The 72,089-nt window shown below is 36.4% G+C and overlaps 3 protein-coding genes across 3 annotated transcripts; all 3 read right to left on the bottom strand.

Annotated features, from left to right (window-relative positions):
- Positions 1 to 13,429: 13,429 nt before the first annotated feature.
- On the bottom strand, positions 13,430 to 22,512 carry LOC127106455 ((-)-germacrene D synthase). The gene is made up of 8 exons (XM_051043749.1): positions 22,347 to 22,512; positions 21,994 to 22,270; positions 21,667 to 21,910; positions 17,029 to 17,160; positions 14,570 to 14,788; positions 14,338 to 14,476; positions 14,005 to 14,253; positions 13,430 to 13,909 (listed from the first exon to the last, which is right to left on the bottom strand). Exons 1-8 carry the CDS (start codon positions 22,473 to 22,475, stop codon positions 13,616 to 13,618), a joined length of 1,683 nt encoding a protein of 560 aa, XP_050899706.1. The 5' UTR covers positions 22,476 to 22,512; the 3' UTR covers positions 13,430 to 13,615.
- A 9,288-nt stretch (positions 22,513 to 31,800) lies between these two features.
- Positions 31,801 to 32,676, bottom strand: LOC127103189 (ATP-dependent DNA helicase RRM3-like). The gene is made up of 3 exons (XM_051040464.1): positions 32,370 to 32,676; positions 31,986 to 32,291; positions 31,801 to 31,880 (listed from the first exon to the last, which is right to left on the bottom strand). Exons 1-3 carry the CDS (start codon positions 32,674 to 32,676, stop codon positions 31,801 to 31,803), a joined length of 693 nt encoding a protein of 230 aa, XP_050896421.1.
- Positions 32,677 to 41,560: 8,884 nt separating this feature from the next.
- Positions 41,561 to 42,957, bottom strand: LOC127103188 (uncharacterized). The gene is made up of 5 exons (XM_051040463.1): positions 42,763 to 42,957; positions 42,610 to 42,666; positions 42,483 to 42,513; positions 42,271 to 42,372; positions 41,561 to 41,865 (listed from the first exon to the last, which is right to left on the bottom strand). Exons 1-5 carry the CDS (start codon positions 42,955 to 42,957, stop codon positions 41,561 to 41,563), a joined length of 690 nt encoding a protein of 229 aa, XP_050896420.1.
- Between the last annotated feature and the right edge of the window lie 29,132 nt (positions 42,958 to 72,089).

Below are 72,089 nucleotides of genomic sequence, written 5' to 3'. Positions count from 1 at the left end.
GGTACTATGGAGAGAGATGGAGGATCTGTTCACAGGCCACCTATTTTGGATGGATCTAACTATGACTATTGGAAACCTCGAATGGTAGCCTTCCTAAAATCTCTGGATAATAAGGCTTGGGAGGTTGTGTTAATAGGCTGGGAACATCCAGTAGTTACTAAGGAAGGAGAAGCTACAACTGATAAGAAGCCTGAAGAACAATGGTCCAAGGAGGAGGATGATTTAGCCCTTGGAAATTCTAAAGCATTGAATGTTATATTCAATGGAGTAGACAAGAATATCTTCAGATTGGTAAACAACTGTGAGGTGGCTAAAGATGATTGGGAAATTCTCAAGACCACTCATGAAGGCACCTCTAGAGTGAAGATGTCTAGATTGCAACTGCTCACTACCAAGTTTGAAAATTTAAGGATGAAAGAAGATGAAAAAATTCATGAATTTCATATGAATATCCTTGAAATTGCTAATTTCTCAGGAGCCCTGGGAGAGAAGATGTCAGATGAAAAATTAGTAAGGAAAATACTCAGGTCACTCCCTAAGAGATTTGCTATGAAGGTGACAGCCATAGAAGAGTCTCAAGACATCTCCAATATGAGAGTTGATGAGATAATTGGATCCCTCCAAACATTTGAGATGGGAATGTGTGATGGATCTGAAAAGAAAGCCAAAAGCATAACCTTCATGTCAAACACTGAGGAGGAAGAGAAGGAAGGTGGTCAAGATATTGATGAAGATCTGGAAAATGATGTAGCAATGTTGGGAAGATAGTTCAACAGGCTTATGAAAAAGATGGATGTAAGATCTAAGGCTAATGTCAAGAACATCGCATCTGACATCAGTAAATCCAACAATATTGGAAGAAGAACAAGGTCATATGAAAAGCCCAAAGAAGGAAAAGGAGTTCAGTGCCATGAATGTGATGGGTATGGACACATTAGAACTGAATATGGGACCTACCTCAAGAAATAGAAGAGGAGTCTTGCTGCCACTTGGTCTGATGAAAGTGAAATAGGAGAGTCTGCAAATCTTGTGACTGCCTTGACTGGAAGATGGGGTTCTGATGAAGGTTCAAGTGATGATGAAGTAACCTTTGAAGAGTTGGCCACTACCTACAGAGAGTTGTGTCACAGAAGTGCAGAAGTGTGTAGACAAGTTGAAAGTTAGAAGAAAGTGATAGCACAGTTGGAGAATGAGAAGGCAGGACATGTGTAAACCATCTCCAAGTTAAAAACTAAAGTTGTATTCTTCATATCTAAACTGGATGAGATGACCAAGTATGTAAGAATGCTAAACAATGGATCTGACACCTTAGACAAAATTCTCCAGACTGGACAAATAACAGGAGACAAGTTTGGCATTGGGTTCAGTGAATCTAAGCCTGAGTGCAGTTACACTGGTGGCAAACCTAAATCCAAACCTAAGTGCAGCCATACTGATAGCAAACCTGCGATGTCACATCATATGTCACAACATCATAAAGGAATACAGCAGAAAGGAAAACACTACAGATGGAGATGTCATTATTGTGGAAAATTTAGCCACATAAAGCCTTTCTATTATAAGTTGTATGGTTATCCTAGTCCTGCTCATCATCAACCTAGACCCAAACATCACAGACCTATCAACAAAAAGCAATGGGTTCCTAGGACTAATGTTACAAGTCTGATAGCTCACACTTCCTTCAGAGTTTCAGCCAAAGAAGATTGGTATTTTGATAGTGGGTGCTCCAGACACATGACTGGAAACAAAAACCTACTAACTGGTCTACATCCTCATGCCACAAGCTATGTAACCTTTGGTGATGGAGCAAAGGGTGAAATCAAGGGGATTGGTAAGCTTTACTGCCCTGGAGTTCCTGACCTTGACAATGTCCTACTTGTTAAGGGATTGACTGCAAATTTAATAAGCATCAGTCAACTGTGTGACCAAGGTCTAAATGTTAACTTCACTAAAACTGAATGTCTGATTACTAACAAAGAAAGTGAAGTGATCATGAAAGGAGTCAGGTCTAAAGACAACTGTTACATGTGGAGTCCTCAAGAAACTGGTTATTCTTCAATGTGTACTTTAGCCAAAGAAGAAGAAGTGAAGATATGGCATCAAAGATTAGGCCATCTGCATCTTAAAGGTATGAAGAGGATTATATCTGTTGAAGCTGTTAGAGGAATTCCCAACTTGAAGATTGATGAAGGAAAAGTCCATGGAGAATGTCAGATTGGAAAACAGACAAGGATGTCACACCAGAAGCTCAGACATGACACCACTTCCAAAGTTTTGGAACTCCTCCATATGGATTTGATGGGACCCATGCAGGTGGAAAGCCTCGGTGGGAAGAAGTATGCTTATGTAGTGGTGGATGACTTCTCCAGATACACCTGGATCAATTTTATAAGGGAAAAATCTGATGTGTTTGAAGTCTTCAAAGAGCTTTGTCTAAAACTTCAAAGAGAAAAGGAAAGTCCTGTCATCAAAATTAGAAGTGATCATGGGAAGGAATTTGAGAACAGCAAGTTTGCTGAATTCTGTTCTTCAGAAGGAATTCATCATGAGTTCTCATCTCCCATTACTCTCCAGCAAAATGGTGTGGTGGAAAGGAAAAATAGAATCCTTCAAGAATCAGCCAGAGCTATGATTCATGCTAAGAAATTGCCCTACCATTTTTGGGTTGAAGCCATGAACACAACCTGCTATGTTCACTACAGAGTGACCTTGAAGAAAGGGACTCCTACAACTTTATATGAAGTCTGGAAAGGGAGAAGACCTACAATCAAATACTTCCATGTGTTTGGTAGTAAATGTTATATCTTGACTGATCGTGAACAAAGAAGGAAGATGGATCCCAAAAGTGATGAAGGAATATTTCTGGGCTACTCAACAAACAGCAAAGCATATAGAGTCTTTAATTCCAGAACTAAAGTAATGATGGAATCTATTAATGTTGTGGTTGGTGACCAACAGACTGATGTCACAGACGATGTTGAGACATCTCTGAATGATCCCCCAGCTGATTTCTCAGACAAAAATAAGGAGAATGAACCTCCTCAAGTTGAACCTGAAGATGACAAAATCAACAAGCGACCCTCCATCAGAGTTCAGAAGGATCATCCCAAAGATCTCATTATAGGAGATCCAAATAAAGGGGTCACAACTAGATCAAGGGAAGTGATCTGACATGGCTGCTTTGTGTCCAAGATTGAGCCTAGCAATGTCAAGGAAGCCTTGACTGATGAGTTCTGGATCAACGCCATGCAGGAGGAGTTAGGTCAATTCAAGAGGAATGAAGTATGGGAACTGGTTCCTAGACCAGAAGGAGTAAATGTCATAGGTACAAAGTGGGTGTATAAGAATAAATCTGATGAACAAGGGGTGGTTACTAAAAACAAAGCAAGATTAGTAGCACAAGGATATACTCAAGTTGAAGGAGTTGATTTTGATGAAACATTTGCTCTTGTAGCTCGCCTTGAGTCCATTAGACTATTGCTTGGAGTGGCATGTATTCTGAAATTCAAACTGTTCCAAATGGATGTAAAAAGTTCCTTCTTGAATGGCTACTTAAATGAGGAAGTATATGTTGAACAACCTAAAGGATTCACAGATCCAAATCTTCCAAAGCATGTGTACAGATTGAAGAAAGCCCTTTATGGTTTGAAGCAAGCTCCTAGGGCTTGGTATGAGAGACTCACAGTGTTCCTCACTAACAATGGATACAGGAAAAAAGGTATTGACAAGACCCTATTTGTGAAGAATGAAGGAGGAAAACTCATGGTGGCACAGATATATGTGGATGATATTGTGTTTGGTGGGATGTCGGATCAAATGGTTGAACATTTTGTTAGACAACTGCAGTCTGAGTTTGAGATGAGCCTTTTTGGAGAGCTGGCCTACTTTCTTGGGCTACAAGTCAAGCAGATGGAAGATTCTATCTTTCTATCTCATAGCAAATATGCCAAGAACATTGTTAAGAAATTTAGCATGGAGAATGCAAGTCATAAAAGGACACCTGCTCCTACACATGTGAAAGTCTCCAAAGATGAAAATGGTGTTAGTGTAGATCAAAGTCTATACAGAAGCATGATAGGAAGTCTTCTATATCTCACAGCAAGCAGACCTGACATTGCCTTTGCTGTAGGTGTTTGTGCTAGATATCAAGCTGAACCAAAAGTCAGTCACATAAACCAAGTGAAGAGAATACTGAAATATGTCAATGGCACCAGTGACTATGGGATGTTATATACTCATGGATCTGGATCTATGCTGACTGGTTACTGTGATGCTGACTGGGATGGAAGTGCTGATGATAGGAAAGGCACATCAGGAGGATGTTTCTTCTTGGGGAACAATTTGATATCATGGTTTAGCAAGAAACAAAATTGTGTGTCCCTATCCACTGCTGAAGCTGAATACATAGCAGTTGGGAGTAGTTGTTCTCAACTGGTATGGGTGAAACAAATGTTGACTGAATACAATGTCACACAAGATGTCATGACATTTTACTGTGACAACCTGAGTGCTATAAATATTTCCAAAAATCCTATTCAGCACAGCAGGACAAAGCACATTGATATTCATCATCACTTCATTAGAGAACTTGTGGAAGAGAAAATTATAGCACTGGAGCATGTTACTACTGAAATGCAATTAGCTGACATATTTACAAAGGCTTTGGATGCTAATCAGTTTGAATGTTTAAGAGGGAAATTGGGGATTTGTATTCATGAGAATTTATAGCAATTAAAGTGGAGTGGAAAAGGTAATAAAAATATTGTCTGCCCACTTAAAAGAAAGTGCCTCATTTATGGTAAATCATTACCTAGTATTGGAACTAGTATCTATACCATTTTCACACGCTAGCTCAACACAACCACTTCCATCTTCATCAAACATCTCAGACAATCTCTACTAGGGCAACAAAAAATTTCTCAAAAGTTCAACAAAATGTCACAACATTCTCATCTTCTGGTTCAAAACCCACTCACAAAGCAAGGACTCCCTCCATGGAGTTTCTGGATGAAGACGTTTTGGAAGTTATTCCTCTTTCAGTAATCCCAAGCGACGTCCCTGACCCTTCTTCCACTGCTGGAAACACTCAAGGTAACTTTTCTGATAACCCTCCTCCTAAGGATGACATGCATTATATAGATCGTGTCATTAGGAACCTAGTAACAAGGATCCTAAATGAAGGACACTCAGTCAAGGGAGTTTCGAATCCTCTGTCTAGAAGGGAACCCTCACCTGAGGTGGAACCTTAAACTGAGAAAGATGATGATTCATCAAGGTCAGAGAAGGATATTGCTGCTGAGGGACTGTGTTCTCTAGGAAAAACCTTGCCTAGTAAGAAACCAGTAGATGCTTCTCATGAAATTGCTGAGAAGGTGATTGATTTGGAGGAAGAGAGCTCAGACGAGGAAGATGACACCTTGGTTCATCATTTGAAACCAAGTGTTGCAAAGAAAATGAAGACCAGGAAAGGCAAGTCTGTGGCTGATTTGATGACAGCCAGAACAGGTAAGAAGGTTGCTGCTGTAGGTCCTTCTAAATCATGGAGTAAAGTGGAAGTCAAAAAAAGAAAGGTCAGAGAAAGTTCTGACTCTGAAGATGATGTCGAAGACGATGTCCCATACATCTCTCCTGCTAAAAGGCAAACTATTAGAAAGTCTCCAACTAAGGTTGCAGCTGTGCATTTGGACAACATATCCTTCCATCTGGAAGATGGTGCAGCCAAGTGGAAATTTGTTATACAGAGGAGAGTTGTTGTGGAGAGGGAACTAGGGAAAGAGGCTGTGGAAGTGAAGGAGGTTATGGAATTGATCAAGTCTGCTAGTTTGATGAAAACAGTTAGTGCATTGCCCCAATGTTTTGAAAGTGTAGTGAAGGAATTTGATGTGAACATCCCAGAGGATATTTCTGACAAGAATAGCAAAGAATTTTGTAAAGTGTTTGTGAGAGGAAGGTGTGTAAGGTTCTCCCCAACTATAATCAATAAGTTCCTAGGAAGAGGAACTGAAGGAGCTGTTGAGTTAGAGGCTACAGACAATGAAGTCTATAGGACAATCACTGCTGGCCAAGTCAAGGAATGACCAAGCCAAAAGCATTTATTTGCTGGCAAATTAACTGTAAAATATGCCATCTTGCATAAGATAGGTTCAGCCAACTGGGTGCCAACAAACAATATCTCAACTATCTTTAATGTTCTTTGAAGGATAATCTATGCTATTGGAATTAGGCTTAACTTTGATTATGGAAGGTTCATGTTTGAACAAATTGTTAGACATGCCTCCACTAATGCAGTAAAGCTGCCAATTGTGTTTCCCTCGATCATTTGTGGAATTATTTTAGGCCAGCAACCTGGTATTCTAAACACAAGTGATATCCCTAGTAGAAGGAAGCCTTCATTGTCCATTCATTACAAGTTATTTGAAGGCAGTCATGTCAATGACATTGTCATGACATCTGCAAGGAAGGAGCCAGCCTCACAAGGTGGCCTGATTGCTCAATTAAAAGAAACCTGTAAGGAGTTGGAAACTGGGATTAGGGTGGCCAAGGCTAGGAAAGAGGCCTTAGAGGTTCTCATTAGTAGCTTGGAGCAAGAAGAGATGGATAAGGTTGGTGAAGCCAAGGAGTCAGATGCCCATACCTCAAGTGAGAGGTCTAATTCTCAAGATCAATCAAGTGGCAGTTCTGGATCTGAAGGTGAAGAAGATGCTACCTCCTCAGACTAAGTTGTGGTGATGGTCCCCCTGTTAGTGATGTGTGTTTTGTATGTTGTTTTGGATGCTTGGATGATTTGATGTTTGTAAAAAATTTTGGCAGTCCTTCTTGATGCCATAATGTAATATTTGGGCTCTTTATGAGTTCCCTGGATTTCTGATTATCTCAGCTATTGCAGCTGTGTATAATTATGGTTATGTACCACCTGACATTATGTTTTAACATTTTATATGTTATAACATCCTTTGTGACATTCTCTACTGGACTGATTGACATTTATTTTGTCTAATTGGTCACTTTGGTCTATTTTGACTAGAAAGGGGGAGAAGTTATTATGTGGAGAGTTGCAGTTAATGTGTGGAGATGTGGAGAGCTGCAGTTATTATGTGCTGATGTAGCTATCTAGGCTATACAGGTGACAGCTGATGTTGAAACAAAGAATGTTCTATGGTGTACAGGTGGTTGTACAGGTGATGTTAAAGGAGATGTCAGAATGTGATTCTGAATGTTACAGATGTTGAAGGAGATGTCAGAAGGAAATTCTGATTGTTACAGGTGCTGTTGTTGTTGAAGGAGATGTCTGTAGGTGAACAGACTTAGGGGGAGAAGAAGTACCCATGTGTTTATTGTGTGCATTACTAGTTGCTATAATAGCTAGTAATTGTGTTTGCTTCTGCTGCTGCTTAACTACTGATATGCATTTACTCTTGTGAACAAATGGACTAATATATGTTTTAGCCAAAATTTGCCAAAGGGGGAGTTTGTTGGTTCTAAGTGTTGGCAGCAATTTTGGTAAAACCAAGAGTGTTCACAAGTTGTCACATGTGATGTCTTAACATAAGATATCTTGTACCTACTGGATGTTTAAAATATAATTATGCAGGATTGTTCCAGGATGTCAGACCCGATGTCATGACATCTGTATATAGAACATTCAGTCTGAATGTTATGTATTATGTGATTATGTTTTTAATGGAAACCTGTGTATGATTGATGAGTTAATTGAACATGCTATCAATTAGTAATTACAACGTGATTAACTTATTTTCCAAAGAGATCTTGTAGCGGTGTATTCGTCACTATATGATTTATTGATTAAACCATAAGCAAAGCATACAAAGAAATCGAGTCGCCACCACACTTTTATTTATCCAAAGGATTGGCTAAAAAACGAACAAAAGCCTAAGAAGTTTTACACATAGAAAACTAATGAAAAGATCAGAGAATCTGGGTAAGGGGTAAATTACGCAATGGGAAGGTGTTAGGCACCCAAAACGTCCTAGGTACTCCTAGGGAGCCCTTTTCACACTTGTTGTATAAAAATGTTTATTTGTTTATGACATATTGTGCAAACATGAATGGGATGATGAGAAAAGAATATACAATTTTTATTGTTTTTGTGTTTGAACGGGTGAACCCGTTGCCTACGTACCTTCCATCAAAGGTAAGGATCAAAACGCCGTAGTTCGGCTAAAAGATTTCCAAAAATTAGTGAGTTCATTTTAAAACACAAGCTCTAAGGCTTTTCATTACCAATGGGAGAAAACTCAACCTGAATCAACAATCCACCATGCGAGGACGGCTTCGACGTACTAGAGGGGTTAACCCTATAATAAGTATGGAAGACTTACAATCAACTCACTAAGGATAAGGTAAGATTTACATCAACCACTATGGTAATTGAAACCTATGGCTAATGTATGAAAACATATTAACAATGGACAAAGCCACAAAACAATTGAATGGGTGAAGTTAATTGATTATGATTATTCACAAAATATGGTCAATGTATGATTAGGATTGATTCAAAGAAGTGTTATGAAATGGAGTTTGAAAAGTCAAGGACTTAGGGTCCAGGTTTCTAATTTGAAAAGACATGAAGACGTTTGCACAATATGTTTTTACAAGTTTTAAAAGTCAACAAGTGAAAAGGGGTTTTGAAACATAAAGGATGTGGGTGAAGGAGTGTAAAACTTCCTAGAAGTTCACCTCTTGAGATCATATAGAAGATGATTCAAGTGTGTCCTTTGGAATAGGCAACTATGCAAGTAAGCAAATAAAAGCAAGGTGATACCGGATGTCATCAATGGACTTATACCAATCTCACAAACAAAAGCGGATATCGGATACCAATAAATGGATTTTACACCAATCTCCTAAAACAAAGCAATGATACCGGAAGCCAATAAATGGACTTACTCCAATCTCACAAACAAAAGCGGATATCGGATACCAATAAATGGATTTACACCAATCTCCAAAGAATCAAAACATGGATGTTAGATGCCAATCTATCTGGACTTATACCAACCTCCAAAGGATGATCATGGGAATACAAATGCCAACAACATGGACTTATAATTGTATCCTCACATACGACAAACAAACAAGCACTAAGCAATGGACATGAGTGGCCAATGAAATGGTCTTACACTCGATCCCTTCCAAATCATAGGAACAATGGCCAATGAATGGACTTATAGTTGATTCCTCAATGGGCAAACTCAAACAAGTCACAAGGATATGAAATGATGATCATGCAATAATGAACAATTAATGATGATAAATGCACAAAGGTACGCAAGCGAACATGTACATATGAATCAAGCAATCAATCAAACAAAGTCATTTAGCATACACTATAACCAAGCAATTAGGCTCAAGCAAGGGTTAGACTTTAAAAGTCAACTGGAATGGGATAAGTGGTGCTCTTAACCTTAACATTGAGAGTTAAGGTGAAGCAGATGAAAGGATATGAGGGGTGTGCCTCATGCTCTTATCCCTGGTCAGGGAGAGCATTGAATATCAGAAGGTGTGGGAGTTCAGAAAGTTGGAACTCTCTCCACAAGTTAATGACTCGATAGATCTTGGGTTAAGATCCAGAATGCTACAAACATGTAATGTGAGCAAAGGGAATACACACAGAATAGTAGGAGATAGGCTACATATCTCTTCTATCTACCAATTGCCTTATCAAAAGGTCTTTTCCTGCTTGGGGACAAAGATAAACAATCACAAACATTGCCTCTTAAGGAGGACTTCAGACAAGTACCTGGCCAAGTAACAGGCCAGGTCTTCCAGACTACATGGAGACAAGAGATTCTACCTCAATGCTAATGCTATCAAGCAAAGAAAAAGCAAGTTCACAAAGGAACTATAGCAACTAATGTACCTGAAATCAATCAAATATAATCAGTACACCAATCACAAAGTCAAAACAGACAAGATATGAACCAACAGTCAACACAATCAATCAATGCAAAGCACAAACTCAAATCAAATGAGCTAGCATCCTACAAAACAAATCAAGTTAGTCCATAACAATCAAATAAACCAAACTCAATCCACTTGAATTGAACTCCTTAAAGCAATTGCTTTTTCAACCTGAAAATCAAACTCAAACATGAGAAGTAAGCCCTTAGGCCAAAGCCTAGGGTCAAAGGAGGAGAAATAGACCAAAACAGAACATGAAAATTTATCAAAATCAAGATTAATCAAATAAGAACAAAGTCCAATTGGTCTCATACCAAAACTATTCATCAAATCCATTTCACAAACCATTCATGTCAAACTAGGCAAGTTGGAATCACATTGATGTAAACAGAATGAACACAAACATATCAATACCAAAATGGCTCAATAAATTCCAAGAAAAATCATGCCTAACCAAAACACATCAAAGGATCATCATACCAAAAATCATGGCATTTGGATAAGAGGAAGCATGGAAATTAAAATCCCTAAGTCAAAGCATGTTCAAACAAGCTCATACAAGGCACCAAATCATGCATCAACTTCATGCAAGCATAAAACAGAAATGACATGAGATAAATGATTGAAACTAAAGCCATGGCAAACTTCAAGATGTCCATAATACACATGCCAAATTTCAAGTCCATCCAATAAACACCAAGGATTTCACAAATCATATAAGATCATGACTCATAAAAGGTTAACAATTGGTCAAACAGAGGGAAAATTCTCAAACAAATAGAAAATGCATTCAAAAATTCCAGGAAAAATCACAAGCAAACTTAACATCCATAAGTATCAACATGCAAAAATCCAGATCAATTCAAGTTCAATAGGCATGGCAAAGAAATTCCACAAAATGAACAAGAAATGGTGTGACATACATTGTCACACCTCCAAAGATCACATCATATCTCACAATCCAGAAAGGCAAAAATCATAAACCATATACCAAAATGACCAGGAATGAGTCTAGATCATGCATGTAAATTTTCAAGAATTTTGGATCAAGCATCATGATTTCACAATCAAAATGGTAAAGCATAGGCAAATAGCATACATGATCAAAACCATTAGACCAAAACAAAAACAGGCCGTGCACAACTTTTGCTATCATGCTAGTAAAAAACTAGAGGAAAAATGGCGATCAATGCAAAAATTCCCACTCAATTTGGATTAAAGATGAATGACTTATGATTTTTTGAAGATGCATGATGAAATGAAATAAAAATTGAGTTGGAAAATGATTTAAATGCAGCGCATGGCATTTTTGTAAATATGCTGAACTTTTGAAATCAGCGCGCCACATGAAACGCTGCGTTTCATTAAAGGAAACGCAGCTCCAATCTTAACACGACAAGTGGACCACTCCATGTGAGAAAAACAGAAAAAAAACCATGCAAGCACGGGCCAGGCAGATCAACGAGCTTCTGGAAACGAAAATATAAAGAACTCATCGTGTTCTTCAGCATTCATCATCATCAAGAACAAAAAATCACAGAAACTTGCAAACCATATATCAATCGAACCAGCATTCATCCTAGATCACTAATCTAACATTGATTTCACTTAATTCTAACCACATGCAAAGAATCGATCGAAATAAGTTTTGGCATCAAAAATTCAAATCCACATAACTTGCTCAAATCTTAATGGAATTGCACGATTCAAAGTTCAACATGCTCAGCAACAAAAGATCTATCAGATGCACATCTTAATTGCAAGAATTAGAGTGATTGAATTTTTACCTTCAAAGAATTGCAGAAGTGAATTTGTGCGAATCAAGGCTTGGATTGTGAAAACAGATCTTCAATGATGCTTGGATGGATGTATGGAAGCAAGGCTTTAGCTCAAAACAGCTCGATTCTCTTTAAAACTCCAACTTCCATGTGAAGGTTCAAGGTTCGACAACTGCAATTCTTCAAGAATTATCCACGATCTTGCTTCAACAGAGCTTCATCATGCCTGCAAATGATGATTAGAACAAAGACAAGCAAGAGGAATCAAGAATTTCAATGGAAAAAGTTGGAAAAAGTTTGAGAGAGTTTGAGAGAATTTGAGAGATTTTCAATTTGGATCTGAGATTGTGAAATGTTGATGCAGAAACCTGTTATGATTAACACTTTATACCACCTGTTAATCACACTTGTTAAACATGATTAGCAACAATGCATTGGATTAGTGAAATGCTCATGTTATGTAATTTGGCCAAAATGCCCTTTTTCAAATGTAACCAATGGAACAGTAAAATTCCACTTGCAGCAAATCCAAATTTCTGTTTTAAGGCCATTGCAATTGGTTTGGCATGAAAATTGTGCATACTTTTCAAAATGACCTTTTTTCCCACCAAAATTTAAATGAAGTCACTTGAAAAATGCACTTTTTATGTGATGATTTTTGATGAAATGTAATGATGGATTATGATAGCTCATGTCAAATTGAGTTTGCTCAAAAAAGAATCACATGAATTGGCCTTTTGGTTCCAAAGTTATGCCCCCTTGAAGTTCAAAAATGTTGGACAATCTCTACATGCTTTCCTCCTCTTATCATGCTAACTCTTCTAGTGACTATGCGAAACACGCATCTTCTCTTGGATCACTTTGATCTTCTCTGTGATCTGTTGGACAATCTCTGGTCCAATCAAAACACACTCTCCCGACTCATACCAACATAAATGTGAACTGCACCTTTTACCGTATAACACCTCAAACGGGGCCATCCTAATACTCGAATGAAAATTATTATTATAAGTGAACTCAATAAGAAAAAAATAGCTATCCCAATTCTTTGTTTGTCCATCAGTCTGCGAGTGATAAGAGGAACTCAACTTCAACTTAGTATCCAATTCTTCTTGCAAACTCTGCCAAAACCTCGACGTGAATCTCATATCTCTATCTGACACAATACTCGACAAAATACCATGTAGGCTAACAATCTTTTCGATATATAACTCAACCAACTTCTGCAAAAGATAATCGTTCTTAATTGGAATGAAATAAGCTGATTTAGTCAGTCTATCAACAACAACCAAAATGGAATCACATCCCTTCGTTGCCTTCGACAAACTTGTCACAAAATCCATGGAAATGCTATCCCATTATGGTGACACTTTTTCTCTGTTGGCCAATATCACTTCAATTCACCTCGATGGCTACCATTTATCGTTGGTTGCTTCATCAGTTGGACATTAAAAATTCATTTTTATACGGAGAATTAAAAGAGAAAGTTTATATGGATCAACCTCTATGTTTTACTGTTCCTGGAAATTCTAGACTTGTTTGTCAGCTTCGTCTTTCTCTTTATAAGTTAAACACTCTCCACATGCTTAGTTTGGTCCCTTCATCTCTTCCTTGATACAATTTGGTATGACTAGATGTGAAGTTGATCACTCTGGTTTCTTCCTATATTCCTCCACTGGTCTACACATCTTTATTGTGGTATATGTTGATGGCATTGTTATAATTGGATATGACGTAAATGGTATCCAGACTCAAAACTTCTGGATATTTATCTTAAATTTGTTTTTGAATACATAGTTTACATGTGATTTTACAAAGTCGTCATAGTTTCCATATTTACTAGAAACCTTGATTATGCCGAAATATATTGCAATTGATGTGTACATGTGTATAACATGGACAATGAATCCAATTTGTCATATTGGACATGGATTCAACAAGGTAGATATTATGTCATTCTTTGTTGATCCTTGGGAGTTAGTGTAGCAATCTTCATCTCTATAAATCACATGAAGGACACGTGATAAATTGAGAACTCGCATAAGGAGAGGCTTTGGCACTTGAGTTGAATCAAGAAGTTCCTCGTTCATATCCTTCCAAGCATTTGCAACTTGTCTTGAAAGTTCACTAATTGCATCTGATCTAGTTACACCATGTTCATTCATGTAGCACTCAATAGAAGAGGCAACATGCCCTCTCTTCTGCTCAAACTAATTCAATATAAAATAAAATATTAAACATATATTTTTAGAATACAATACTAATAAATTTAAAAAAATGGTATTTATTGATTAATCATTATTACCTCATGGGAAACAATATCATTCATGAGTCTGGCAATTCTTGATGAAGCATTAACAATTTTTGGGTTATTAGTTAACCATTTGAAGACTTCTTCTGTAGCAATGCATCCCATTCCAATGAAAGATGTTGCTGTGATCAGATAGTAACCAGAATTTACTATTCCTAGAGCCATGTATTCTTCCATTGTTGGTATAAAATTACAACTGAACCATTTGGCCTCAGTCAAGTAGGCCTGGCTCAATCTTTTCATCTGATGCAGATATTAAATGAGTTCAACATTTAGTTCTTAGAAAGAAGTAACCCTATGGAATAACTGAAGAGTTATAATATTTACTTCATTTTTGACATAATATACACAAAAAGCTCTTCCTTCTTTAACCATCTCTTGCTCCATTTCTTCATAAACATCCAAAAGGGCTTTGTAGCAAAATTTCATGTATTCTGGTAGAAAATCCATGCAACTCATATCCCACCTAGAATTCCAGTTCAAATTGATGTTAATAATTAAACTTCCCTACAAAATTATAGTTCAATATTGAAAAGTGGAAACTCCAAAAACCTCAAACCTTTGAATTGCTTGAGTGAAAAGTTGTAGCTCGTCTATTGTACCATAGTTATCATATATATCATCAATTACTGAGGTCAATGACATCACTTTTGTCATTATCTTTCTACCAACAGAATATTGAGACTCAAAACATCCTCCCAATATCCAAAAGTATGCTTCAACTATTCGATTGCGTGCAAATGGCAGTTTTGTTGCAAAATCCAATTCTTTCCACCATCTAATAAATAATTAAAGAAAACAAACCAAGCTTAATAATCAATTAACAAGACATAAGTGATCATCTTGCTGCTGTAAAATAATAATAATAATAATAATAATAATAATAATAATAATAATAATAATAATAATAATATAATAGATGTAACTAAACAATGTTAGTTGTGTTGGAAAAATAAAAATAAAAACAATTCTTTACGGACGCATAAACATACCCACAAGAATAAAAATAAAAAGAATTCAAAAAAACAAAATCACAAACTCTCTAATTAAATTATAACTTTTAAAGAGAAAATTGCAAACACTCTAAATTGCAATTTTTAAACGAAAAAATCGTAAACTCTCTCAATTATAATTTTTGAAGGAAAAAATTGCAAACCCTCTCAATTATAATTTTTGAATGGAAAGGAAAAATTATAAACCCTCTTTTAATTATAATTTTTGAACGGAAAAATTGCAAATCCTTGCTCAATTATAATTTTTAATAGAAGGAAAAATTGCAAACCCTCTTTCAACTATAATTTTTGGACGGAAAAATTGCAAACTCTCTCTACTACAATTTTTGGATAGAAAATTTACAAACTCTCTCAGCAAATTTTTTTGAACGACAAAATAGAAAACTCTCTCAACAAACTCAAACTGTTTTGAACGGAAAAATAGAAAACCTTCCATAAACATAACTATCAAAATCTCCGATACACCCAAAAGACTATATTTTGTTGTGTACAAAACTCAAACTAACTATCTCTATGTATATTAACACTCAAATTCTATTTTCCTCCTAATATCCGACATAGGACTTGGATGACTATAATATCTGACTCAACAAATCATCACTTCATCCAAAGTCTCACATATCTTCAATTTATCATCAACTTCATCTTCAAAACGATAATTATAATTATAATGATTAGCCACATTTGTAAAATTATTATTCTTCAATCTTTTTGTTTTCTTCCTCATTTGATCTGAATAATTATTACTCTTCCTTTCTCCATTGATCGAAACCTTAGTCTGATATCCGTTGTTGGGAAAATAACAAAAAAAAATTACGGACGCGAAAGCATATCCACAAAATAAAAAGAGCAAAAAAAATTCAAAAGAAAAACTCACAAATTCATTATTCAATTTCAAATCTTTACGAAACAAAATTACAAATTCTCTCATAAAATTGTAATTTTTAAAGAGAAAATTGCAAACCTTCCAAACTACAACTTTTGAACGGAAAAATTGCAAACTTCTTTCAATTATAATTTTTGAACGAAAAATTGCAAATCCTCTCTCCATTATAATTTTTGAACAGAAAAATTGTAAACCCTCTCTCAATTACAATTTTTGGACGGAAAATTAACAAACCATCTCTCACTACAATTTTTGGACGGAAAAATTGCAAACTCTCTCCACAAACTATTTTTGAACGACAAAAAAAAAACTCTCTCAATAGATTATTTTAAAACAAAAAATAGAAAACCTTCTATAGACACATAACTACCCAAATCCTTAATACACCCAAAAGATTATATTATTTTATTGGGTAAAAAACTCAAACTAACTATCTCTCTATATTAGTACTCAAATTCCATTTTCTTCTTACGACTTGAGTGAGACTTGAATAAATATAATATTTGATCCATCAAATTGTTGTTCTTACGTTGTTATTGTTTTTGTTAGAAATATTAAAACTAAACAACACAAACCACATCCATGTTTTCTTAACAATAGTAAACATTTTTTTACAATCCTATTTGGAGAAAATAATTTTAGCAACTAATATTACATGAAAAGAAAATACTCAATCTTGATCAAAACGTTCTATCCTCTTTCAATAAATCTTAGACAATGGTTTTGTAAAGTTGATTTCACCTCAGTATAAAATCAATTGGAAAAAAAAGTTGTTTATTTCACCTTGATGAAAAAAACAACCGAAAGAAAAAGTAAGTACTTTTTATTACCCTCTTTGTTAGCTCGACTACAAAATCGAGTTAAAAGATCTTTCAATCGAAATAAAAAATCTAGTTCTTAGTAATATTATTATTAAATAATTAAATATAATTAATATTATAAAAGATTTTGTAACTTGTTGGGCTATAAGATTTGTTATTTTATTTATAAATTAGATATCTTTTGCATGCCAATATAGTGATTGATTTCTAAAGATGAGTAACAAAACTCTCTGTTAAAATAAGTTTATTAAAATAACTTTTTGTTCATTATTCAACTATATGTAGTAATTAAACTTACTTTGAAATATCACCAAGTTCTTTCTGATGCTGTTTTTGTAGCAGATTGAAATCTAATTTGGCAAGTAATAGCAAAGTTGCATCATGTGAGGGATCTTCTTCATAAGTAGAAATATAATTCCTTGCCACTAATCTATGAAGACACAAGATATAAGGTTTTGGACGGAGGGAGGAGGAACAGACTTTTCTCTATAATCTTCACTTATATTCAAATGTCTTAATGTTTTACAAAGAGGTCTGGTCCTTATATAGAGATAAAGCCAGACAAGAAAGGACAAGTAATTAAATGCAGTAATGAATACTATCAGGTCCCTAGGATAGTTTGATTACCCAAGAGAATAAACTTTTGAACTCCCCCATACACATTTAAATTTATTCCAACAAAACTCCCCCATAAATTTAAATGCTCTTCCGATCAATCATGCCCAACATCTTCTTGCCTCTATCGAACAGCTCCTTCGATAGTGGTTTGGTCAAAATGTCTGCTGCTTGGTCCTTGCTTGCAACATGTTTTAGTTCGACACTTCCTTCCTTCACGTGTTCTCGAATGAAGTGGAAGCGGACGTCAATGTGCTTGCTCCTTTCGTGATTTACTGGATTCTTCGCCAGTTCGATAGCAGATTTGTTATCAACTCTTATCAATGTTGCGTCTTCCTGCTTCGATTCTATTTTGTTTAGCAATCTCCTCAGCCAAATTGCATGACACACGCACCAAGATGCTGCAACGTATTCAGCTTCACACGTCGAGAGAGTCACAATTGGCTGTTTCCTCGAAAGCCATGTGAAAGCAGTGTTTCCCATGAAGAAAACATAGCCTGAGGTGCTCTTTCGATCATCAACATCTCCGCACCAATCACTATCTGAGTATCCAGTCAGCTTGTACTCTTCTGCCTTCGAATAAAACATTCCAAGTGACACAGTTCCTTGGACGTATCGAAGAATTCTCTTTAAAGCTTTCCAGTGAGCATAGACTGGTTCCTCCATGAATCGACTCACAATTCCCACACTTAGTGAGAGGTCAGGCCTTGTGCAAGTAAGGTATCGGAGGCTTCCAACCAAGCTTCGAAATTTGTTCGCTTCGACGCGTTCTCCCCCATCAAATTTCGAAAGCTTTGCTCCAGGTTCCATTGGTGTCGAAATTGGATTGCAGCTATCCATGTTGAACCTCTTCAGAATATCTTTGGCATACTTTTCCTGAGAGACAAAGATGCCATCTTCTTCTTGTCGAACCTCCAGTCCAAGAAAATATTTCATCAGACCTAAGTCTGTCATCTCGAATTCCTGTGTCATTTCTCTTTTGAATTCTTCAATTAACTGTTTGTTGTTGCCCAGAAAAATCAGGTCATCGACGTAGAGGGCAACAAGCAGCAATCTTTCTCCGGCCTTCTTTACATATACAGCATGTTCATAAGGACATTGCTGAAAGCCATTTTCTTTGAAGTACGTGTTTATTCGAGTATTCCACGCTCTTGGCGCTTGCTTCAGCCCATAGAGTGCTTTCTTCAATCTCAGCACTTTGCCTTCGCATTCGATCTTCATATATCCTGGTGGCTGTTCGACGTACACTTCTTCTTCGAGCACACCATTCAGGAACGCTGACTTGACATCCATCTGATGTATTGGCCATTTGTATTGAGCTGCATGTGAAATGAGTAATCGAATAGTTTCCATTCTGGCAACAGGCGCAAACACTTCATCATAATCAATTCCTGCTTTCTGCTTATAGCCTTTCGCTACCAGCCTTGCTTTGTATCTTTCGATCTCGCCTTCAGCATTCATCTTCTTCTTAAATACCCACTTCACGCCAATAGTCTGACTTCCTTTTGGTAACTCTGCTAGTTCCCAAGTATTGTTCTTTTCGATGGCTTTGATTTCTTCATCCATTGCATTCTTCCAGTTTCGATTTCTCATAGCTTCTTCGAAACTCACATCTTCAGTATCTGCCAGCAAGCATACAAGGTGTACCTCTTCTGTGTTTTCATACAAATCTTGCAGACTTCTTAATCTGGATTGTGAAGGCTCATTTTCATCATCGGAATCTTCAGGTTCTATCGAAGTGTCTGTTGGCACAACAACTGGTGCTGCTTCTTCTTCTTCGACGAGAGCTTCAATCGAACTGCTCCAGTCCCATCTGCTTGCTTCATTTACTCGAACGTCCCTGCTTACAATCACCTTTTTGTTTATTGGGTCGAAAAGCCTATAGCCTTTCGATTTCTCATCATACCCAATAAGTATATACTTCTGACTCTTATCCTCCAGCTTCGTTCTCCTTTGATCAGGCACATGTGCATAAGCCACGCTTCCAAAAATTCTAAAGTGAGACACAGTTGGCTTCTGTCCACTCCAGGCTTCTTGAGGTGTTATGTCTCCAAGCTTCGAGTGAGGACATCTATTCTGGACATAAACTGCACATTGTACAGCTTCTGCCCAAAATTCCTTCGACATGTTCTTGCTCTTCAGCATTGATCAAACCATATCAAGCACTGTTCGATTCTTCCTCTCAGCTACTCCATTTTGTTGAGGTGAGTATGCTGTGGTCAGAAATCTTCTTATGCCTTGTTCCTCACAGTACTTCATGAATGCTGTCGAAGTATATTCTCCTCCTCTGTCTGATCGAAGCGCTTTGATGCGTCTGTCAGTTGCATTTTCAACCATCACTTTAAACTTTCTAAATGTCTCGAATGCTTCAGACTTCTCCTTCAGAAAATACACCCAAGTCTTTCTCGAATAGTCATCGATGAAAGAAATGAAGTATTTCTTGCCACTGAATGATTCTGGAGTGATTGGTCCACATATGTCAGTGTGGATTAGTTCCAGAATTTGCTTTGCCTGATATTCTGCCTTCTTTTGAAAGGATGTTCTGGTTTGCTTGCCAAAAACACAGTCTTCACAGAATTTTTCATCGAACTCCACGTCTGGTAGTCCATGCACCATATTCTTCTTCGACAGTCTTCTTAGTCCAGCCTGATGTAAGTGTCCAAAACGCAAGTGCCATAGGGATGCTTGGTCTTCGACATTAACATGCAAGCATTTCTCTCGAATGCTCTTCAGGTTCAGCTTATACATTCGATTCTTCCCCATTTCGACTAAGGTAACTAGACGTCCTGTCTTGTCCTTCAGCTGCAGGTTTCGATCCTTCATGAGTATCGAATACCCCTTCTCTGTTAGTTGTCCCAAACTCAAGATATTTGCTTTGAGATTTGGTACATAGTAGACTCCTTCGATTGATCCTACTACACCTTTTTTCTGTAAGAAACATATAGTTCCTTTTCCTTCGACCTTCACTTTCGAGGCATCTCCAAATGAGACGTGTCCATCTTCGACAGTCTTTAATTCTTTGAACAGGTGTTTGTGACCACACATGTGATTGCTTGCACCTGAGTCGAGGTACCACATTGTGTCACTCTCTGCATCTTCTTCCTTCTGCGCCATTAACAAGAATCCTTCATTCGATTTGGGTGCGAGAGGTCCCGAGTTCGATTCTGATTCTAGGGCAAAGTTAGACGTTTCTTCAACTCTCCTCCTCGATCGACAGTCTCTTGCAAGATGTCCCATCTTTCCACAGTTGTGGCAACTGTAGGAATTGCAATCCTTCGCGTAATGCCCCTGTTTGTTGCACTTATAGCATTCGATACTGTTGTAATTTGTTCTTCCACCTCTTTGATTTCGACCTCTACCATGCCAGTTTTGTTGGCTAGATTGTCCTCTGTCGAAACTATAGTTTTTGTAGCTTCGACCGCCATCACGTCCTCCATGACCACGTCCTCTCCCTCTCCAGTTTTGAGAGAAGAGTGCCTTTTCATCTCTGCTCGAATCTGCCTCTTCGATTGCCTCTTCTTTCTTTTTCATTTTTCGCTGCTCATGTGCTTCGAGCGACCCAGCAACCTCTTCGACAGTGATTGTCGAAAGGTCCTTTGCTTCCTCTATAGCGCACACAATGTTTTCGAACTTGTCCGTTAAAGATCTTAGAATCTTTTCGACAATTCGGCCCTCTGTCATTGCCTCTCCATTTCGACTCATCTGATTCGCCACTGTCTGCACGCGCGTAATATAGTCCGCTACGGACTCTGTCTCCTTCATCTTCATCCTCTCCATCTCCCCTTCGACGTGGTTGAACCAGCAATCTTTTCGAATGCTGATTCGTCCACTGCTCTGAACAGCATGTATAATGCTGCTTTGTCTTTCGACTGCGTCTCTTTCAACGCCTTCGTCTGGGCGGCATTGAGACCTGTTGTGTTACCTGGATCTTCAAAGCCATCATTGGTGACTTCCCACGCATCCAATGAGCCCAGCAACGCTTTCATCTGGATGCTCCAATTCTCATAATTGGACTTCGTCAGCCGTGGCAACGGCATTTGACTGGTCAGGCTCGCCATGAGCTCTGATGCCAATTTGAAGACACAAGATATAAGGTTTTGGACGGAGGGAGGAGGAACAGACTTTTCTCTATAATCTTCACTTATATTCAAATGTCTTAATGTTTTACAAAGAGGTCTGGTCCTTATATAGAGATAAGGCCAGACAAGAAAGGACAAGTAATTAAATGCAGTAATGAATACTATCAGGTCCCTAGGATAGTTTGATTACCCAAGAGAATAAACTTTTGAACTCCCCCATACACATTTAAATTTATTCCAACAATCTAGGCATGTTTTTGAAGAGTGGCCTCTTTAAGCTATGATTAATTTTAGTAGCAAGAGAAGGACTTAATTGAGTAGTCATCATTTTAAGGTGTGAGGAAGTGAAAGAAAGTGCTTCATCTAATAATTCTTCTCCATGAATCCTTAAATGTGTGGCTTCATACAAACTTAACATTCCCTCAACGTCACCAACAAGGGTTTCATTGAAGTTTCCTTGCTCATTTTTGAACTTTTGAAAAACATCTGAGAACACGATAATATATATAACACGTGGTTATGTTTTATTTACACCATTAAAAATAAGCAGTAAAGTGGGGCCTACGTACCCGGCAATATGGGATATCCATGTTGTCTTAGTAACCTGAAGACAAGTGCAATAGAATGAAGATCTTCGTTAAAATTGAGAGTTATTGTTCCATTTTGAACATAATTATTGTGAATATGTTGCAATAATTCTCCGATCTCATGCTCAAAATGATGGTATAACCCCAAACGTTGGATTGAATCGATCAAATTAGCATCATTCAAAGGGTTTGTAGGGAGTAGCATCTGCCTCACGTTTTCTTTTAGCAGTATAATCTGCTTCATTATTTCATCCAATTCCTGCATGCATAAATTTTTTTAGATGTTCCATTCAAAAAATAAAGTTAGCTTAATGAAAATGAAGTAAAATTAACACCATAGGTTCCTCCGATAGATATTGAATAAAATGATTCCCCCAAATGTTGGGATGATAATTTGCGGAACGTCTAGATAAATTATTAATGGTTGGAGGAGCAACTAGTGATGATGTTGCTGAAACTGACATGATTACTTATCACCTTTGTTTCCAACAGTTTTAGACACAAAATGATGTTTTCTCAGTTTTAGGTTGGAAGTTGAGAATACTTTTACGTGTGTGTGTATATTTATAGTACTTAAGTAATGAGAATCACACAATGAAAGTGGTCATCTTAATTTCCAAGTTACTTTGGAGTTTTCTGTACATACAAATTTATGATGGTTACTCTTTCAAAACGATGATATTATCATCGATTTGTTTATTTCAGTTTTTAATATTTTTAAAAAATAAAATTGAACAAACGAACTGATTTGATTTGGTTTACTTAGGTTGATTAGTTTACGATATTTTTTATTCAAATATTATATAATTATTTGTTTATTCTCCACTATCATATACAAAAAAATTCTCACTTGACTATGATTAATACAACTAAAATAAGTTCAACATCATATCAAAAATAAAATACAATCAAGTTCGTTAGTTCACCATCAAATAACTAAAATAAATTTTTAATTCCTTTCGGCTACTATATTTTATGTTATTTTTATTTTCTATGATTTATTTAGTATTTCTCACTTGACGCATTTTCAGCTACCTTTTTTTCTTTGTTAATATTTTTATTATTTTATTATTTTTTATTTCTATTAATCTCGATTCATGTACCAACTGAGAGGTAATATATTGTGTAGATATTTATTAATTACTTTTTTAAAAACTTTTTTTTATGAACTCATATACCTCGATTTTCCTTGAAATCCAACGTAAAAGATATTTTAATTGAGTTTTTTGAATATGGCATTATAGCGCTTTTGCTTTTTTTTAATTAATGAATACACGTCGGTTTTCTCTAAAAACCGACAATATATTATTTTGCATGAAATACTTCAAAGAATTGGTCTTTAATTTTTCGTTTACCTATCAACGCTCTAACTTCATCGTCATTCTCTGCGTAGAAAGCCTAGATAATTTTCATATTCACTCTCTCATCAAAACTTTTCTAACTCTTGGCGATTTCCATCGTCACTCTCATTAAAATACGAACATCATCTCTGTTTCCAACCTTAATTGAATTTTTGTCATCACGTTTGAGGTACTTCTTTATCACATTTTTATTTTTATTACTGAAATGTTTTTAGTTCATATCACTTAAATAGTTTATATCAACTCGAGTTATAAGGTAGAAGTAAAGTGAGTATTTTGTTGGATAGTTGGCACGACGTTGACAATGAAATGGTTTCTCTTGATCATTATTTTTTTCATTTTGTTTATATCTCATCAGTCATGGCCTAATTGCATTTGTTTTTCCCTGAAATAATGTATTTCCATTTGTTACCCTTGCATTAGTTTTCACTTGTATTAGTGTTAGTATCACTGAAATGGCGTCTCTGTTATTATTCTTTATTTAGATAGTCATGGTCGATATGACAAACAACTCCCATACAACACCAACGACTCACCCGAAAGATGGTGTCTCGATGAATCCCGCCTCCACGACTCATACAACTACCTCTACAATATAAAACGTAAGAGAAAAACAAGAGGTGCCATGATGTATACCAAGGTGAAACAATCCCATGAAAATGGTATTCGCTACCCGGTTAAAGTTGATGTTGCAACAGGCAAGGCTTATGGTGAATATGTTGAGGATTTTACGAGTTACATTGCGTTACAAGGTAGAAGTAAAATGAGTATTTTGTTGGATAGTTGGCACGACGTTGACAATAATTTGAAAAATAGCTTATGGACCGATATTACGGTATTTATATTGAATTTTATTATTTGTTTTACAAGTATGTATGATCATTTAATAATTTGTTTAATACTGATAACAACTCTATTGTGTTATCATAGAAAGTATATATTAATTTTTGTTTTCATTTATAAATCAATTTTATTACATATTATCATACCCAAATTTTGTCCGGGCATTTTAAAACTTCCATACATCTGACTTTATTTTTACTTTGCACCATCTGCATAGTATAACATGTCTTTCACCGGGCATAATGCCTAGAATATCGTCCAGAATACAATTTTGAACTACATACAGACTGATTGACCCGTTTCTCAAATACACGTAAAATCAGCGGTTAAAAAGTTTCAAAATTCAGCTTGCAGATGTCAGTATTATTAATTCACGGTTTGCGTAGTTTAATCTGGTGTGCTCATTTTATCTTTTGACTAATTTTTCAGTCGTATTGTGATAAGTCTTAGCCTTTTATCTGATCATTTTTTATTTCAAATTTTGATCAAAACCTATATGTTTTCGAGAAATTTATTTCGCACCGATCATTGTGGTGCACTCGGTTTAATTTTTTGGACATTTTTGCGCCCGATTTATTCATGATCAGTCATTTTATTTTTATTATTTTGTCAAATTGTCAGAAATAATTAGATGGAATTTTCCTTGCTTTCATTTTATTTTTATCATATTTATTTAAGAAGTTGTGAATTTTAGTTGTTTTAATTGATTTAAGAAACTTTTAGAGGGGGCAACTTTGACATTTTAAATTATGTGTGTTTCTTTGATTTAATCTGAATAGTTGATTCAAATTAATCAATGGCCTATATGTGTTATCCTTGCATTCCCTTATCATTCAATTAAAAAATAGAAATTTAAATAAATAGATTAATAAAAAATCAGAATTGTTGTAAAAAATCTCTTCTTCTCCAGCCAGCAGTTGCCACGCGTCCCATTACGGGAGTCCTTTCTCCACACTCATATTGGTGGCTCTCTCTTATTGGTGGAGGGAAAACAACAGTTTTGATGATTTTTTTGAATAAATCCAAACAATGCCTTGCGTAAAAAGGGGATCTCACTTTTTGAGAACCATCTTCATCAGTTTCTCACCAAAAAAAAAATCTCATTCTTAGAAACTAGCATTCCGTCCCCGTCTGCCCTCTTTTATTAATGCGCACAATAGAGAAAAATAGATGTTGATTTTTCTTTTTATGAGGTTTCTATTGTACGTCGCATTAAAAATAATATTATTACACTTTGAAAATGGTAAACAAAGATATTCAAAATTAGATTAAAGCATGCAAAGTACTATTGATATTGTGTAGTCAATGACGTTCTTTAAGAGGAATATCGAACCTGAAATCTTTATTTGAAATATTTTCTTTTTCGCTGCAATTGTTTTCCATGGTAAAGAAAAAATGTAAGACTCTTCAATTAGATTTTTTTTAGAGAAAAAGATAGTAAAATTAATAGTAAGTAGTGTAATATAGTTTTTTCTACCTTATAAAGATTCGAATCAATTCTTCGTACATCCATTTATCAGTACGCTCTTGAGATTTAAAAAACTACAAATACATGACGAAATGTCATATCATCAAAGAAAGACATTCAAAATATTTGACTCGTTTGAATATAATATGGTTTATTATGACACAAATAAATACCTGGAGAATGGAGATACTTTATTTTAGTCTATATTTGGTAGAACAACAACTATGACTTATTTCTGAATTACTTGGATTTCTGGTAAAAAAAGGAAAACAATGGACTTAGTAAATATATAAGGTTTTATTTACATAAACCACAAATAGAAGTTAAATTTATGAATTCAAAAATATTCTAGAGAGAAAAATATTCTTAAATGAATTAAATAAAAATCTCTCCATCCTTTGAGATATTATTTCTCTTTTCACCATTTTCCAAAGTTGTGTTTTATTTGTTATCACTGTGGAGCTTCAACCAGCAAAGTAAATTTATGACGGTTACTCTTTCAAAACGATGATATTATCATCGATTTGTTTATTTCAGTTTTTAATATTTTTAAAAATAAAATTGAAGAAACTAACTTGTTTGATTTGATTTGGTTTGATTTACTTCGGTTGATCAGTTTACGATATTTTTTATTCAAATATTATATATTTATTTGTTTATTCTCCACTATCATGTACAAAAAATTCTCACTTGACTATAACTAATACAACTAAAATAAGTTTAACATCATATCAAAAATAAAATACAATCAAGTTCGTTAGTTCACCATCAAATAACTAAAATAAATTTTTAATTCCTTTCGGCTACTATATTTTATGTTATTTTTATTTTCTATGATTTATTTATTATTTCTCACTTGACGCATTTTCAGCTACCTTTTTTTCTTTGTTAATATTTTTATTATTTTATTATTTTTTATTTCTATTAATCTCGATTACATGTACCAACTGAGAGGTAATATATTATGTAGATATTTACTAATTACTTTTTTTAAAACTTTTTTTATGTACTCATATACCTCGATTTTCCATGAAATCCAACGTAAAAGATATTTTAATTGAGTTTTTTTTAATATGGCATTATAGCGCTTTTGCTTATTTTTAATTAATGAATACACGTCGGTTTTCTCTAAAAACCGACAATGTATACCAAGGTGAAAAAATCTCACGAAAACGGTATTCGCTACCCAGTTAAAGTTGATGTTCCAACAGGCAAGGCTTATGGTGAACATGCTGAGGGTTTTACGAGTTACATTGCGTTACAAGGTAGAAGTAAAGTGGGTATTTTGTTGGATAATTGGCACGACGTTGACAATAATTTGAAAAACAGCTTATGGACCGATATTACGGTATTTATATTGAATTTTATTATTTATTTTACAAGTATGTATGATCATTTAATTATTTGTTTAATACTGATAACAACTCTATTGTGTTATCATAGAAAGTGTTTAATGTTAGTCCAAATGATAGTAAGGTGAAAAAGAAGGTGCTTACATATGCTAGTGATTGTTGGAGGGACTTTAAGACACAACTCACTCATGATTATATTACTCATCCAACAACTAAAAATAAAAAAAAAAGCCTCAATACCTGATGTATTAATATATTGATCAGGATTGTTTGGAGGAATTTGTAAAGTCTTGCACCACTCCCGAATTCTTTGCTAAGAGCTAAAAAGGAAATCTTAATAGATCTAGAAATGTCTATCCATATAGATTGTCTCGTGGAGGATATGACAAACTTGAAAAGAAGATGATTGAAGAAAAAAGAAAACAAAGGGAATAAGAGTTGGGTGATTCTATAAGCCTTGATCACATTTCATCTCCACCATCACGCCATGAGAAATGGAAGAGGGCACGTCAAAGAAAAGGCGATGAGTTCACATCAGAGGCTAAGTGGCTAAAAAGATTGTAAGTAGATTCTTTTTTCAATAATATAATTTATTTTGGTTAAATCAACATAGTAAAGATGAAATTTTATATGTGTTGTAGGACGTATTGGTTGAACAATCCAAACCCGGTCTTTTCGTTCCAGAAGATCGTCATGACATCTTGGTTGAAGCGATTGGAGTCGAGGAGCATCCTGGGCGTGTTCGTGGTCTTTGAAAAGGCATTGGCTTCAAGATTTTTGTAAGGAAGTTAATGGAAAGATAGTTGTTGTTAAGTTGGTGGAGGAAAGGGAGAAGCGAAAATCATGAGAAACGTTGGAGGGTGCAAATGAATGAGCGGGAGAGGGTGTTTAAGGAGGAGACTGAGAGGTTTTTGTAGCAGGTGTGAGAACTGGTCCAGAAGGAGCAAGAGGAGTGAGAGAGGTTGGCTGAGGTGGAGCGAAAGAAGGAGAATAATGAGAAGTATGAGAGGATATTCGTGAAATGTACCCGCGATGTGCTTGAGGTATATGTATAAATTTAAAAAAAAATTATTGTATGTTGTTGTTATTATCATTTGTGTTTTAATTTTTGTATTGTATTTCTGTTGTTTTTATGATGCATAGATTGAGTTCGTTATGTTTACTCAACCAAACAAATTCGAATCAGTTGGACATTCAAGAGAAAGTAATGGATGGTACAAATACAAAAGGAAGTTGGTATGCCCACCAAGACAATATTGAAACCACACCATAACAAGTAGATAATATTCAAAGACTAAAAATGATATTAGAGGGTCTTCCAGAAATCTACGAGAATATTCAATTAATTCAGGTTCCATATCAATATTACGTATTTCCTAAGTATAATATTAAGGAATTTTTGAAAGGGGTGAATGGTTAGATGTTACGATATTATAATTGTGGTGCTCGTAAATATAATTTTTACATTGATCATTTATATTTATATTCATACATTCTCGTACTTTAGCAATAAACATTTAATTCTTGCAGGTACTTGCATGAGATGTGTGTTGAAAGGAGTATAAGAAAGTATTTTATCATAGATCCAAATTCCATTAGCCTTCATGGTGGTGCGGTAGAAAACAATATCAAGGTTTACTTAAAAGACATGTTGATAGAAGATAACAAAGAATGTTATTTGAGCCCGTTTTACCACGCGTAAGTATATATTAATTTGTGTTTTCATTTATAAATCAATTTTATTACATATTGTCATACCCAAATTTTGTCTGGGCATTTTAAAACTTCCATGCATCTAACTTTATTTTTACTTTGCATCATCTACATAGTATAACATGTCTTTCACCGTGCATAATGGCTAGAATATCGTCCAGAATAAATTTTTGAACTACAGACAGACCGATTGACCCGTTTCTCAAATACACGTAAAATCAGCGGTTAAAAAGTTTTGAAATTGAACTTGCAGATGTCAGTATTATTAATTCACGGTTCGCGTAGTTTAATATGGTGTGCTCATTTTATCTTTTGACTAATTTTTCAGTCATATTGTGATAAGTCTGAGCCTTTTATCTGATCATTTTTTGTTTCAAATTTTGATCAAAACCTGTATGTTTTCGAGAAATTTATTTCGTACCGATCATTGTTGTGCACTCGGTTCAATTTTTTGGGCATTTTTGTGCCCGATTTATTCATGATCAGTCATTTTATTTTTATTCTCTTGTCAAATTGTCAGAAATAATTAGATAGAATTTTCCTTGCTTTTATTTTATTTTTATCATATTTATTTAAGAAGTTGTGAATTTTTGTTATTTTAATTGATTTAAGAAACTTTTAGAGGGGGCAACTTTGACATTTTAAATTATGTGTGTTTCTTTGATTTAATCTGAATAATTGATTCAAATTAATCAATGGCCTATATTTGTTATCCTTGCATTCCCTTATCATTCAATTAAAAGATAGAAATTTAAATAAATAGGTTAATAAAAAATCAGAATTATTGAAAAAATATTTCTTCTTCTCCAGCCAGCAGCTGCCACGTGTCCCAGTACGAGAGTCCTTTCTCCACACTCATATTGGTGGCTCTCTCTTATTGGTGGAGGGAAAAAACAATTTTGATGATTTTTTTGAATAAATCCAAACAATGCCTTGCGTAAAAAGGGGATATCACTTTTTGAAAACCATCTTCGTCAGTTTCTCACCAAAAAAAAAAATCTCATTCTAAGAACTAGCGTTCAAACGGGCACTCCCGTGCCCGTCTGCCCGCTTTTTTTAATGCGCACAACAGAGAAAAATAGATGTTTGTTTTTCTTTTTATGAGGTTTCTATTGTACGTCGCATTAAAAATAATATTATTACACTTTGAAAATGGTAAACAAAGATATTCAAAATTAGATTAAAGCATGCAAAGTACTATTGATATTGTGTAATCAATGACGTTCTTTAAGAGGAATGTCGAACCTAAATTTTGTATTCGAAGTATTTTCTTTTTCCCTGCAATTGTTTTCCATGGTAAAGAAAAAATGTAAGATTCTTCAATTATATTTTTTTAGAGAAAAAGATAGTAAAATTAATAGTAAGTAGTGTAATATAGTTTTTTCTACCTTATAAAGATTCGAATCAATTCTTCGTACATCCATTTATCAATACGCTCTTGAGATTTAAAAAACTACAAATACATGACGAAATGTCATATCATCAAAGAAATACATTCAAAATATTTGACTCGTTTGAATATAATATGGTCTATTATGACACAAATAAATATCTGGAGAATGGAGATACTTTATTTTAGTCTATATTTGGTAGAACAACAACTATGACTTAGTTCTGAATTACCTGGATTTCTGGTAAAAAAGGAAAACAATGGACTTAGTAAATATATAAGGTTTTATTTACATAAACCATAAATAGAAGTTAAATTCATGCATTCAAAAATATTATAGAGAGAAAAATATTCTTAAATGAATTAAATAAAAACCACTCCATCCTTTGAGATATTATTTCTCTTTTCACCATTTTCCAAAGTTGTGTTTTATCTGTTATCACTGTGGAGCTCCAACCGACAAAGTAAATTTTTAGACGTTTGACCTGTTTCAATAAGGATGATAAAAATGTTAGTGAAATAGTGGTGAAAATGCAAGAAACAGTTTTTTATACGTATTATAAAAAAGGTAAATACACCTTATTATCGAGTTTGTCGATGGATGAAATGATTTGTTCATCCTTCCATGTGTTCCATTTATCTTCAAAGTCTCCTATCTAAAGTTTATTGCATAATAATAGTGATAATAAGTATGACCCAATTGATATATAACATAAAAGCATAAAACAAATGATTAAGTATAACTTACTTTTATGTCGAAGCAAGTTTCAACATTCTTTCGTCTCAACTCTTTACATAATTGGAAGATTTCACAGTGTTCTAGTTTGACTGTATATTAAAGATAAAGAAAATTATATTTAGTTATGATATAAATAATACAATATAATCTTGGTATGTTGTGTAACAAAAATGGGAATCAATGTGTGAGCAATTTCTTTTAATGTACTTAATAAATATTGGCGGGTGCGATAAAAGAATTTGTTTGAAGACTACATTTTTTACGTAGTCACCATCTTTTCCTTTCAATTTTCCTTCCCTGGTTAAAACTCTTGTCGTAGTTTGTGAAACACCCCTGGATAAAGCCACATATAACTGTCCATGACTAAAACTATGTCGTGGAAGATATATTCCAACATTTGGAATGGTTTGTCCTTGTGATTTATTTATAGTAATTACAAAACTTAGTCGCACAAGAAATTTCTTTATACTAAGGACAAAAGGCAAAAAAACTCGTTTTCCTGCGTTATTTTCTGTCAAGATTTCCACATCCAACATATTCATAAATAAACCACGACATAATAATCGTGTCCCATTACACAATCCATATCTATGATATAGATTTCGTAACAACATCAACGATGCACCCTTTTTAATCTTTAGAATATGTGGTGGAAAAATACTTTGTGCAATTGAGTTTAAGAATTCTTGCTGGTACAAATTATGGTTATCCCCTTCAACCTCGTCAAACAACAACAAATTATGTTCTTCTCCTAGAAACTGATCGATAATCATATCATTCAATTTCTGGATATCATCATTTGTTGGTGTCAAAATAGCTCTTTGTACCATATATGGGGCATCCTAACCATGCAATTCTAAATTTGGAAAAATATGTTGGATAAGTACTTGTATGGAATGTTCATTTTCCCATGGGATTGAAATCTATGAAGGTAACCTCACCATGTCATCTGGTTTGGTAGGTTCAACACCATCACCAATGCGAATAAGACATTCTTCAAACTCTTGATCATGCAATGATCACATATTTTGACGCAAACACAAAATCTTGGTATGATCCCATAAATGGGATTGAACAATACACGTTGAGATCATCTGTTCCTTAGTACCTTTTCTTACAACGGGAAGAACTTGACCAAAATCTCCCCCCATGATCAGAACTTTTCCACCAAATGGAGCACTATTGCTACAAATGTCTTGGAATGATCGATCTAAGGCTTCCAAACTTTTTTTGTTTGTCATTGGTGTTTCATCCCAAATTATTGTGGCAACAAATCTAATGAGATTTGCAAGATCTTTTTGCTTTTGAATACCATAAATAGAACTCAATTGTATATCAATAGGTATCTTAAATCGAGAGTGTGCAGTCCTACCACCGGGAAATAATGTTGCAGCTATACGAGATGATGCAGTTGCTAAGATAATTTCTCATCTACTTATTAAACTTTCCATTAATGTTCGATAAAGGAATGTTTTACCTGTTCCTCATGAACCATCAACAAAAAAAACCCCATTGTGTTTTTGAATAATTACATTCATAATGGTTTTGAATGCAATCATTTGATAATTATTTAACTTAGCAACAGATTCAATATCTTCATTGGGGATATCGACCGCTAACTCCTCTTTTATGAGACTTGGAATTGCATCTCCGTCTATTGTATTAGGGGGGTAAAGATGGGAGATCAGAATCTTCATTTTTTTACCATTTAGGTTTAAGAGTTCATTCAAGTCCTTCACCAACATATTAGTCAAGTCTAATTCCATAACATTGTTAGTTGTTTGATAATCCTCTGCCATATGTGTAAAAAAACTCATTCCAAAGGCCTCTAACATCAGTAGGTTCACAAAATATTAAAATCGTCACGAATAACCTGTTGGTGTAAGCCCTAGAGGCCAATACTTTTGGTACTTGTATCAGATTATTTATTAATAATAAAAGGCTTTTTCTTTATTATGTTTGTCTAATAAAGTCCCTAGAATAGCTAGTCCGTTTAATGTATCAAGTGTGACTTAATCATGAGATCCCATTAAACATAAGGACATTATTCTTAAAGTATCCGTAGTCGAGCTTTGTTGTAAAATGAGATAACATTAAAGCATTAAGACTATTATGTATATAGACCGATGATCACATCTCTTGGATCATGAATAAGGAGTTATCAAGTCTTAAACATAGGTATGAATATTAAGAGTAATATTTATACTGGATTTACCCGCTATGCGAATACTATATAGAATGTTATGCAAAGTGTCATAAGTTATTCTCATGGTGATAGTCGTGTATACCACCCTTCGACCTGAAACCAATATGGACCCTAAATGTAGATTCGAGTGCCTTATTGTTGATCAAACATTGTCCATAACTAAATGACCATAAAGGCAGTTGATGGGTATTCCACGAAGCATGCTGAGGGACATGAGTGACCTAGATAGAATTTTCCCATCCTGCGTAATAGGATAAATGTCTACGGGCCCAATATTGAACTGGACAAGGATGACACGGTCTATGCCTTGTGTTCAATACAAACATAAGGGCAAAAGGATAATTGTACACATAAGTATTATCACAAAAGGATTTGTCAGATCACATGACATTTTCGTGTCTTAGGTAGAAGTGATGTGTTGCTAGATACCGCTCATTGTTTATTATGTTAAATACCTGATTTGATATAATTGCAAATGTCGCGAAAACCTACAGGGTCACACACAAAAGGACGAATTGATAAGAGATCGAGTAAATAAGGAACACCGTAAGGTACACTGCACTTAAGTGAATTGTAGGACATCGTAAGGTACAATGCACTTAAGTAGAATATGAAATATGGTAAGGTACCACGTGCTTAAGTGATTTTTGTATATCATAAGATATGGGCCACATACACTTAAGTGGGCTTTTTAGCTTACAGCCCACACAAGTGGTTCTATGTGCATAAGCATTTATGCAATTGAAATTTTGTTTCTCTCTCTCTCTCTCTCTCTCTCTCTCTCTCTCTTCTCTCTCTCTCTCTCTCTCTCTCTCTCTCACTCAAAGCCTTCATTTGTAGCAGCTAACACTAAGATTGAAGGAATTCGTTCGTGTGGACTGAGTAGAGGCGTTGTCACCATTCAACGTTCGTGATCGCTCCTTAGATCTGCATCAAAGGTTTCAATCTCCACAAGAGGTAACGCTTCTATCACTGATCATGCCCGTTCATAAGGATCACTAAAGGAGAATTTTTTTACATTCCGCTGCGTTTTGGATCGCTATTCTCTTTCAGTGGTATCAGAGCCACTTACGAAACCATGCATCTGATAGTTGTTTATTTTCTATATTAATACGATTAAAAGACGGAATGAATCAAAGAATAAACGAGTAATTAAATTTGGCATCATGTGTGTACGATTTGGATGATTGGTGTTAACTATGCTTCCGACGTTAGTATGATGAAGCAACGTTACATCGATCGTCCATAGATTACACAATTGAGATCGATCAAGTTGTATATATGATATAAGTAATTCTGATGCAAAATACGGTATATATGATATATTGTTTCTCTTTCGTTTATTCAAACACTTAATGGTTATTTTTATTTTGATCGATCAATGGTCATTTGCTTCGGAATTCGATGAAAGTATGGTGAAGCAATGACATGTTGATCAATCATACTGAATTAACAATTGAGGTGTGTTTGACGGTATGAAATTGGTGCATTAGGGTTCATGACGGTACAAGGGTTGTGTTGTCAAAGAGTTATGCGATTAGGGTTGTGACCGCGTAAGAGTTATGCTTTAAAGTATTAAGTGTTGATGCAAAAATCGATGATTTCAAATGAATTGTTCATTAAAATTTTGCGTCGGGGCGCTGCCCCTGCAACCCCGCAGGGAGCGCTGACCGGGTAGCGGAACCCCTGACTAACTCTCCGTAGTGTGATCAATCGCCAAAATTTAATTTGGTTTATTTAATTAAAAGAATTTAAATTAATAAAAATAATAATGTGTTTATTATTATTGTCTTGTGGTGATCGGTTATGGCCTTAGTTTTCCTTTATTTTGTTTTGGGATTTTAAAATACGACCTGCGTGTCATGTCTCTCTTTTAATCTCTTAATGTAACTTCTTTTATCATCTCACTCCCTCGTATGTAAAATGAGTTTCTTTTATGTAATGTAATGTTATGACGAAAGAGAAGAATTCAATATCAAAGGAGGACAACCTTGAAGATCTTGCTTGGAGAAGCTTAAATCGTTATTAGGTTAGCTTAGGTTCTCTCATTGGCTTGGGAGAATAATTGTGCTAGGGGCCATAACTGTTTCATTTTGTATGTATGTTGATGCATGTGAGAGATGATTTATATGCTAAATAAGCCGGTGAGATCAGAATAATTGCAAATTCCCTCAAATTAAATATTAAGTTTATGCTTTCCAAGTTTTAGCACTCATCAAGACTAATATCGAATAATGTAGGTTTCGCCTATGCGAGGTGCATGTTCTATATTAATAAGGTGAGATGGGATAATTATAATATTCGATTGCTAAAACAATGGGTCAAACTTAACTAAACAAATTATAATAAGATTATATATGTTTAGAAGCAAGAGTTGGAAATGATCCATATGATGGATTGAAATAAGGAGTTATTCATCCAACTAAAATATTTGAGAGTTGTATTAGATACAATTGGAAGGATTTCCTACCTAAATAACTTAGTTTTGTTTAATCCACCTACGCGGACTTAAAACAAAGTGAAATGTGGATCTCGACCCACTATAAAATCTTCCAACAGGATTTTCTGAATCAAATGGCGAGGGTCATTCGTTTTGAGTAAAATAGTGGGAGCATATTTAATTAAAGGCCTAATTAAATATGTTATTTTATTGATACTTATATTTTCATTATTTTCATGTAGATTACAATGACAACAAACACCTCTAACAACATTTTGCGATCAATCCTAGATAAGGAAAAATTGTCTGGGACAAATTTTTTGGATTGGCACTGAAATCTAGGGATTATCCTCAAACATGATAGAAACCTGAATGTCTTGGAGAAACCTGTTCCTGAAGAGGAACCTCCTAGTTCTGCACCTAAGGCAGAAAGAGATGCTTATAAGAAGCATGTCAATGATGCCAAGGAAACTGCTTGCCTCATGATAGCTACCATGAACTCAGAGTTGCAAAAGCAACATGAGAACATGGCAACGTTCGATATGATCGAACACCTAAAAATGCTCTATCAAGAGCAGGCAAGGCATGAAATGTTTGAAGTTTCAAAATCCTTTTTTTCAAGGCAAGTTAGCTGAATGAGCCCCTGTAGGTCCCCATGTGCTCAAGATGATTGGGTATGTGGAGAACCTTGAGAAGTTGGGTTTTCCCCTCGGAAAGGAACTTGCGATTGATTTGATCTTACAATCGTTTCTAGATAGATTCAGTCAATTTGTCCTTAATTTCAATATGAAAGATATGGACAAATCTCTTCCTGAACTGCTAGCCATGTTAAGAACTGTTGAGAAGAATCTGAAGTCAAAAGGGAAGTCCATTAAGAGACATAACAAAAGACCCACCAAGAAGGGTGATAAAGGGAAAGGAAAGGAAGTTTCCAAACCCAAACCCACTGCTCCTGCTTTGAAGCCTAGTGGAGGAATATCAAAGGAAGGCACTTGCTTCCATTGCGGTAAGACCGGACACTGGAAGAGAAACTTCCCAAAGTATCTGGAAGATAAGAAGAATGGAGTAGAGACTTCAACTTTAGGTATTTTTGTTATTGAAATTAATTTATCTACATCTGCATTATGGGTATTAGATAATGGATGCGGTTCTCACATTTGTACCAATGTGCAGGGGCTAAAAAGGAGTAGAGATTTGGTAAAAGGTGAAGTTGACCTACGAGTTGGCAATGGAGCAAAGGTTACTGCTTTAGCCGTAGGAACTTATGTATTGACTTTACCTAGTGGTTTAGTAATTCAGTTAGAGAACTGTTATTACGTACCTGCAATTAGCAGGAATATTATTTACATTTCTTATTTGGACAAGTTTGGTTTTTTATTTATAATAAAGAACAATTGTTGTTCCATTTATTTGAATGATATATTCTATGCTACTGCATAAATGAACAATGGACTATATGTCATTGCCGATTAGGCCACATAAATGAGAAACGCGTTTCCAAACTCCATAAAGATGGACTCTTGGACTCTTTTGATTATGAATCATATGAGACATCCATATGTTGTTTAATTGGGAAGATGATAAAGTCTCCATTCACAGGAAAAGGTGAAAGAGATAATGATCTTTTGACCCTCATACATACTGATGTATGTGAACCATTGAACATACCAGCAAGAAGAGGTTTTTTGTACTTCATCATATTTACTGATGATTTCAGTAGATATGGTTATGTGTATTTAATGAAACAAAAATCAGAGTCCTTTGAAAAGTTCAAGGAATTCAAGAACAAAGTACAAAACCAAATAGGTAAGAATATTAAAACTCTTCGATTAGATCAAGGTGGTGAGTATTTAAGCCTAAAGTTTGATGACCATCTGAAAGAGTGTGGGATTCTATCCCAACTTAATCCTCCTTGAACACCCCAATGGAACGGTGTATCTGAGAGAAGAAATCAAACTTTGTTAGACATGGTCTGATCCATGATGAGTCACGCCAATCTTCTAAACTCCTTTTGGGGACATGCACTATTGACAACAACTTATACACTTAATCGTGTTCCATCCAAAAAGGTTGAGAAGATACCATATGAGATATGGAGTGGTAAGAAACCACATATGTCTTACATGAAGATTTGGGGTGCGAAGTTTATGTGAAACGACAAATTTCAACTAAGATTTAGCCCAAATATGACAAATGCTTATTTGTTGGGTATCCTAAAGAAACAAGAGGGTATTACTTCTAAAATCCTTCTAAGGACAAAGTGTTTGTTGCTTGAACTGGAGTTTTCCTAGAAAAGGATTTTATTTCCAAAGGAATTAGTGGGAGGAAAGTAGAGCTTGAAGAAATTCAAGAATCACAACACATTGATATACCTATGGAGGAATTAGAGCAGGAAACACAAGTAGTTGTGGAAGAGCAACTTGCTCAAGTAGAACAAGACCAACATAGGTCAAGCATGATACGTCACCAACCTGAGAGATATGGATATCTCATAATTGATCAAGGTGATGTATTACTCATGGATCAAGATGAGCATGTGACCTACCAAGAGGCCATAACTGGTCCCGAGTCTGAGAAGTGGCTAGAAGCCATGAAATATGAAATGTATTCCATGTACGCAAACCAAGTTGGACCTTGATAGAGCCTCCTGTAGGAGTTAACCCTATAGGATGCAAGTGGGTGTTCAAAAAGAAGACTGACATGGATGGTAAGGTACATACCTATAAGGCAAGACTGGTTGCAAAAGGATATAAACAAATTCATGGGGTTGACTATGATGAAACCTTTTCACCAGTTGCAATGCTTAAATCTGTTCGGATTTTACTTGCTATCGCTGCATATCATGATTATGAAATATGAAAGATGGATGTCAAAACTGCTTTCCTTAATGGGAGCCTTCTTAAGGATGTGTACATGACACAACCTGAAGGATTTGACATACCAGAAGAAGCCCAAAAGACATGTAAGTTACAAAGATCAATCTATGGATTGGAGCAATCTTCCAGAAGCTGGAATCTTTGTTTTGCTGAAATAGTAAAACAATAGGGATTCATCAAGAATGAAGATGAGCCTTGTGTCTATAAGAAGGTTAGTGGGAGCATGATCGTTTTCCTGGTATTATATGTAGATGACATATTACTCATTGGAAATGATGTCCCTACCCTGTAACAAGTAAAGTCTTGGTTGGGGAAATGCTTTTCTATGAAGGACCTAGGTGAAGCAGCCTATATATTAGGAATCAAGATTTATAGAGATAGATCACAAAAACTATTTGGCCTAAGTCAGAGTACATACATAGACAAAGTGCTGCGACGCTTTAATATGCATGATTCTAAGAAAGGATTCATACCTATGCAACATGGCCTGTATCTATCAAAAACACAATCCCCTTCAACTAAGGAAGAAAGGGATCCCATGAATAAGATTCCACATGCATCTGCAATAGGATCTATCATGTACGCCATGTTATGTACTCGACCAGATGTGTCATATGCTTTAAGTGCAATGAGTAGGTACCAATTTGATCCCTGTGATGCTCATTGGGTAGCTATCAAGAATATCCTTATGTATTTGAGAAGGACTAAGGACTCATTCTTGATATATGGAGGTCATGGAGAGCTTGCTGTAGTTGGATACACCGATGCTAGCTTCCAGACAGATAAGGGTGACTTTAGATTGCAATCTGGTTATGTGTTTTTCTTAAACGGTGGCGCTGTAAGTTGGAAAAGTTTAAAGCAAGATACAGTTGTTGATTCTACAATCGAGGCCGAGTATATTGCAGCCTCAAGTGCAGCAAAGGAAGTTGTTTTGATCAAAAAGATCATTAGTGAACTTGGCATAATTCCTAGCATTGTGGATCCCATTAGTCTCTATTGTGATAACAATGGCGCTATCGCACAAGATAAGGAGCCTAGATCTCACCAACGATCCAAACACATACTTAGGTGTTATCACCTCATTCGAGAGATAATAGATAGAGGAGATGTGAAAATATGCAGAGTACCTACATTGACAATATTACTGACCCACTGACAAAGCCTCTTGGACAGCAGAAGCATGATGGCCATACTAGATCTATAGGCATTAGGGATATGCCTGATTGGCTCTAGTGCTAGAGGGAGATTGTTGGTGTAAGCCCTAGAGGTTAATACTTTTGGTACTTGTATAGAATTATTTATTAATAATAAAATGATTTTTCTTTATTATGTATGTTTAATAAAATCCCTAGAATAGCTAGTCCATTTAATGTATCAAGTGTGACTTAATCATGAGATCCCATTAAACATAAGGACAATATTCTTAAAGTTTTCGTAGTCAAGGTTTATTGTAAAGTGGGATAACATTAAAGCATTAAGACTATTATGTATATAGACTGATGATCACATCTCATGATTCATGGATAAGGAGTTATCAAGTCTTAAACATATGTATGAATATTAAGAGTAATATTTATACTGGATTTACCCGCTATGAAAATACTATATAGAATGTTATGCAAAGTGTCATAAGTTATTCTCATGGTGATAGTGGTGTATACCACCCTTCGACCTGAAACCACTATGGACCCTAGATGTAAAGTCGAGTACCTTATTGCTGATCAAAAATTGTCCGTAACTGGATGACGATAAAGGCAGTTGACGGGTACTCCACAAAGCATGCTTAAGTACATGAGTGACCTAGATGGAATTTGCCCATCCTGCGTAACAGGATAAATGTCTACAGGCCCAATATTGAGTTGGACAAGGATAACATGGTCTATGTCTTGTGTTCGATACAGACATAACAGAAAAAGGGTAATTGTACACATAAGTATTATCACAAAAAGATTTGTCAGATCACATGACATTTTCGTGTCTTGGGTAGTAGTGATGTGTTGCTAGATACCGCTCACTATTTATTATGTTAAATACGTGATTTGATATAATTGCCAATGTCGCGAAAACCTACAGGGTTACACACAAAAGGATGGATTGATGAGAGATAGAGTAAATAAGGAACACCGTAAGGTACGACACACTTAAGTGAATTGTAGGACATCGTAAGGTACAGTGCACTTGAGTAGAATACGAAATATGGTAAGGTACCACGCACTTAAGTGATTTTGGTATATCACAAGATATGTGCCACATACACTTAATTGGGCTTTTTAGCTTACAACCCACACAAGTGGTTCTATAAATAGAACCCTTGTGCAGAAGCATTTATGCAGTTGAAATTTCGTTTCTATCTCTCTCTCTCTCACTCACTAACTCAAAGCCTTCATTCGTAGCATCTAGCACTGAGATTGAAGGAATTCGCTCGTGTGGACTGAGTAGAGGCGTTTTCACCATTCAATGTTCATGATCGCTCCTTAGATCTGCATCTAAGGTTTCAATCGCCACAAGAGGTAACACTTCTATCACTAATCATGCCCATTTGTAAGGATCACTAAAGGAGAAATTTTTTAAATTCCGATGTGTTTTTGATCTCTATTCTCCTTCATAACCTCCATAAAGAATATGTCATTTGGAGACTCGTAGCCTCAACTAAACAATCACGAATACTATGATCAGTCTCTAGAAATCCCCTATCCTCGGCTGATTTTTTTGAATGTATTGAAATTCATGCCATCATTTGTAAGAAGATATTCCCAACTTGTTGGACCTGTGACATTAGATAACAACAATCGCAAGTAAAACTTATCTCCCTCAAAAGGTGATACCGTATAGATTGTCCTGATAATTTTTCTTGTTGATCGCCTGCTATGCCATTTCATGTCCCGCTTGTTCCAACAATGATGCTCTAGAATCTCTCTATATAGATAATTTCTTGCTTGTGGATCTCGTAGATTCAATCGAAAGAATTGTGTGAGCATTGTTTTGAAGTTATGTTCATTATTTAACACATCTGCAATTCACTGATGATCATAAAAGCACACTTGACGGCGGTTTGGCAAGTGGATCTGCAATCTTTCAACCGAAGGATATAATTGATAAAGAGTGAATCAGAATATTTTCCATAATTCCTAGGGGGCACAAATCCATCTTGCATCAACATATTATTGAACTTCATCCATGTATGATCCTTTATGAACCTCCATAGCCACACGATCAGGGCTCTTGTACACATATTTGTATAGATACTTGATACTTTTCATGCTACTGCAAATCTCTACATTAATGTGACAGTCATACTTTAACAGTAACCAAGGGTTATAAGGAACCACCCATCTATTATCGACAGACCTATCTCTACCTAATGATATAGATTTATAAAACCTTCTCTTATACTCAGGATATGACTCAGTGCCTTGACGTGTTTCATCCAAGAATTGTTTGGGATACCTTTTTTTACAATGTCCACCTTTCATACATGAAGACTTTCAGTTGATTATGCCACAAGGTATGTGGATCATATGTTTTACAACAACTTCATGCAACTATGGTTCACATTCTAATTTAGGTATTTATGCTCTTACCATACTATCATAATCTTTTGGGTCACGCAACTTATCATTACTTCCTAAGACCAACAACATATGCATATGCGGAATTCCCCGCTTTTGAAATTCAGTGACATACATGTAGCTTTTAACTTTTCCCAAGACTCCTTTATTAATAACAACATCCTTCAATTGCTCAAATTTCGAACAAAATATTCTTGTTAGCAAATCTGGACGATCTTGTGGTGTTTGAAAAGGCAAAAGTTCTTATGTTATATCACTCCAAGAAGGGTTGCATGTCCTTGTTAGAAAAATATTTGGTTTACCGCCATTAAGAACAATAACCATGCCATCTTCATAACGTTGTGTCATGTCTCGACGACCACCAATAAATGATGATGACAAAATTGTTCTTTTTCCAATGTTTTCTACAATGATTCATGAAATGCATTAGTATTAGAATACATGAATGATTCGCATTAGAAGTACAACTAATTATTAATCTAAAATTGTATATCTATACTAAATGAATTTATACCTGTATTAGTTTCACCAACATGCAAATCATCCTATAAACCTTGGTACAATTCAGCACGTATATCACTTTGGTGCTTTTTAATCCACTATAACTTCCCTGATTCAATTTTTATATAATTGTCTACAACATATTGTTGCAATAGTCGACCCGCATTTAACAACATTGATTGATCATTTGGGCGAATCTACAGTTGATTGAATAAAATGTCGGTGATAAATGTAAAGTTTTTTAAACAATGCTTAGCCAAGTATACTATCTACTAAAATTAATCTAAATTTACCTGAAGCATGTAACTGTAATATGCTCGACATGACACTCTTCGTCCATTATAATTTATTGTGTTGATGTCCCAACTATGCGTCCCAAATGGAGACAATATAGTGTATTCCAAAGGATCATAATATCCCCTTGTCTCTTGAATTTTCTGGAGATTTCCATCATGACGAATGACACTAATATCCCTTCCACATTCCATAGAATTTGCATCACATCCAACAATAATTGCCGCAACTTATTCTACAGTTGGAAGATTGTATTGATGGTGATTATTTGGACGCTCCTTAAGTATGAGGCTACATTCACTGATATTTGGAAGTAGTGACAATTGCTTGAAAAATTACAAAAGGATTAAACTGATGGAGCATTTTCTGTAATTTGTGAACTACATTTTGGTGCAGCTGTGGATTTTCCTGCATTCTATTATGTATCTCATTATTGGTGTCGTAGATGTATAGTTGTAAGAAATATGGTATGACACCCTCATTTGGATAGAAACCTCATATGTTATGGTAAAAAGCACCTTGAGCACGAAATGCGTATATACCACGACCAGATGCAAGAATATTCTCAGCAACATGAACATCAATTGAAGTGAATGAGAGCACATGGTTATAACTTTGAATATGTTGCCTAAAATGTTCTCCTTCAGCTGAACCATCCAAAAATAATCGTTGCAATTCTATAGGAGCATTAACTCGTGAAAATGATACCTTTCGACCAGTAAAACGTGTGTCGCGTGATTCATGATGAAACAATCTTGCATTGCAGTGTCTATAGGTAATTAGATGAGGCAACCTAGATTTTGCCATCATCATGTTATTTTTGAAATTTCGAGCAATATTGTGCTTTGCTCGGAAAACAAGTCACGATTCTACAGGAGGGAGTATGACATTGATTGCTAAATATTATCTAAAATCTAAAATACAAATAAGAAATATACGCAAGATGCCTCAATTAGAATATTTTAATATTGCATGATTTTAAATTTTATGTCACTTGAGGAAAAGCTACATTTATTTGACACAAAATGTTTATGAACATACCTTGAGGACGACATGATAATGCACCATTTTCTCGGGCATCCATGTTAACATATGATATTACTGCATCCTCCAAAGCTTCATCAACATCTATATCATCTGATACAAAAATAATAATTAATATATATACATGTGTAAAAATTACTACTCTCATACTTAGAACAATACCCCTTATACCTGTATCAAACTGATTCATGTTGTTTCGTTGATTAGGTGATGTGCAATTACGATCTACGAGTTTAAATACATAAAATGAGATTTGACAAAAGTAAATAAAAGTATACAATGTAATATATAATGTGCATATTGATCATCACCAACCAAGTGCAACATCATTAACATGTGTAATTCTACTTGGGTCGACTTCACTGTCATGAGTTCTTTGAAAGTGTGATATTGGAAAAGTCATATTTATAAAATTTTGAAATGGAACTCTCGACTGACTATTTATAGAGCGATATGTTTGAGCTTGTTTCTCTTGCTCTTTCCGCCGCCTATAATTTTCACGTCGTCTTGACAAATGATTTTCTCTCTACTCGTTGCTCATATTTTGTCTCCTCTTCCTTTCATTTTCGGCCCTTCTTGACCTTTGTTATTGACTTGATATTTGACGGGTATTATTTTCCATTTTATTAATGTAACTGCCAAACACATATGTAATTTATAAGCAACATAAATTCACTAATCATGTTGAAAATAGTAATAAATATAGATTTTCTTTAAAATAAATATATCTTTTTAAAAAAAGTTACTACAAAGATGATATTTGTAAAACATATGTTAAAAATATAAATCTAAACTAAAAAATGAAAAATACGAAGATGAAAGTATGCAAAATAAATTAAAAATGGATAATCAATAAAAAGAAATATGTTTAACAAATAAATAAAAATATTTCATATTAACTAAACATTGAAATGTAAAATAGTGTGAGAAATTGAGTTAGTGTAACTTAATTATATAAAAAACTAAGGTAATTTTATTTATAGATAGATTGTAGATATAAATTAATTAAAAAATAAAGTGAGAAAAAATAGTGTTTTGATAAAAAAAATAGTATTTACTTTGATCATATATCAGAGATGAATATTTAAGATCTCTTTTCATATCTCACTCAATTTCTCTCACTCTCTTGCCTTATCTCTATCTCTTTATACCAAAATATTAAAGTCTTATGTTAAAAGCATTGTTGTCTTTAGATATTTTTAACGCATATAGTGATATTTCCCGGTTGAGTGAATGAAATAAAGAACTAAGAAATAAAAATCGATGAACAATAAAGAACCATAGCATATCAAAGAAAGCATCGTCGCAATTTTCCAAAACAGTAAATTCTATCGATGTAACAAACAACGTACAAATGCGATGCAATATTCTTTTCATACATTGTTCAAATTATAATAGGAATTGAAATATGTACAAAGTATTGAAACATTATCTATAATCCAGAAAAACATCAAAGAATGATGTAAAGAGAAAAACAAAATGTATGTACATGTAATCTTCAAGCCGAAGATATCGAAATAATGCAAACTGGGAACTATACCGAATCCTCTGCAGAAACAATTGATCAAAAAACGATATATCATCAGAAGATGATCTGGCATAAATTTTGTTCTTCAATCACTGTCAATTGGGAACTATACCAAATCTGCTACAGAAAAAATTGATCAAAAACCGATATATCATAAGAAGATGATTTGACATAAATTTTCTTCTTCAATCACTATATATCATAGACTAAATAAAATTAATTATGCATGTTATAAGTTATCTATACCTATATATAAAGGGCATAATTTACCTTTAGTTTCTTTTTAAATAAATAACACAATATAATTAAAAAAATTGTGTACTTGGTAATTATTTACATACTATATACTAATTTAACTTGATAAATAATTTACCTTAAAGTTAAAATAAAAAAAAATGTATTCTATAAGAGAGAGTACAATCAAAATGGAATACAAAACAAATATGAAAGAGCATATCACAAAGTTGATTATACAAATATTTTGAAGTTATATTCGTTTATATTTTGCTACCTATCCTTTCTTTAAAAATTTCTTTTATACTTTGAATGTATTTGTTTGATGATATGACATTCATTTAAATTATATTAGAAATTAATTTATATGTGCAACCAATTTTTTTTCCAACACCAGATAAATTATACTATAGTATAAACTGTAAATGAGAAGGGAATTTACTATAATGGTTTATAGTAGAATTATATTATAGTTTAAAAATTACATAATAGTCAACCAGGTTACAAGATTTACTATAATTTATCGGGTTTAAGAAAAAACAAAATACTACAGTATTAATTATTAATGGAACTGAGAAATTTTCTCTGAAATTTTTTCTCAACTCTACGTGTGCATCACCGCAACACTTGAAATTATTTCAGTAGAAGGTGAACCTCCGTTGGTTCTTATACTTCCACCATATTTTCCATATTCCAAATTGTTGGAATCTCTACTTTTTCCTTATTCAACTATTGTTTCACTACATTAACAAACAATCTCAGAGGGTCAAAAACTTCCTCCATGCTTTTCTTTTCTTTGAGTTGAAGTACATTTCAATTTTTAATCCACAGTCACATTGCATGCATGGCGGTGTGGATGGTAGAGTGAGGATATAATAAGGGTATTAAACCATCTTTAAGAAGAAAAATGACCTTTTGAATACAAATAAGAAATTTTATGTTTATTTCTAATAAGTATATGATCCATTTTATGCTCGACTAATATTCTTGCCCATTAGAGTAATGACTAATATCATTCGGTTTGTTTCTTTGTTCAGTTATCTTTTATTAGCTTAGGAGCTTTTGTTCAAATATTTTTATTTTCTTCATGTGTTTTTTCCCTTTAATGTGACCTTCCATCACAACTTTTGAAAAAGTGCTAATATGACAAATCTCACACCATAAAATTTGAACCTTCTTTCTTTTTGTTAATGCACTTTTCTTTTCCACTTCCACAGTTGCAGAATGGAGGACTATAAATAAGTAAAAAAAGTTGATTATACAAATATGAACGGATCGTAACGAAAATTCCAGTGTTACTTTCTAAACACATGAAGCAAATAAGTCATAGATAAAAGTGAGAATTTTATGTACCTTCAAGAAGTTTCTGACACAACGGTTCAATCGCGAGGGCTGGCCGTTGGAGGTATCAACGGTGATGTCGGAAGTTCAACGGTGATGTCGGAAGTTCAACGGTGCTTTTGGTTGTTGCCGTCATCGGAGGAAATTAAATAAATGGATATCGTGAATGTTCACAGAATCGTTGTTGGTGGTGGTTCACGTGAGAGATGAAGGTTTATGTTATGGTGAAGGGTTAATATGGTTGGTAATTGTTTTTGTAGTAGTTAGTAATAAGAATATTATCTATATTGAGAAGTTATGGAAATATTTTGGTGATGTCACAGACACTCCCATTTACACTTTAATTTCATATGTGTAGCCAATGCAGGTTATTATGGAAATATGGTTGCTATTTTTAGTGGACAATTTGGTCTTTCCTATATGTTGTAACTGTTTTTCCTATTTTGTAGCAGTTAAGCTAAATTTGAAAACAAACTATGAACGTGAGAAGTTATAAGTGAATGCAATATTTTGTTAAACTGTTCCATAAGTGTAGGATGGTATGAGTTCCACATATTGGATAAAGAAAAACAAAATTTTAAGGGTAAAATTGGAAGAAAAATAGGCCACTCCAAATAGTTGTATCCCCTTTATCTATATGTATAGATTAAAAAGAAAAAAAAGAAAATCTGCAATTTAAAGAGGGTCACCTTCTTCACCTTCACTTTTTCGTCCGCCATTCCGACAACCCCTTTACTTCGGTCGCCACCATCTTAACACGTTGACCAAACCCTCCATTCTCCAACCGCAAAACACTTTCCCTCACACTGCTTCATTCGCATACTCCACTCTCCTCTATAAACTACCACTCCCCAGCGTCAACCTTCGACCTCTGAAACTTCTTCTCTTCAACTCTTTACTTTTTTCAACATCAGCATCACCACCCTCCGAATCCGGTGAGCCACCACCTTTTAAACCCTTATTTCTGGCGCCACCCCTCAATCACTCTCACAAAACTCACCTTTGTTTCAACCACCGTGTAACCTTTTCCACATAACATCCTCCACCGGCAATGACACCCATAAACCCACCTTCATTTTTCTTCGACACCACCATAAATCTTCCGAACCACTTCACAAAACCTATCAGCTTATCCTCTTACTCCTCGATTCCCCCTCACTGTATTTGAATCAATAAATATTCATCAACTTTCGCTCGAATATTTTCTGAAAGGATACATCTCTTTTTTGTGGTTTGTTGATATCACACTTTGTTATCGAACATGAAATCTCAATTGCTTGACGAAAATGGCCGTACAAACAACCCTGTGGATTTTGGTTTGGATATGTATCCAAATTTGTTATGCGCGAGAGGCCTTGCCAAGAAGTTTCAGAAAGATATTTATACCACAACCATATAACTGTCACAAACAACATACTCTGATCCGTTTTCGTCACAGCTTCAACATCAACTCCCAACATCGGTGTACATGACCTTTACATCCATCAATTGATCTTCCGAAAGTTGAACTAAAGGAGGTTACAATTCCTCCACGAGCACTATTGCAGCGACAAGTTCCATTGAACTTCCCCTCCAACAATTTCAGGAGAAATTTCTAGTTGCAGCCTATATCTTTAACAATAATAATGGTTCAACATTCCGGTAACTGTTTGCGTCGTGTTTTCCTTGATATTATATTGTTTGTTGTATCCCCCCAATTAATCTTTAATTTAGTAGTCTTACCATTAGGTTGAGAATGTTAATGGACATGATAAATCATATGTTTTTTAGGGATGACAATGGGTACCCATGGGTACGAGTACTAACCCCCACTACCCGCCTCATTTAGTAAATATGATATTCCTATTCACCGTATATTTGTGCGAGTATCTTTTAGAAACTACTACAAATAACACATGTCATATAAGATGCGAAATGAATTTCATATCGGTTACAATGTCGAGGTAACGAAGGATGACATAAAAATTGGGAACTTTATCCCTCGGTGTTTATAAAGTCGGGGTTTAAATGAAAAAGATCAACGGTTCGATCTATAGCAACATCATATCTTTTTTTCAAAACTAACTAGCGCACGCAACCTACCTCTTAGTTTTATTCAATAACTGAGATAATGAGATATGTTTGTACGTCGATTTTTGACTTTATTCGAGGGGCTTAATCAATTTTATTGCTACATAATTTTTTTTCGACTATAATAGTTGTCAAGTTGTTTTCTCGACTATAAATAATGTTCATATCTAATTAATACACACGAATAAAAGAATATCAAAAAGTACAAGGAGTACTTACTTTTGGGGAAAGGATCTTTGGCCTTTTACCAATAAAATTACGTTTGATTGCATTGTATCCCTCCATCGTTATATACATGTCGATAAAAATTAAACATGCATATAAATTATTCAAAACTAAAGGTTAAATTTTAATAAAAAATAATATCACTTACTCACACAAAGTGTTTAATATAACTTCATTAAGAGGATTGTGCATAGAGCAAAATATAACTACAATATTTTGCCTCGAACATATAATAATTAGTTGCCAATGATTACTGCATGATCATTTAAAATAAGTAATAATATGTGTCACATCTCGAAGAATAAGATCCTTCGTAATGGTCGCAAAAAAAATGTGTTTGAACATAGTCGCCACCGAACTTTATTCATTCGAATGAAGGAATAGGAAAATATCGATAAAACCTTTTAAAATAGAATAATGGTCGTCACAACCATATTCAGGTTTGGGAGTCGATTACGCAAGGGGAAGGTATTAACACCCCTCACGTCGTTGTACTCAACGAAAATCTTTTAGTTTAATTTGCGATTTGAATGTTAGATAATGTTATTTGTTTTCTTCGAGTGAATAAAAAGATTAAAAAGAAAAGGAAACGAAACCTAAAAAAGGGAAAATGAAGGTTTTTTTTATAAGTGTGCTCACAAGATCTCGCAATCTCGTGCCTACGTATCCTTATAGTGCAATAAGGAAATCATAGCATTCATAGTTCGGGAAACTAAACCTTTCTTGGTTTATGTTTTTTTTATGAACAGGTGTTTAGGTCACGTTCTAAGGGATAAACATTGGGTTGTCTACTCTCGGAAGAGGCTTAAGCACTAGTTTATATGCACGTTAGAAGGGATTAAACAATGCTCGCTTGAAAAGGTTTCGATCGCACAAGGGCGAGAAAAGAGGTTGATTGATTTCGATTGCATGGGGCGAGAAAAGATAGGTTTAATGTGTTGAGTATCTTGTTGGATTCGATTACTCGAATGGTCGAGTAAGAAAACTCGTATCCAAACAATCGAGGAGAGGAATCGAAGGCTCTAGACCATTTCCCTTTCCATCCTTAATTTGCAAAAGGGTTTGATATTGATAAGGTATTTTAAACGGACGATGAAAACTCGAATAGTTTGAGTAAAGGAACTCGTATCATAGTAATCGAGGAGAGGAATCGAATGCTTGAAATCATCTCCCTTTTCATCCTTAATGAAAGGGTTTAGATAATGTTAATATGTTTTAGATAAATGAAGAATACTCAAATGACCGAGTAAAGGAACTCGTATCTAAGAATTCGGGGAAGGGAATATATGGCTCTAGACCGCTCCTTTTTGTCTAAGTTATTGTAAATGTGATTTGGATTTGATCATATTAGAAGTTTTTTAAGAGATGACAATTGTTTGACTAGTCAAGTAAGGGAACTCATACCCAAACAATTGAGAAGACGAATCGAAGGCTTGAGACCATCTCTCTTTTCATCTTTAATGAAAGGGTGTTTAATTGTGATTAGGTGTTTTGAATTGATTTGGAGAAAACGCACTCGATGTTGATCAAGGTTTTTTGTTTGTGTTTACGGAGGAAATGAATTATGATGAGATTTGAATGAGCTTGGTTTGAAAATGATTTTGAAATTGTGATAGTAGAAGAAATCGATCAACATTTAATTATCAAAGTTATTTGACTAAAAATTAATGTAATCAAATAATTAAGCTAATTAAAATTTCCTAACAAAACTATCTAATTAAACAAATTTTTTAATTAATTAGTTAATTTAATCAAAGAATAAACAACAAGATCAAATATAAAATAATCGAGGAGAGTTAGCTACAATATGCTCAAAGTCGGGTTGTGCATAAGGACAACACGAGTAATGTCATACGCATGATCATAATGCGACGAATATCAAATTATTATATCAAATGAAATTTCGGTGATGTGACGACATATAAAAGTCGAATCCACAAATTTAATTCGATTTAAGGCAATAGAAATATAATAGTATCAACTCAAATTTATATTTAAATCAACTTGTTTACCATTGAAATTGGTAAACAACCGCTGATCTTCCAAATTACTAGATTTGGTTACTTACAAGATCGATCAGATTGATCCTAGAACACGTGTTATCTGTTTTTAAAGGTGAATTCTACTGAACTTAAACACTTCGACGACGTTCATACCAGAAATAGTTTGTTAAAAGATTTAATGAAAATATAAAGTGAAAGAGGGCAAAAAGAATGCTGTAAATCGAAAGTAAATGACAGTAAAGATGAACTTCAGGGTAAAAGTGCAATTCTGGAAATAAAGAACTGATTAAATTACTTCAAGTAAAAACAATGGTGTAACATTGAACGTAGATTTCTCAATTTACTCTTTCTCTGCACACGGATACTTGGGTAAAATTCACAGATTTTGTACACACTAAGACCTCTTAATTATACTAATCGACGTAACTGCTTCTAACGACCTTTCCACCAAATCGAGACAAGTGGCATTCTGCATCATGTAACTGTCCATTATGCTCCACATGTATTTTCAACAGTTTAGATAAGAACAAAAGTTCCCTCCTGTATTTGAATTTGAATCCCTCGTCGAACCACAACAGGTGACGTCTCTGTCGAAAAATAGCTTAAACTACTAAAAATATTTCTAAGTCCACGCAACATCTTTACCCTTGTATCAAGGCATCTTCGACTAGAACTTCAAACGCATAGTTTTGTCGAAACATCTTCACAAGAAACTTTATTCTCTTAATTTATATGGGCGTCAAAATTAGGAGCTATCAAATTTTCCCCCAAAAACTTCATTTTCGACATTCCAAAGAAAAAGGCATTTTTTGAGAAAATGGTTCGACGCCCTGAACAATTGTTGCATGCTACCAATGCCCCAATGTTGCAAAAAACATTCAGTTTCTTCCAGCTGGCTTGTGACGTCAACACCATCATTATCCTTTTCCTAACATGTCTTTTCAGCCCATAATCAAACCTTTTTAATCATCATGTTTCCTAGACTCTAGCAGATCATGAGATTAAGCATCAATTACCACCATTCCACTATGTAAGGGAGGAGAGACACGTGCCACACTCACTTGTCAACCATTAATGCTAATTTGAACCGTTTCTCTTTTAAAAAACTTATAAAATTGACACTTCTTACTTATTTCTCTTTTTTATGCTTCCTAAAAAACCTTAAGCACTTAATCTTTTAATCTTCTTCCAAAAACAAACTCAAAATAAAACCCATATTTTCTTCAAACTCTAAACAACAATGGCTACTTCCCGCAAAGCTTCCAAAGAGACCAACAAAGCTGCTAAAGTTTCTATCAAATCCACGAAGGTCCCAAAAAAGATCTCAGATCTCCTCCCTTCGCCATGCTCCCTGGTCCAGTAATGAGAGGTAACCAACAACACATTCCTGAACCCCAGACTGAAGAACAACGGAAAATCTATGAATCTCAGGTACTTATTCCTATTACTGTTTCTGGAAAAACTAATGCTTTACTTGGACCTTTTCTTGATTTAAGTACTGACCCTAGCAAACTTAGGGATTTCTTCCCCACTTACCACAAATGCAAACCCATAGGACAATCCAAAAAACCTAGGGCTAACACCACTAAGGAACCTCAATCATCAACAAATGAACCTATAGACCTTAGGTTCATAAATAACGGTTTTAGGGTTTTCCGTGAAACTCATTCATTTAAAGATCCAACTAATTATATAAACTGGCTAAACAAAATAGAGAAATCCAAAGCCCAAATCTGGAAAAATATGGGAGTCTATGACTTAATCATGTTGTCGAAGATAAGATTAGAATATAGTTCATCCTTACTAGTATCTTCCTTGTACTTCTGGGATAACACCCATTATACATTCCACCTTCCTTGTGGAATGGTTACACCAAATATTTTCGATGTAGCTGCTAGCACAGGGCTAAAATTGACTGGACACGTATACGACCCAGATATAGACTCTGAGGACTCCATTACCTTCTCCACTTCTAGGGATGCTTATTCGACCCATATAGCCCATTAACATGATAAGGACATTGAAACCGTCTCCGACGTTGAGCATACTGCCTTCTTGGCTTTATGGTTATCCCACTGCATTTTCTGCTCGGAATCATTGTAGGTGGCCAAGAAATACCTTACTCTGGCAAACCAACTACATCGTGGTCACGACATTTGTTTTTTGCGAAAATCTTGGCCAGCCTCTATGAATCCTTAAGTTATGGTGTCACCCAACTAAAAGTCTTAGGAAAAAAAGGAAATCTCCTTGTTTCTGGGCCTTACTGGCTATTACACCTCTAGTTAAATGCTACCTTCGAGGTAAGCCTTCCCAGCGAAGGCCTCATTGATGAAGACTCTGAAGAAGTGAATAATATGAGGGTCAAAGGAGTTAGTTCGGTTAAAATGACATCAAATGAAGAAGGAAAATCCCTTCGACCTACATTCACGAGCTACGTCATGATGTTTGCAAGACGCCATGAGTTTACGTCGAACATGGCCCCCTTTGCAGCCATGAAGTATGGTCCAACATGGTTCAGAAGACCTTTTCCATCTCCTGCCAAGAAACAAGAGACATAATCTCTTATACTCTGGAAAGCCTTTATAACCCCAAAACTTATAACCCTCGGGTTACACCTGTCGAAGATCCAGGTTACCTTAATTGCTTATCAACCCAAGCTAGTGGCTCGACAATTTGGATTAGTTAAGGCTCTCCTAAAATGTCTTTATGACAAGAAGAGCAATCTCCTTCTTTACAAAGCAATCCACAAAGAAACCATTGTTGTCAAACAGATAGCTCGATATACTGATAGAGTGCACCTTGCTCCAGTTAAATTCGAGCCATGCTTCCTCTGCACTCCAGAGTTTGAGAAGTGGTGGTCGAAATACTATGCTGAAGAATTTTTTGATGTTTCTTCATTTAATCAGCCTATTACTAAAGCTTTCCTCTCTGTGCAGGAAAAAGTCAAGAAAGGTACTTACACACACATCAAAGAGATTCAGGCTTTCCAAAATTACTTTGAAACTGCCTATAGGCCCGATGATCTCAGTCAAACCATTCGCGAGGAGGTTGTCACACTAAAGGAAAATTTTTCATAGAAAATGGAGAAATTAAAAATCCCTTTGTACATTACTTCTGAGATACACTACAAAATGGATTTCAAAATGCATCCTCTTAAGTTTCCTCGACTGCCAACTGCTGATTTTCGAGTGGCCCTTGCCCCTCCATTCCCAGATTGGTTCATCTGTGGGGATTCTATAAAAATCCTTTGACAACAGTCACAGAAAAAAGATCAGTAGGTGGTTGCGAATAAGCATACTTTAGACAGTTTCAAAGGGCATCTTCATATAGGAATCGAAGATGTTCGCATCAAATCAGATATATATATGAAGGTGTGGAATGGAAGGCCTTTCGAATCACATCTCTTATTAGGATATTCACTCTTGACTTATAGTAACTGCTTCATTTTTATTTCTTTTAGACGTCAGAGTTCCATCTAGGAAACCAACAACCAAGAAGTTGGTCGATGAAAAAGCTGAGGGTGGCAGCAAGACCGTTAAGGTACAATTTTACTCTGCCCCTTTCTTTTTGTTATATATAATGGGATCTCTAACACTTCGATTTTTTGATTTAGGGTGCTCGAAAACCTCCACTCACTCCTCCGAAAATCAAAACAAAACCAGCTGGAGTTCCTGTGATGATAAAGTCAGACAAAGAGGATCTTTCTCCCATCCTAGATCTGTCTCACAAGAAAGTAAAAAGACTAACAAAGGCCATTGAAGCCTCGAGACAACCTCAAGCTAAGGCTACCAGAGTTATAAAAAGACCCGCTGCTCTCACCTTTCGAGAGCCTAATCCTGAAGATATGTATAAGATAGCAGCGACACTAGGCGAAAGTGATCACTCCACTCCTGGAGACGAAGGGAAAAAAGTAAAAATCAATACATTACTTTGTTTTTTGCTGTTGTTTTTTTCTTTCTTTGACTAATTTATCTCTTAACCTTTGGCTTTCGGGATGGCACAAACGCTGCCACCCAAATAGCAGGAAAATCTTCTTCTATACCAGATGTCCTCAATAGTGTCGGTGAACCCACATATCGACCATCATCAAAGAAAAGCTCAATGAGAGAAATCAACCAACCCATTGCTGGAGGGCTTGAAACTTCGCCACCAAAAACCACCACTCAACAGTATCACACAAGTGGTTCTGATTGCGAAGATGACTTAGGTTAAGAAACCCAAGTTGAGGAGAACAAAGATGCCATGGTGGTGGACGAAGAAGTCCAAGTTGGCAATGTTTTTGAAGGTAATTCACCTGATGTCGAAGGTGTAAATGATGTCCCTTAAGGAGGGAATAACGACTGAGACGAGGAGGTAGGAGAAGAAGAAGAAGAAGTCAAAGAGTCGTCGGTATTCGATGATGTTCCTGATGATGATTAGGATCTTGAGGACCAAGATGAAAATGTTAAGGGGGGCTAAAATGAAGGACAAACTCAGGGTCGAACTCCTGTAACCCCCACAACTGAAGCTATTCCTGAGGGTATGAGAGCTTCGACAAAAACAACTGAGGGTCTCTCCTTAGAGGAATTAGTAAATCTGAAACAAAGACAACCCCTTGAATATTTAAAGGCTATGTTGAGTATTGAATGTAATCTTAAGTGTCGGGTTTTTGTTATCGTCTCCACAGGGATTGTAAGATATCACCGCCTTTCGATGGTTGTATTAATCTTAACTTAAGTAACACAGGGGTTTTTGGTTTTAGTCACGTTATCTTGCATAAACATGTAATAAAATGCGGTAAGAGATTTGGTTTGAATATTTGAGAAATATTGCCAAAGTTAGGGTTCAACGATCACTTTGCATGTATATGTTCGATCAAAAAACTTATAAACTCCTTTAGATGATAAATTATTTCACAAAGTCCTCCCAATGTGTTTATCTCTAACACACATTGTGAGTTTTCCCATTTTGATCCATTGTTTATCTCTAACACAATCTATCAAAATGACAACTTTTTGGTTCAACCTTATGGTGAACAAAATCATTCATTACTATCTCTAGCTAACAAACAAGTTTGGATGAAAACCTAGGTTAAGAGTTGGTAAACATCTCTCGATCATAAACCAACACAAAGAGTTTTGAATAAGAACAAAGTTTTCATCATATATTCACCATTAAAGAGTTTACAAATGAAGATCCTTACATTTACACACAAAGCTAATGATCATCTACATCTAACCTTGACAAATGGAGGACTTAGCTACTCATTTTCATGGTAGCTTGGTCGGCAAGTTTAGGAAGAAGGTTGATCAACATCCAAGTCGAATAATCAAGATTGGATGGGAATCCACCTTCTTTTTGTAAAAGATGGTTAAGAGATGAAGAGAAATGAAATCTAGGTCACAAAAGATTCTTGGAACAATGCTGTAAAAATATCTGGAAAAAGTACAAAAGTATGGAAAAACAAGGTATGGCTCCAAAAAGTGGAACTTGCTACTTATAGAGCAGCTACTGGGCTGTCATGCTCGCTAGGCGAGCAGACTGCTTCGCCTAGCGAACCCCTAAATTAGGCACCTGAGGCACCTACGCCCAGAGAAACAGCCTTTCCCAGACTGTCATGTTCGCCTAGCGAACAAAACCATCGCCTAGCGAAGGGCACGCTTCAACCTTCACTCCAGCGAGGTTGAGAGGTTTTGCTACTGGAATCCTCGCTGGGAGCTCGCTAATGGCTCGCCTAGCGAGTGAGTGCTTCCTGCGCTTTTCACCAAGTCTGGACGTGTTCGCCAGACACCTCGCTGGAAGCTCGCCTAGCGAGTGTGGTCATGTTTGCCACTGTAAAATCCTGAGGCTTTTCGCTTGGCTTTCGCTGGACGCTCGCCTAGCGAGTCCTTCGCCATAGCCCTCGCCTAGCGAGGAAGCTGATGAATGCTTGTTTCATTTGATCCCTTTGCCACATTTCTTGTGTCTTCATTTTCTATTATTTCATGCCTACTTCCTGCACAATAACACACAAATCAAAGGTACCAAGATAGATTATCATTGCATTTCATTTTATCTGAAACAAAGGTGGTTTCGACATTTTAGCAAGGAAATGGAGTGAAAGATACCCATATTTGATAGCTCAAATAAGCACTTTTGGGTATCTAACAACTCTCCCCAACTAGATTCTTGCTTGTCCTCAAGCAAAGTATGCCTCTTGAAGGACAAGAGGATTTGCTTTAAGAAAATGGTTTCTCCGAAGTTGGATAAAACGGCTCAAACACAAGCGAATCAGCATATACAAGTTTCCAACGGTTCGAATAAAATAATACACAAGAACTAAAACTTAATAGCAATGCGAAATATTTATCTATCTACAACAATATTATTTTGAATGAATCACCCTATCTCTCCTCTTCGAATAAGGAATGAAGAAATTACGCGTTTGCAACCGCGGGAATAATCTCACTCTCCAACAAATAATGAAGAAATCAATTCGATTCATACAATGTCTAACAATTATAAATGGTAATGTGGAAGCACGAAGATCACTAAGGGCTTTTCAGTTGAAGCTTGGTCAGGTTAACAAACAAGGGTCATTTCTAAGGCCATTGAAAACGAAATTGCCGATGCAAAAGAGACATTCACTGTACATTATTCACACATCTCGACTTCGTTCCATTTGTTTCTCATTTGAAACCTTCACAACTCTTATTTCACAACTCAATTTTTATTTTTCACTATTTTTCTTCCAAGCAAGCATTCATTTTCATTCTTTCTATTTTTGTTCTTTTCTTTCACATCATATTTACAAAACAGATGTTTCTTTTCTATATTTTCTATATATATATTTTTTTTATGCTTGCTCGGTTTTTCAAGAGTTGTGGTACTTACCGATTCTCATTTTCGTTCTCCCCAACTAATTTCTTACTCACCCTAAGTGAATGCTCTTAACTTTTTAAGATAAAAGAACAATAATCAAGATTTTCCGGGTTGTAAAAAAAAGATTTTTGAAATCTCGCTTTATTTCAAGCAGAGATTCAACTGTTTAAGCTCAAAGGGGTTAACGAATACTCTCTCTGCTCACAGGTAAGTTATATTTGGAACTGGTTGTGCTCGATAGAAAACAAGTGCCTTGATCATTTCTAATTGCTTCCACATATTCACAATAATAAAAGACAAAGCATGAATCAAATGAATCAACAAAACTTATTACAATCCAGCATTTAAGTGTACAATGGAGGTTTCCTCACAATTTGTGGTTTTAAGTCCTAGATGAAACGTTCATTCAATTATGTTGCAAAAAGACAATACTCAATTACAAAAAAGAGTAAAGTTCTAAGTGCATTCTAAAATTCTAGCCGGAGGTAACCATGTACCTTAGCCTTATTCACTTGTTTATTCTTATCATTGCCATCCAAGCTCGGATGCACCTTCATTGGGTACTTCTTTGAGGAGCAACCAATCTAGAAGGTTTGCCACTCAACCAACCAAAAATTTATTAAAACAAACAAAATTTAAAACAAAAATAATAATATAAACTTCAAAATATAAATTTGTTCATGGGGGACAAAACACCCCAACAGTACAAAGCCAAAATCAAAATACAGAATTCTGGAAATACAATAGAAATAAACATAACAACAAAAAAAATAAAAACATAGCCCTCCAAAGGCTCAGAACCCTCCTCACTATCGGCCTCAGAACCGGTAGCCTCATCATCATCATCATCATCATCTGCAGCACCAGAAGACGCTCCTGCACCCGCCCCCTCACCATACACAGGCCTGTCCACAGGCCAGTTAGCGTTAAGCAGAAACTGCTCACGCGTCATCAATGAATGAGCACCGGTGGGGTCACTTCCCTGCAGCTGTAACCGCTGCATAGAATCGTGCATATCTATCATGGCACGCTGCGTAGCCGCCATCCAGTCCCAGTTGTAATCACAAACAGCTTGCAGATAAGGATCTGGTCCAGGAGTAGAAGTACCAGGACCATCAGAAGCCCGGGTACTCTCTGCAGCTGCACTGCCTCTAACATTCTTCGCCCTGCAATACTTGGCCACATACCTGTCATCAATGGGCGACGGGATCCTTACCTGACCCCTTGAGGGTAGTCTCACCCTCGCCTGTATGCACAAACTCATGATTAGGCAGGGAAAAGCCAGGGGACAATTCACACGAGCCCCCGACTTTAGCCCGCTCTCAATCACGGACTTAAGCTCATAAGCGATAATCCTCGCCACATCGATTTGGACGTTGGTGAGGATACAGTGTACCAAATGTGCCACTAGGATCGGCACGGTAGAAGTGTGGGACTTGGGTTGGATGTTTGTCAGCACCATCAGCAGGATCAGTTGAGCCAAGGGAGTCATGTCCTCCCTGTGGTATCTCATAGGAACCCCAGATGGGTTCAGCTCAACTGATTTCCCTCTTAACAGCAGGGCGGCAGAAATTGCTTCAATATCCCGGTGAAGCCGTAAGTCTGTGTGGTAGGTGTCTCTCTCCTCAGCTCCCAGCTGGAGCGGTTCACCTAGGACTCGGTTAATGGCATCCCGATCAAACGCAACGGGACGGCCGGCCACTCGAGATGTCCAAGTAAACGGCTCGTCATCATCCGGTAGTGCGTTCGCATAGAACTCACGTACCGTTGCGATATCATAGTGCTCGAGTGGGGAAATTAACCAATCCCACTTCTTTGTGTCAATCAACCCGGCGAATGCTCTGTTTGTGCCTTGAGGGTTGATGATGAATCTCTTCTCCGGTAGAATTTTCCGCTTCTCCAAAGCAATGTACCTTGCAGCCTGCTTCGGGCCGACAAACTTGTCGGTATCAAACTGTATTGTTACGGGACGGGAAGTGTTCCCTCCCTTTCTCTTCTTTGAAGCGCCGGATCTAGATTCCATCTGCAAAACATAAAGAGGAAACAACACACACAAAACAGATTAGACAGCAAAACCAGAAATCAAAGAACTGTCATGCTCGCTGCTGCTTCGCCTAGCGAAGTGGCAGCGAATGCTCGCCTCTGGTTCGCCTAGAGAGTTGCTAGCGAACCTTACGGGTTTTGGGTTCTGTAGTATTTTCAGAGAAATCTTCCCAAAACCCACATGCTAATGGTTTCAATTTCAGAACCTAATGATATATCAATTAAAGAAACGTTCTATGCTGTTGGTAATTACAGATTCACATGCAAACCTAAAATTCCCCATTGAAAAACCTAAAATCCCCACATGCAAACCTAAAGTTTCCCATACCAACAACTTCATCCTAAATGACATTCAAATCAGCAATAAACAAAGCTTAAGCATAAAGACATGGTATTAGGGCAAACCTTAGAAAAATAGAGTGATTGGGTATGAAATGCAGTTGTGAAATGCAGTGAGGTTCATAATCCTCCAAGTTAGGGTTAGAGTGAGTTGTTTGTGAGAGAGATGAAAATGAGAGAGTGAGGTGAGTGTTCGGTTAAAATGCCTCAGCAGAGTTGCAAAAACAGAAAATTTTTGTTTGGGCCAAAATGAGTGGCCTGCTGAGATTTTAAATAAGTGCTGTCACGCAGCGCTCGCTGCTGCTTCGCCTAGCGAGCAGCTTAGCGAATCAGCTCGCTACTGCCTCGCCTAGCGAGCATCAAGCGAGCATGACAGCAATTGCCTTTTCAAAGGCATCATTACAGGTACTTTCAGCATGGTTTTAGCAATTGGAAACCCAATACAACAGAACAGGAAAATAGTAAATACTTACAATGTTGGGGTGCCTCCCAACAAGCGCTTGTTTAACGTCGGCTAAGCTCGACGGTGCGATGCTCACAGAGGAGCATCCAAAGGAATTGCACAGCTCTCGCGATCCACATGACCGCCGAGATAAACTTTCAAACGTTGGCCATTCACGGTCCAACTATCCTTCTTTTTTAGGTCCTCAATGACAATAGCTCCGTACTCCTTAACGTCTTTGACCCGAAATGACCCGGACCATTTTGATTTCAACTTTCCAGGGAATAACTTCAACCTGGAATTGAACAAGAGGACCAACTATCCCGGCACAAATTCTTTCTTTCGGAGCTTCTTGTCATGGTACTTTTTAACCTTGTCTTTGTACAACCAACTTGAGTGATATGCGGCATTGCGCATCTCTTCCAACTCAAGCAGTTGCACCTTCCTTTTCTCACCGGCCAAATCATTTTCAAAATTTAAAAATTTCAGGGCCCACAAGGCTTTGTGCTCCAATTCAACCGGCAAATGGCAAGTTTTACCAAACACCAATTGAAAGGGAGTTAGGCCAATTGGAGCTTTAAAGGCGGTACGGTATGCCCATAACGCTTCATCCAATTTTTGGGACCACTCTTTTTTCGAATTTGACACAGTTTTTTTGAGGATCCTCTTAATCTCACGATTAGAGACCTCAGCTTGCCCATTAGCCTGCGGGTGATACGGAGTTGTCACCCTATGTGATACACCGTAATGTTTTAAAATGCTTTCCAACGGTGCATTACAAAAGTGTGACCCTCCGTCACTTATCAACACTCGGGGGGTTCCGAAACGGGAAAATATGTTTTTCTTCAAAAAATTTATCACCGTTTTCGCGTCCGCCCGAGGTGAGGCAATCGCCTCAACCCAGTTAGAAACGTAATCAACTGCAACAAGCATATACTCGTTCCCATAAGAGGGTGGGAATGGTCCTACAAAATCGATGCCCCAACAATCAAACACTTCCACTTCTTGGATGTTTTGGAGAGGCATCTCGTCTCTCTTACCAATCCCTCTGCTTCTCTGGCAACTATCACAACTTTGCGCATGGGTGTGTGCGTCTTTGAAAATAGTGGGCCAATAAAATCCCGATTGAAGGATTTTAGTGGCCGTTCTCACCCCATTATAGTGTCCGCCGTAAGGAGAGTTGTGACAATGCCAAAGGATGCTCTGCGCTTCATCGCCAGTAACGCATCTCCTTAATAGGTTATCACTACCCAACTTAAACAAGTACGGGTCATCCCAAACATAATACTTGGCATCCGAAAGAAACTTCCTTTTTTGGTTCGAAGTTAGGTCGGGAGGCACAAAACCACTAGCCTTGTGGTTCGCAAAGTCTACAAACCATGGCCTAACTTGAACTTTAAACAGTTTTTCATCAGGAAATTCTTCCCGGATTTCCTTCTCCGACACGGTAACTTCCACATTCACCAAGCGGGATAAATGATCCGCCACCAAATTTTCCGATCTTTTCTTGTCTTTTATTTCAACATCAAATTCTTGCAACAAGAGGATCCAACGGATGAGCCTTTGCTTCGAATCCGGTTTGGTGAGCAAATATTTAATCGCCGTGTGGTCGGTATACACTACGACTTTAGACCCTATAAGATGAGATCTAAACTTTTCAAGCGCGTACACTATTGCAAGTAGTTCTTTCTCCGTGGTGGCATAGTTTATTTGAGCCTCGTTAAGAACCTTACTCGCATAATGTATCGCATGAAATTTTTTATCTTTTCTTTGGCCAAGGACCGCTCCAATTGCATAGTCGCTTGCATCACACATTAGCTCAAAATTTGAATTCCAATTTGGAGCGACTATAATTGGAGCGGTCACCAATTTTTCTTTCAAAGTTTCAAAAGCTTCCAAACATTCATCGGTTAAGAGAAATACCTGGTCCTTAGCTAGCAAATTGCTCAAAGGCTTAGCCACCTTTGAGAAGTCCTTGATAAAGCGCCGATAGAACTCGGCATGCCCCAAAAAGCTTCGGATGCCCTTCACATTCACCGGAGGAGGTAACTTTTCTATCACTTCAACCTTAGCTCTATCCACTTCAAGCCCCCTTGAAGAGACTTTGTGGCCAAGCACGATCCCCTCGGTCACCATGAAGTGACACTTCTCCCAATTAAGCACCAGATTGGTCTTCACACATCTTTCCAACACCGTTTTCAAGTTTGCCAAGTATAGACTAAAAGACACACCAAATACCGAGAAGTCATCCATGAAGACTTCCATTGTTTTCTCTATCAGATCGGCAAAAATGGCTTGCACACATCGTTGGAAAGTCGTCGGTGCATTGCACAGCCCAAAGGGCATTTTTCGGTATGCGAACACTCCAAACGGACACGTGAAAGCCATCTTCTCATGATCGGTCGGGTCAACCGCAATTTGGTTATACCCGAAATAGCCGTCCAAGAAACAATAGTATTGTTAGCCCGAGAGTCTTTCGAGCATTTGATCCATGAACGGGAGTGGAAAATGATCCTTTCGAGTTGCGGTATTCAACCGCCGATAATCAATACACATTCGCCACCCCGTTGCAACTTTAGTAAGGATCAATTCATCCTTGTCATTTCGGATTACGGTAATTCCACCCTTCTTCGGAACCACATGCACGGGACTAACCCATGGACTATCCGAGATCGGGTAAATCATCCCCGCATCCAACAACTTCACAACTTCCTTTCGAACAACCTCTTTCATGGTAGGATTTAAGCGGCGTTGTGGTTGAGCTACCGGCTTAAAATCCTCTTCCATCAAAATCTTGTGCATGCAATAGGAGGGACTAATTCCTTTTAGATCGGAAAGAGTCCAACCCATGGCTTCTTGATTTTTCTTTAGCACATGGATCAAGCGGGCTTCTTCATCAGTTGTCAAAAGGTTGCTTATGATGACCGGCTTTGCTTCGGTCTCATCTAGGAATACATACTTCAAAGTAGAAGGTAGTATTTTCAATTCAATAGGCGCTTTTTCGTCAATAACCTCCTTCTTCAAGTCTTCTTCCTTTACTTCCCACGGTTCCTTTAAGCATTCCTCAAGAGCTTGCTCTTCTTCAACGTTGAAAACCTCCAATGAGTTATCAAGAGCTAACTCCATAGGAGATATCTCGTGAATATGCTTAGAAACCTCCAAAACTGCTTCTTCGATCACATCGATGCGAAAGCTATCATTTCTATCTTTTGAATGCTTCATTGCTTCGAATAGATCGAATGTTACTTCCTCATTTTGGACTCTCACCTTCATTAAACTGTCATCAACGTCTATCATCATTCGTGCGGTTTTCATGAACGGTCGGCCCAAGATGAGCGGAGCATCATCATCTTCTTCCATATCAATAACAATAAAATCGACCGGGAAAAAGAATTTGTCGACTTTAACCAAAACATCTTGGGCTACGCCATGAGGATGGGTTGTCGACTTATCCGCCAATTGCAACGTCATTCGGATGGACTTAATTTCGATGTTGCCAAGCCTCTTTATAATAGACAAAGGTATAAGATTAATGCTTGACCCCAAGTCAATTAGTCCCTTCCCGACATAGATATCTCCAATTTTAACTGGAAAAGTAACTCTTCCCGGATCAACCTCTTTTTTTGGAAGCGTCATTTGAATAATGGCACTACAGCTCGCATCAAGGACGATGGTCTCCGGTTCCGTATACCTCCTCTTTTTTGTAAGTATGTCCTTCATGAACTTGGCATACTTGGGCATTTGCTCCAAGGCTTCGGCAAACGGAATGTTTATTTGTAATTGTTTAAAAATATCCATGAACCGGGCGTAATGCCGTTCATTCTCCCTTTTGGACGGGGCATGAGGATAAGGGAGGTTTTGGATTGGAGTAGTGCTCACTACCTCCTTTCCCTTTGCAACTCTAGAACTCCTCCATCTAGGCTTTTTCACTTCCTCCCCCTTTACTTCATCACTCGTATTTTTCTCAATCTCCACACTTTTTTTCTTTTCAACTTCACCATTCTTTTCGTTATTTTCAACTTCTTCCTCCTCATTCCACTCCCCCACTTCACCATCAATATTTTCCTCCACTATTTCCTCCTCATTTTCTTTCTTTTTCTCTCTTTGTTCACTCTCAACTCTTTTGTTATTCTCACTCATCAACTCCTTCCCACTTCTCGTTGTGACCACCTTACAATGCTCCTTAGGATTTGTTTGCGTATTTGCCGAAAAGGAAGGACCGGTTTGTTGTTCCGCGAGTTGCTTAGCAAGTTGCACAACTTGAGTCTCGAGATTTTTTATGGCCGCGTCATTGCTCTTTTGGTTAGCCATTGACATTTGCATGAATTGCGTCAATGTGTCTTCCAACTTAGAAGTTACGACCGACGGTTGTTGAGGTTGATAAGGATTTTGGGGAGGGTTTTGACGGCTAGAAGAACCACCTCCATAACCTTGGTTATGGTAATAGTTACTCCTAGGTTGGAACCCTTGGTTCCCTTGGTAATGTTGTTGTTGATTTTGAGGGTGCGGTTGATAAGGTTGTTGTTTTTGTTGTTGTTGTCTCGGTTGGTAGTCCCTTTGGTTTGCCATTTAGTTTACATCTTCGAATCCCGGAGGTGGACAGAATCCGGTGTCATGCTCACCTTTGCAAAGCTCACAACAAGCTATTTGTTTAGCTTTAGACGGTTCTCTCAACTCTTTAATTTGTTGCGTTAAGAGTTCCACTTGTTGTGAGATGAGCTTGTTTTGGGCAAGGATGGCATCGTTCGTCCCTAGTTCAAGCACTCCCGGCTTCTTCAAAGAGTTGCCTCGACTTTGACTCTGAAGATCATTTAGAGCCATTCGATTTATGATATTTGTAGCTTCTTCGGCACTTTTAGACAATAAAGAGCCACCCGAGGTAGCATCCAACAACGTCTTGCAATTTGGTTGAAGTCCATTTTTGAAGATATGGATTTGAGTCAATTCATCAAATCCATGCCCTTTACATTTCTGAAGCATGGACTTGAATCTTTCCCACGCTTCATTGAAGGATTCATTGATTCCTTGTGCAAACACCGAGATGGCCGTCTTGGATTCCATGAACCGGTTATGGGAGAAGAATCTTTCGATGAACTTCTCTTCTAACACATTCCAGTCTGTCATGACGGCTGGTGTTTGGTCTAAGTACCAATCTTTTGCTTTGCCGAGCAAAGCGTGGGGAAATAATCTTCTGAACAACAGGAGCTCCTGAGCCTGATCCACTCCGGCCGCCAATGCTATCTCATAAAATTTTGTGAGACAAGCAAAGGGATCTTCATGGTCCATTCCGGTGAATGGACTTCCATATAATAAATTGAGAGTTCCCGTTTTCATCTCAGCTTTCCTTCCCGTGTGGTTGGCAAACTGAGCGGTGTTTCTTAGATTGTTTATGCATGGAGTAGAAATAGGCGGTTGTGGTGGTGGCTCCATGTTAGGTATGAATGATGGTGGATTTGTGGTAGAAGAACTTTCTCCTTGCTCTTGACGTTGTCTAGCCTGTTGCCTCCTACGTCTCGTTTTGCTATTGAGCCTCCTTGCGGTTCTCTCGATCTCAGGATCAAAAAGAAGTTCGTCCACAAGGATTTGCCCTCGCATAAAACGTAAGCTGCAAACTAAACCAAACAAATTACAAGCACAAGTCAAAAATTCAAAAGCTAAAAATTAAGCAACCATTGCGATGCTCGCAATATCAATTTACAATCCCCGGCAATGGCGCCATTTTGTTGAATGTAATCTTAAGTGTCGGGTTTTTGTTATCGTCTCCACAGGGATTGTAAGATATCACCGCCTTTCGATGGTTGTATTCATCTTAACTTAAGTAACACAAGGGGTTTTTGGTTTTAGTCACGTTATCTTGCATAAACATGTAATAAAATGCGGTAAGAGATTTGGTTTGAATATTTGAGAAATATTGCCAAAGTTAGGGTTCAACGATCACTTTGCATGTATATGTTCGATCAACAAACTTATAAACTCCTTTAGATGATAAATTATTTCACAAAGTCCTCCCAATGTGTTTATCTCTAACACACATTGTGAGTTTTCCCATTTTGATCCATTGTTTATCTCTAACACAATCTATCAAAATGACAACTTTTTGGTTCAACCTTATGGTGAACAAAATCATTCATTACTATCTCTAGCTAACAAACAAGTTTGGAGGAAAACCTAGGTTAAGAGTTGGTAAACATCTCTCAATCATAAACCAACACAAAGAGTTTTGAATAAGAACAAAGTTTTCATCATATATTCACCATTAAAGAGTTTACAAATGAAGATCCTTACATTTACACACAAAGCTAATGATCATCTACATCTAACCTTGACAAATGGAGGACTTAGCTACTCATTTTCATGGTAGCTTGGTCGGCAAGTTTCGGAAGAAGGTTGATCAACATCCAAGTCGAATAATCAAGATTGGATGGGAATCCACCTTCTTTTTGTAAAAGATGGTTAAGAGATGAAGAGAAATGAAATCTAGGTCACAAAAGATTCTTGGAACAATGCTGTAAAAATATATGGAAAAAGTACAAAAGTATGGAAAAACAAGGTATGGCTCCAAAAAGTGGCACTTGCTACTTATAGAGCAGCTACTGGGCTGTCATGCTCGCTAGGCGAGCAGACTGCTTCGCCTAACAAACCCCTAAATTAGGCACCTGAGGCACCTGCGCCCAGAGAAACAGCCTTTCCCAGACTGTCATGTTCGCCTAGCGAAGGGCACGCTTAAACCTTCGCTCCAGCGAGGTTGAGAGGTTTTGCTACTGGAATCCTCGCTGGGAGCTCGCTAATGGCTCGCCTAGCGAGTGAGTGCTGCCTGCACTTTTCACCAAGTCTGGACGTGTTCGCCAGACACCTCGCTGGAAGCTCGCCTAGCGAGTGTGGTCATGTTTGCCACTGTAAAATCCTGAGGCTTTTCGCTTGGCTTTCACTAGACGCTCGCCTAGCGAGTCCTTCGCCACAGCCCTCGCCTAGTGAGGAAGCTGATGAATGCTTGTTTCATTTGATCCATTTGCCACATTTCTTGTGTCTTCATTTTCTATTATTTCATGCCTACTTCCTGCACAATAACACACAAATCAAAGGTACCAAGATAGATTATCATTGCATTGCATTTCATCTGAAACAAAGGTGGTTTCGACATTTTAGCAAGGAAATGGAGTGAAAGATACCCATATTTGATAGCTCAAATAAGCACTTTTGGGTATCTAACATTGAGTCAAAGAGAAAACATGTCTGAAAGAAGTCTTATCACTTCTACAACCTCTGAGGATCAATCTTTGAGCAGACCCATGAATGAGGCACTCTAAAAAATTAAAGAGAAAATCTTTAAGGGTGATTTATTCCTACTCCTACTAGTTGACCCTTCTGCCCCCTTTTCTTTGAAAGCTCTCCTTAGCCAAGTTAACCTGTTGAATCTTTCCCTTAAAGTTTCCAATACCATCTTGGAGTTGGGTAGCATGATAGAACAGGTTGTCGAGGACAATAAGCCGCTTCCCCAAATTACCAAAGAAATCGAGCAAAAAATAGGTACTGAAGCTTCTGCTTAGGATGCAGCTAGTGAATCGACCAACAAGGCGCTGGAACCGGAGGAGACGAAGAAGAAAAACCAGGAAGAGATTGAAAAACACGATCGTAATGTTGCCTCTTGGGAGGCGCAAATAAAGGAACTTCAGGCCAAGATCACTGAAGCAAAGAGACGCAAAGATGAACTCTTAAAGTTCGATGATGCTTCCATGGCTAAGGAACTAGATTTTGGCTTGGAGTTTGTCGAAAAAACACGCAAGCTAGAGGCAAAACTCGCGATTCTTCAGTCAAAACGATCTCTGGATGAGAAACGTCTGGAGCTTCATAAGACAAAATACCTCCATATGAAGAATCATCTCCCATTTTAACTTTGATCTCCTTATCATCATTTATTTTTTAATGACTTTTGGTTTTACTTGTATTGATTATTAACCCTTTGGGCCCTTGTAACTAATTCCATCCATATTGGTAATATTTTACATAACCATGTTGGCTTAAACTTATTTTAATGCAATTACTCGTTTATTATTCTTATCTCTTAAAGCGTTGGCTTATATTTTTTCAAATATTTTTCATTCACTCTTAAGATTCGTTTGTTTTCACTAAGTTCTTTGATGTCATAAGCACCGTTAGAGAAACCTTGCAAAATTTGAAAAGGGCCTTCCCATTTGGGAGACTATTTCCCTAGGGCCTTATCCTTTCGATCCATTGGAAGGATAACTTTCCAAACCAAATCGTCAGGAGAAAATGTCTTAACTTTAACCTTCTTATTATAAGAGCTCTCTACTCTCTTCTTCTGCCTTTTCAATAACTCCAAGGTATTTAGTCTCTCTTCATCTAGATCGACTAACTTATCTAGCATCATATTCCAATATGATTCTGATGGAATTTCAGGATGCCTCTGAATCCTTGTTGATTGCAGGTAAATTTCTACTAGTAAAATTGCATCATGACCAAAGGTTAGTCGAAATGGGGTTGAATTAGTAGCTTCATTGGGCGAGGTTCGATATGCCCACAAAATTTGGTCTAAAGTTCTGTGCCAATTTCTAGGTTTATTCCCTACATGTTTCTTGATCAAACCATTTCCCACCTTATTTGCTGCTTCAACCTGACCATTAGCCTGAGCGTAATATGGCGTAGACGTTAACAATTTGAGACCCATTTTCTTAGAAAATTCTTGCATCTTTCAACTAGTAAATACTGATCCTTGATCTGTTATAATGGTATCTAGGATCCCAAATCTGTAAATGATGTGTTTCTGGATGAATTCAATCACATCTTGTTGGCCTACATTTCGCAAAGGTATAAATTCGATCCATTTTGTAAAATAATCAATGCCAACCAAGACATACCTCTTATTTTTACATAATGGTGGTCGAATTTCCCAATCAAATCTAAAGACCAACCTCTAAAAGGCCAAGGTTTGACTATAGAGCGTAGTTCACTCGTATGTGTAAAACCCCAATTTTGACCTTAAGATCGCTCATGCTACCTCATCATATGAATTAACATTGGGATCATACCTTGGCATCCTCCTTACCCCTCTTTCATTGGGTTTGTTTTGGGAGAGATCACCAAGCACCATGTGATTGTATCATACTTTGTATTTTGTCCTTTACTAACCAAAATACCAAAAATATGTCTAACTCTTGTGTAGGTAGGGCATGATCATCATTGACCTATCAAGTTCACATCTAGGGTTTAAGACCCTCATTGATAAAAGATCAACTAAGATATTATCCATAATAGTTCTAGGCATCATATATGAGTCCCAATGATCTTTACATGTTATTTTGATCAAGAATTCTTCAAGAGTTTGGAGTTGGTTTGCCTTGGAAATTCTAGTTCATCTAGGTATCCTGAGTAACTTCTTCAACAAGCTTCTTCACCCATTGATGAAATACATAAAGGGAAACTTCAAAATTTCATTATCTTATGCATACATGATCTCCCATGAGCCTAAACTGTCAAGATAATTGCAAATTAGTAAGTTGGTTGGTGGTGGTTGGCCAGATGAATTCATCTGATCAAAATTGCGTTCCCCTAGACCCTATCTCTTACAATTTTCATCATATGAAAATGATTCCAAGAGAAACGTTACTCTAAGTGACATTCCAAACAACTTTCATGTTGAGGTATAGAGCTAGTTTTGCTTGGAAAGTCATTTTGTATGCTGAAAGATTATAGGTCATTTTGTTTAAACTCTAATTTGAAAGTCAACTTCCCAAGGCCATACATTTCTCAATTTTTATGAGATGAAAGATTTCCAGGTTTCACAATCAAATTCAAGGTGTCTACTTCAACCTTTATGTTTGGAGGAAGAGCTAAATCAACTTTTATGAGCTTGTGATATGAGGATACATTATAGGTCATTTTGGACATATACCATTGAACAAGTGATTTTCCTTAACTTAAAAAATGCATAACTCATTCATCCCAAATCCAAATGAGGTAAAATTGGTTACCATTTTTATGTTTTGTGAAAGGGATACTACTTTGATGAATACACTTTTCTCATTTGGATCTCATATAAAAAGTTAGTCAAGGTGGAATAATTGAACATATGGCTTGACACTTAGAAAATATTTTGACATGTTAAAATTTCGAAACTTCCACCTCAAAAATCACCATGATAAAAGTTCCAAATGAAAAAGTGTTCAACATAAGAGTTGTTCCTCTTGATCTAACCTTTCCAAAGAATTCAAATTCATTCATTTTGGACAAAGTTTGAAGGGTCTGCGCATGGCTTGAACATGGATGTATCCGTTGGTAAGAATCATGTTTCAAACATCAATACATCTTTTCCTTGCATCACAATTCTCATTCAGACTTCATTTCATTTGCATTTGGACCTAATTGAGTTTCTTAATATGCTTGTACATGCCCATGCAAGCGTGCACTTCACATTACCAATTTTTGAAGCATTTTCAAATGTGCAAATATCACTTATATTTTTCTATAAATAGAGGTCCATTGAATCAGTTTGAAGGACCTTGCGTGCCAGTTTTGCCTCCAAGCATTGAAACCCTCACAATTCAAAGGAAAACTTGATAAATTTCCCTTGAAATTTGAATTTGAATCTCACTGTTTGGAGATTCAAAAACTCCAGGATCCAAAGCCATGTACCATTCCTAATCTACTTCTGCAAGCTCCATAAGCAAGATCAAGCACGAATTGAAGCAAGAGAGATCCAGTTCTACACAACATTGAAGGTATTTTTCCAGATTTTCTTTCTCTTTCAATTCTTATCAGTTCTCTTGGATCTTTGGTTGTCTGAAGTCCTACCATTGTAGGCAAGAAGATTGAGTTGCTTTGACGTCAAATCGAAGACCCTCAATTCATACACCTCAAAATTCAACTCCACGTATCTCTCAATATACTTGGAGTTAGTTTAAATTGAGGTGATATTCGTGATCTACACCATTTGTTCTTTAAGATCATGTCCTCTTTCTTCATTTATGTGATGGTGATGAGAGAACCAGTCCGGCCAGGGTCATCGGAGAGGATGACCGGCACGTGGCTCCAGCGATGCGCTGGATGTGTTCTGAACCATTGGATCAATTCAAAATGTTTTAATCATGAACGTTGCTTGTGATGACTAGTTATGTAGCGCGCTGACTAACGTGAACCATGGAACGCGCGTTCTCCACCACTTGATCTGCCATCTCAATTAAGGAGGGAGATCAAGTCGTC

This window comes from Lathyrus oleraceus, chromosome 7 (assembly GCF_024323335.1).
Source record: "Lathyrus oleraceus cultivar Zhongwan6 chromosome 7, CAAS_Psat_ZW6_1.0, whole genome shotgun sequence".
NCBI lineage: Eukaryota > Viridiplantae > Streptophyta > Magnoliopsida > Fabales > Fabaceae > Lathyrus > Lathyrus oleraceus.
Note: the sequence above shows the minus strand (reverse complement) of the source record. Positions and strands in the feature narration are given on the sequence as shown.

Excerpts from the sequence above, each read along its gene's own strand:
- LOC127106455 (XM_051043749.1), bottom strand. The coding sequence starts at position 22,475 with ATGTCAGTTTCAGCAACATCATCACTAGTTGCTCCTCCAACCATTAAT. Across the intron at positions 17,161-21,666 it reads TTCAAAAACATGCCTAGATT|ATTAGTGGCAAGGAATTATA; the intron begins GTTGGAATAAAT and ends GTGTCTTCATAG. Across the intron at positions 14,477-14,569 it reads TTCACTCAAGCAATTCAAAG|GTGGGATATGAGTTGCATGG; the intron begins GTTTGAGGTTTT and ends CTGGAATTCTAG.
- LOC127103189 (XM_051040464.1), bottom strand. The coding sequence starts at position 32,676 with ATGGCAGAGGATTATCAAACAACTAACAATGTTATGGAATTAGACTTG. Across the intron at positions 32,292-32,369 it reads TGGGGTTTTTTTTGTTGATG|CAACTGCATCATCTCGTATA; the intron begins GTTCATGAGGAA and ends AAATTATCTTAG. Across the intron at positions 31,881-31,985 it reads TCTTCCCGTTGTAAGAAAAG|AGTTTGAAGAATGTCTTATT; the intron begins GTACTAAGGAAC and ends TGCATGATCAAG.
- LOC127103188 (XM_051040463.1), bottom strand. The coding sequence starts at position 42,957 with ATGGAATGTGGAAGGGATATTAGTGTCATTCGTCATGATGGAAATCTC. Across the intron at positions 42,373-42,482 it reads TGTTGGTGAAACTAATACAG|AAAACATTGGAAAAAGAACA; the intron begins GTATAAATTCAT and ends GAATCATTGTAG. Across the intron at positions 41,866-42,270 it reads GGTTATTGTTCTTAATGGCG|GTGGACATTGTAAAAAAAGG; the intron begins GTAAACCAAATA and ends CATGTATGAAAG.